At 53.3% G+C, this 52,218-nt stretch overlaps 3 protein-coding genes and 1 long non-coding RNA gene across 7 annotated transcripts; 3 read left to right on the top strand and 1 right to left on the bottom strand.

Moving 5' to 3' along the window:
• Positions 1-12,457: 12,457 nt before the first annotated feature.
• On the top strand, positions 12,458-15,950 carry SLAMF9 (SLAM family member 9). Its single transcript, XM_061401941.1, is given in 5 exon segments — positions 12,458-12,879; positions 13,582-13,610; positions 13,612-13,921; positions 14,914-15,189; positions 15,574-15,950. Coding segments are annotated over 5 exon segments (873 nt in total). The 5' UTR covers positions 12,458-12,827; the 3' UTR covers positions 15,780-15,950.
• Positions 15,951-22,392: 6,442 nt separating this feature from the next.
• On the top strand, positions 22,393-41,886 carry IGSF9 (immunoglobulin superfamily member 9). 2 transcript variants are annotated; one of them, XM_061401966.1, is made up of 21 exons: positions 22,393-22,476; positions 24,333-24,582; positions 24,824-25,012; positions 30,958-31,110; positions 31,826-31,980; positions 32,195-32,312; positions 33,727-33,868; positions 34,016-34,161; positions 34,253-34,395; positions 36,305-36,445; positions 36,917-37,033; positions 37,228-37,378; positions 37,575-37,698; positions 37,949-38,124; positions 38,545-38,795; positions 39,010-39,094; positions 39,191-39,367; positions 39,580-39,622; positions 39,934-40,794; positions 41,089-41,216; positions 41,429-41,886. In XM_061401966.1, exons 2-21 carry the CDS (start codon positions 24,525-24,527, stop codon positions 41,608-41,610), a joined length of 3,540 nt encoding a protein of 1,179 aa, XP_061257950.1. In that variant the 5' UTR covers positions 22,393-22,476; positions 24,333-24,524; the 3' UTR covers positions 41,611-41,886. The 2 variants fall into 2 exon arrangements, with proteins under 2 accessions (XP_061257950.1, XP_061257939.1); XM_061401955.1 differs by lacking the exon at positions 22,393-22,476 and adding an exon at positions 22,514-22,935.
• Positions 32,307-47,589, bottom strand: LOC133238689 (uncharacterized). The gene is made up of 3 exons (XR_009733595.1): positions 44,934-47,589; positions 33,195-39,683; positions 32,307-33,070 (listed from the first exon to the last, which is right to left on the bottom strand). It is a non-coding gene; the product is annotated as an uncharacterized LOC133238689 (long non-coding RNA).
• On the top strand, positions 43,330-51,206 carry TAGLN2 (transgelin 2). Of its 3 annotated transcripts, none has more exons than XM_061402040.1 (5): positions 43,330-43,432; positions 48,915-49,125; positions 49,540-49,714; positions 50,023-50,125; positions 50,418-51,206. In XM_061402040.1, the coding sequence occupies exons 2-5, from the start codon at positions 48,946-48,948 to the stop codon at positions 50,557-50,559; spliced, it is 600 nt and encodes a 199-aa protein (XP_061258024.1). In that variant the 5' UTR covers positions 43,330-43,432; positions 48,915-48,945; the 3' UTR covers positions 50,560-51,206. The 3 variants fall into 3 exon arrangements, with proteins under 3 accessions (XP_061258024.1, XP_061258032.1, XP_061258041.1); XM_061402048.1 differs by lacking the exon at positions 43,330-43,432 and adding an exon at positions 43,510-43,585; XM_061402057.1 differs by lacking the exon at positions 43,330-43,432 and adding an exon at positions 44,327-44,386.
• Positions 51,207-52,218: the final 1,012 nt, after the last annotated feature.

The raw sequence follows: 52,218 nt of genomic DNA on the forward strand, positions 1-52,218 counted from the left end.
GCATATGTGCTTATCTTAGTCTGCTCCATCTGGAGAAGATGGCACCTGTCTGAACCCACCTCCATCTCATCAGCATTCCCTTGCCTTCTCTGGCCTCAGAGGGCATTGTCTCTCCTCCCCTCACTCAGGGTAGAGCAGCAACCCTGGCTCCCTCTTCCAGCCCTGGGTACCACGAGGAGCATGACCATCCCTGGGAAGGGCTCAGGCTGTGGGCTCCAGTCCCTGCTGGAGACCCTCACCTTGATTTGTTCCTGTGGCATTATTGTCAGTCGGGGACTGTACTCAGGAGTCTGGTCATGTTTGGACCGATTCAATTTGATTGGTTGATTCATTCCTTCTTTCCTTGCTGGAAAAAATGAATTTAACACACTGTGTCATGAAGAATTAACTTTCCCAAAGAGATGTCTGGCCTTTGCTATTGGCTACTGGGAAACAATCTTTGGACCTTTAGAATATCAGGTCTGATAAGCATGTCTTTGTTTGCATGGGGACCTTGGCCACCAGACTGTCTAACAGTGTGATCTATGATGAGGGCTTTGGGCCATGCAGTATCATTTCTCTCTCCTAACTTTTGTAAGGACTAGAAACTAAAGGTCAGCCATGAGGGCTGTATGTCATCAAGACACCAGAAAAATGGCACCAAGGTTTGGGTGAGCTTCTCTGTGAGTAATGTCACATACTAATGCCAAGAGCATAACACTGTCCTAGGATTCCACAGGGAGAGGACATGTTTGGTACTTTTCCTGGGCCTCTGCATGTCCTTGCTAGGCTGATTTTAACCTATGAGTGGCACCCCACTCCAGTACTCTTGCCTGGCAAATCCCATGGATGGAGGAGCCTGGTAGGCTGCAGTCCATGGGGTCACGAAGAGTCAGACACGACTGAGCGACTTCACTTTCACTTTTCACTTTCATGCATTGGGGAAGGAAATGGCAACCCACTCCGGTGTCCTTGCCTGGAGAATCCCAGGGACGGGGGAACCTGGTGGGCTGCCATCTATGGGGTCACACAGAGTCGGACACGACTGAAGTGACTTAGCAGCAGCATAAAAGCTCTCAGTGTGTGAAACTGAGAGTGGTTTGGGGGAACCTCTGAAATTTGCAATTGGAGTGAGAAGGGAGGATGGTCTTGGTCTTGTGTTCTCTCTAACTGTATGCTTGACTAAACTCTAACACATGTTTTACAAAATGCATTCAACGTGGCAAGATGAGACATTAATCAATTAGGAGAATGAGATTAGAAGAAAGCAGGGTAGGAAGATAAGCTGGTGCCAGGAACAAAGACGGTATCCAAATTGCATGCTTTATATTCTATCCTGGCCATGAGAGGCCACCCAAGTGTCTCTCTACTCTCATAGCAGCAACTCCAAGTGGATAGTGAGGTCAGCTCTATGGTTACAAGACCATTCAGGGAAACGGCCCTGGGCCCTGCCATTCCCGACACTGGGAGACATTTTTCTCAAGATGACACCGTGTGCTAATAGTGAGCAGTGTCTTTAGCAACAGATAGCCCCGTATTCCAGGGCTTCCCCAGTGGCTCAGCAGTAAAGAATCTGCCTGCAGTGCAGACTTGGGTTTGATCCCTGGGTGGGGAAGATCCCCTGGAGAAGGAAAGGGCAATCTACTCCAGTATTCTTGGCCTGGGAAATCTCGTGGACAAAGGAGCCTGGATGGCTACAGTCCATAGGGTTGCAAAAGAGTCAGATACAACTGAGCAACTAATCAACAAGCCCCATTTGCCATAGCCCCATTGAATATTCCTACTTTATAACAAATGTCCACACAGGCTACTGGCCTGCAGTGGGTTCATATATAATGCGGCTTGGGGTTCAGTTTTCTGATCATCCCATTTAACTGGGGTTAGTAATTCTCAGTGGGGACAAAATCCCTTTAGCCCAACTTTGAGGACCTTTGTCAAAGCAAATCATGCCTATTTATAGGAGCATAAGGTATCCTTTTGTGTTTTCAAGGCTCCAAGTTGGGTGATAAACACTATTTTAAAGGATTTTGAGTAGCAGACACTTTTTTTAAAAAGGAAAGTCTTTCGTCCAATAGGTAAGTAAATAGGTGAAATTCCAACCATTCTGTTTGAACTGTGTTAGAAGTTCTGAGGGCTTCCCCGGTGGCTCAGATGGTAAAGAATCTGCCTGTACTGCAGGAGACTGGGATTCAATCCCTGAGTCAGGAAGACACCCTGAAGAAGGGAATGGCTATTCCACCTGCTCACTCTGTCCCATTTATTTGCCCGTCTGCCACCCCTGAGCAGAGGAACTCCACAGAACCCTCAGGGCTCCAAGGAGTGGCCTTGGGGTTTAAAGTGAGAGAGGCTCCATCCTCCAACTTCCACCAGAGCAGTGCACCTTTACCCGTTTCCTGTATTGGGTTTCTCGGAATATTTCCTCTGAGGAAGGGGTTGTGTGGATATTTCTAAAGTTCACAAACCACTGTTCTAAAGGAAGGGCTGGATTGCATAGCTGTTAGGGAACACCTCATCAGATGAGCTTTAGAAAAGCAAAGAGTTAGGGGCAGTACTCCTTGTCACTGCACTGGGAGCCACCAGTCTGGCTATCCCAGTGTCGGAACCATCAGTCCAGGACAATTCTCCTCTCCACTGCTTCTTCCCCCACCCGCAGAGCAGCTGCTAGCAGTGCCTACTCCTCATTCTCTAGTTCCCTTTCTCTGTCACTATTTCCTCTTCTCGCGCATTGAGGGGATCCCCGAGGCCTTCCCCAACTCCTTAGCCATTTCCACAGGTTGGGAGAAAATGTCTCCATTCTTGGTGTTCCGTCACCAGGCTGTTCTCCCCTCAGAGGAAGGAAAGCTCTCAGATCACAGAGATCCTGTGGCGCAATCCCGTGGCTGAAATTCAAGCCACCTTCACTGCTGTGAGGTCAAGACTTCAGACAGCCCCTCTCTCCCCTGGGAAGAAAGATTGAACCCTGACAGGGGATTTGACTGTGGGGTGTCAAGAAACAGTTATAAGAGAGAAACTCTTTGAGGGAATTTGATAGGGAAACGGAGGTTTTCCTGTTGAAAGTATTTTCTATCTGATAAAGGAAGACCTGCAGCCTTCATCAAGAAAAACATCTTGGCTTTCCTGGTGTTCTAGTGGTTAAGAATCTGCCTGTCAATGCAGGGGACACGGGTTTGATCCCAGGTCAGGGAAGATTCCACATGCCAATGGGCAACGAAGCCTATGTGCCACAACTACAGAAGCTCAAGTGCCCGAGAGCCCGTGCTGTGCAACAAGAGGAGCCACCACAGTGAGCAGCCCTTGCACTCCCGCTCGCCACAATGAGAGAAAGCCCGAGCCACAGCAGAGAAAGACCCTGCACAGCCAAAAATAAATAAATAAAAATGTAAAAAGAAAAAGTATCTAATGTGTATGTGGTGGGAGGTGGTGTTGGTAGCCACGGAAAAGGAGAAAACGAGACTGCTTTCTGAGTTTCAAAAGTGTTGTCACTAAGTCACTGCTTAGTGGATCAGAGATGAGATGTGCAAATCCAAAGAAACAAATGATCAAATGAAAGTATTTACCTTCTTAGAAAAATGAGATGCATTTTTCTAAGAAAAATGTGGTATGGAGGACTCTCCTTGTGACTCACTGCAAGGAGAGTCACGAAAGTAAGCCCTGACAGGACCACCTGAGTTTTGCTTAGAAAATGTCAGCTGGACAGCAGTGGAGGAGGAGCTCACTACAGAAATGGATGCAACAGGCTGTCACCAAACATTTTATTTTTAGGTTTTAAAAAAACTTTTTATTTTGAGGTATCCTTTTAGACTTACAGATTTACAGAGTGCTTGTATAGCCTTCATCCAGCTTCCCCTAACTAACCTTAGTCCTTCACGTGAGTGATGGACATTTGTCACCAAATTCTTGCATCATGGTTCATCTCCTATATTCTTTTCTTTTTGCTGTGTTCTTTAAAAAAAAAAATCAATTGATTAATTAATTTGGCTGTTCTGGATCTTAGATGTGGCACACAGGATCTTTCATTGTGGCATATGAGATCTAGTTCCCTGACTCAAGGATCAAACCTGGGCCCCCTGCATTAGGAGCAGGGGGTCTTAACCACTGGACCACCAGGGACCACCATCTCTTGTCTTCTAACACCTTGCTCCCCGGGGCTGCCTCCTGCTCACAGCTCCTCAGACTGACCTTGTACAGGGAAGAAATGTCAGGGCAGTGCAACTGAAACTGATCTATTTGATCAGAACCCCTTCAATGACATATATTTCTTGCCTTCCCCCACCCCTGGGGGCTCTTTCTGTGTTGCTTCGTCCTGTTTTGCTTTCCCTTGCAGTACTTTATCCCTTGACGTTGTTGTGTATTCGTGTGCTGTGCACTGCCTATCTCCCTGCAGCCCACCCGGAACTGGGATGTGAACTCCATGTTTCCTGCTCACTGCTGTGGTGCACATATAGTGCCTGGTACTTTGTTGGAAATTCCTAAATATTTGTAGGATGAGTGGCTGATTTTATATATCAGTTGATGACTGTCCTGATAAGATGAGGCAGCCTCCCAGATTCTGATCATCCCTGGCACATCGATGAACTGGCGGTCTGCAGAGCCGGCCCCTGATCAGTGCTGAATTTGCTGAGAAGAGTATCACTCATTCTGTGCAGAGCTGCCTGGGCATCCAGCTGGCATCGCTCAGGGCATCCCCCTCTGTTCCCCTCGGGGTCTCTTTGAGCGCCTCCAGTCTCAAATACAAGTTAACAACAACAAATGAATACAAATACAAATTAATAATGACACCAGCAATACTAACATTCACTGAGGGTTTTCTGTGTTGGGACATCACAGACAGAGTTCTGTTACATCCAAAATTAGTTTCATCAGGTAAAGTCCTGCCCCCAAGGCTCTAGGAGACCTGAGTTTCAGCCTCAATCATGTGGCCTTGCAGAAGTTCCTCCACCACTCATTCTGTTTGTTTTTTAAATAAGAGGTTGGACAAGATTAGTAGATTGTGAACTTTTTTCTTTCCTGTTTTCAAGCAAGTTCTGCATCAGCACGCCCACATGTCAGGGACTAAATGTAGGTGGACGTCTTGGGTTGAAGCTCTGGCCTGGGCCTGCTTTCCTTTTCAGTCCTGGACACAGGGCTTCCCAATTCCCAGGGAGACTTCCGGGAGGACAGGTCCCAAGCCCCCAGAGTTGTCTCATGTTCTAGGCAGCCCAGCCCCAGAGAGCAGCATTTCATGGCTCTACTCAGGGGGAAAGAAACCTTTTGTAATTGGAGACAAAGGCAGCTCTGGCTGGGGAACTTCCTCTCTGTTTCAGTGAAACAGAAGAGCAGGCAGCGTGGGGCATTCTCAGACTGTAGCACACAGCGGAATCCCCTGAGGACCTGAAAGGGCAGGTGGGTTTGCAGCCATCACTCCCTCCCGACCCCACCCTGAGTCCCTGGATCTGGAGTGGGGGCCCGAGGCATCCACATTGTAAACAGCCCTCTGCATGATTCTGCTGCAGAAGATGCAAAACCTACACGTTGAGAATGATAAGCATGAGGGGAAGCAGAACATATGGCAGGGAGTCGATTTTAAGAAAGGCAGACGCATGGTGCTGAAAAGGCAAGTTGAGGGAAGGGTGTGTGTACATAGGAACCACTCAGGGATTTGGAGTTCAAGGGACTCAGCCCAGCATGCTGCGTCTCTCTGTACATGATGCGCAGGAAGGGGTATGGAAAACACCAAGCTGGGCTGAACCTGCCGGCAGCAATGCCCTCTGTGTCCTCAGACCAGGGGCTGATTTACGCTGCTGGGGAAAAGTCTATTCACGTGTCTTATGCTAGAAACTTCCTCTGTAGTATTCTCTTCAATAGACACAGACCCTGGCCCAGTACGAAGAGGCTGCAGTTCTTCACAATTCCCAAGTCCACCTTCTCAACACTTAACCTTTAGTCATAACTGCAACGCACATTCTTTGAGCTCTTGCTGTGTGCCCATCTGTGCTAAGGGCTTTCCAGGCATCATCTCACCTCATTTTCACAACTGCCCCACAAAGAGATGTTGTGTGGATCCCATTCTGCAGATGAAGTTTTCAGCACAAGCAGCTTGGTTCCAGATGTGTTCTCATTTCGCCCTGCCCACCCCACTACCTTCCCCTAGAACTTCAGGGACACGTGGTGACCAGAAAAGCCAAGGGTGGCCTTGAGCTCTTAAAGGTTAGCTATTTGACTATGATTCTTTTTTTAAAGTTTTGCTCCTGTTTTAGAGTAATCACATAATTTACCCTACAAACCAGGATACTTTCTAAGAGTGAAAAGGGACACGATTAATAATTAGCCCAGGACAGCAGACTTAAACTCGGGCTGTCCCAAGAAGCCTGGACACAGAGTCACAGCATCTGTTTCAAACTTTGTCCTGCCCTTGACACAGACACTTCAGCCTTCAGTTTCAGCAGAGAACTTAGCCTCTGTCAACCAGGAACTGGTGCTGGTCAAGGGCATTTACCTCTGCGGAGACTGACCCTTATGCTGCTACAGCTGCTGAACTTCGACACTCCCCGAAGGGAGTTCACAGTGGGGAACGAGGCACTCTGTGCTCCAGGGAAACTGGTGGACCAGGCCTTTAGACAGATGTTTTCAGGAACTGATTTCATGCATCTCCTTATAGGTAGGAAAGCACTAAATCCCTTCATGATGACATCAGCTCCTCGTGACTAGCAGAAAACCTTTTGTAAAATGAGTGCTTGATTGCACTGAACTCCCCCTTCACCAAAATCCTGTATATTGACCTTCCCCCAATACCTCTTTGGAGGGTTTCTCAGAGCAATCTGAGGTGCTGTTTCCCGGGCTACAGCCCTCATGGGTGCGTGCTAAGTTGCTTCAGTTGTGCGACTCTTTTCAACCCTATGGACTGTAAACTGCCAGGCTCCTCTGTCCATGGGATTCTCCAGGCAAGAATACTGGGTTGCTGTGCCCTCCTCCAGGGGATCTCTCTGACCCAGGGATTGAACCTGCTTCTCATGTCTCCTGCATTGGCAGGCAGGCTCTTTACGACTGGTGCCACCTGGGAAGCCCTCAGCACTCATTTTGCCCCAAGTAAAACTTAACTCTCAACTTTCACGTGATGCATCTTTTTTAGTTGACACCTTCACTTTACAGAGAAAATTGAAACTGCCAGACAGGACTCCCCTTCACTCCTTGCCACAGACAAATCTGCCTGCGTCTCTGATCATCTTTTCTTGTGTAAAGAAGGACCATTTTGCAGTCTAAGGCTGGTTCTTTTTTCTGGGTCCTGAATCCCAGTTCCCTGGGATTCTGATATTCTGATATTCTGGGGACGATGGGGGCAGCCTAGCTCCACTGACCATCTCCTTTCTTTTCTGCAGCTCCACTCCCCACTTTCTTCTCTTCTCAGCATTTAAATATGTTCATATCTCCCCCATTAAAAAAAAAAAAAAGTCAATAGCATAAACACCAAGGTCCTACTGTACAGCACAGGAAACACTCAATATCCTTGGTGAACCATAATGGAAAAGAATATGAAAAAGAATGCATGTATAGGTATAACTGAATCACTTTGCTGTACAGCAGAAAATAACACAACACTGCAAGTCAACGACAGCAATAAAGTTTCCCTCTACCCCCTTTTCTCTTCACCTCTAGCCTTTATTTCTCCTGCCTGTCAAAGTAAGCTTTTTGAGAGAGTATGATTTCCAAGCTCTTGAGCAGGTCTCTGAAGCTCTAAGGTGAGCTGTCTCCAGGGTGCCTCCGGAGCCCCCTCTCTGCTCTTCGCCACCTCCTCCTTGGCCCCACCTGGTCAGGACGCTCAGTGTACTCTGCTCTCTCCCACCCCAGGGATCCTGCCCAGGCTGGTCCCTCACAAGGGACACGCCTTTCTCCTCTGCGTCACAATGGCTCCTCTGGCTGCCCTTCAACAATTTTCGGACTGTTGTAGTTCTCTCCAGCCACCTTCAATTGAATAATCACTCTTTTAACCCTGACATTTAAAACCATCACTGACTCAATGGACGTGAGTCTGAGCAAACTCTGGGAGACAGTGAAGGACAGGGAAGCCTGGAGTGCTGCAGTTCATGGGGTCGCAAAGAGTCAGACATGACTTAGTGACTGTACAGCAACAACAACAAATTTTAAAAGGTAAATATTGTATCAAGCATACAGGCAGCTCCCTTGATGGAATGGAAGACACATGTAGGTCTCAATGTGCTTTGCTGTGAGAGGAAATTTACCCATACAGCTAATTACCCACACAGCCATTACCCACACAGCTAATGGCTCTGCTGTGTGGGTCCTAGTCTTTCCAGATCTGATGAGAAGCTAAGACAAAGCCTGACCAAAGGTTTGACCCTTTATTATCTCCCCATCCTTTCATCAGAGCAGGACCAGCTTTTCACCAGCCCATGGTTTCCCAAGGCTGTTACATCAAGAGAATTGGAATGGGAGGCTTATATCTCATTAACTTATTTCCTCTAAAGACCCAGGCAGAGGAGACAGTGGATCTAAGTTTGAATGGCTCAACTACTTTATCATATATAATAGTACAACAACCTAGGTTCAACCAAAACGGGACCTTTGGCAAGAACTTGGGTGGAGGTAGTCTTTCTGGGAGACCATCCAGGAAGCCAATATGAAAGAATGAGGAGCATGAGATGGAGAAGGGAGAAAAGCCCATAAAAGTTGTGTTTGTGGTTGGTTATTGCTGTGGGCTGAAAAACCCTGAAGAACAAGCCTCAGGATTATCCCTGGGCAGGGAATAAAGAAAGGGCAGGGAGGAAGGGCAGGGAGGCTGGGGCATTTATCCGTCAACTCAGTGTTCCACTGACTCCAGGGGTTACCTCTGGGGTCTGTGCACTCCCCTGCACTTCTTGGCTGCATTGCACCTCGGCTGATGCAATTCCACTGCTGCAGAGAAAACCCTGAAACAGAAAAGCAAAGGTACAAACTTCAGGGTGGAGGTCACAGTCCTGGAACTGTCCACCGCTGTGCTGCAGAAATCAGCTGGGTCAAAGACTGCGGTAAGGGGATCCTCTGTGTTAGCTGGAACTCTCCCTGCCGTGGTTCACTGAGGTGTCCCTGGGACAGGAATGGAGAGATGAAAGGCAACATGGGGGACCTCCCTCTGTGAAATTTACAACCAGAATGAAGGAGAACCTGAGTCATCACTCTCGGAATCTCCCTCATCTATGGAGAGAGGGAGCTCAGAAAGAGGTTTCCTTTTTTTCTATTTTATTATTATTATTGGCTGCACCACATGGCTGGTGGGATCTTAGATCCCCAACCAGGGATGGAACCTCTGCCCTCTGCATTGGAAGTGCAGAGTCCTAATTACTGGACTGCCGGGGAGTGCCAGAAAGAGATTTCTTTAGAAAGAACTTTTCATTGTCATTCCCCGTCTCATGGGCTTCTCAGCAGTAAAGAATCCACCTGCCAGTTTAGGAGCTGCAGGAGACACGGGTTTGATCCCTGGGTGGGAAATATTCTCTGGTGGAGGAAATGGCAACTCACTCCAGTGTTCTTGCTGGGATAATCCCATGGACAGAGGAACCTGGTGGCTTACTGTCCATGGGTTGCAAAGAATCAGACACAACTGAGTGGCTGAGCACACACACATCCCACCTTATCCCCCAAAGGATAAACGATGTTATGTCTGACCAGCAGCCAAAGGAGGGGTCTTCAGGGAAAGGACACTGTGAGCTTTGACATGCTTGCCTGCAGGTGAGAGTCCAAGGGGACCGGAGTGTCAATCAGGCTTTGGAGAATTAAAACCAACTGTGGAGTAAGATGGGACTCCCATGAGGCAGCCAGGAAGGTGGTGCTATGCTATAGATCTCAGAATCTGTCAAAGCTAGGAATGTTTTGGTGGGCAACTGAGGACCACCCGTGAGACACAGCCTGCTGCTTGGTTGGCCTGAGTGCCATACAATAGGGACAGTTGAAGGGGCGACGGGTGGAGATGAGATGTACAACCAGATGTCCAGGGGCTGAGGAAAGACTTTCAAAGGATGACTCAGAATAGAGACGCATCCTTCCTGGGTCAAGAATAGAGAGAAGGAACCAGCAGAAACGTGTAAAAACCCACAAAACTGATCCTCAATGGAGTCCTTCTTAACCATCTGCCAGACTCACAGAGCGCAAAGACACTCAGCTGGGTGAGAACGATTCCACCCTCTCCCCTCCCTGCCCACCCTCCTGGAGATGGGGAACATGAATTGGGGTGGGGGCAAGTTGAAGAAAGCAGAGGGAGAGTGAAGCTGAGCAGAGAGCAGGGCTTCTCCCACTCTCCTGTGTAAGCTTTTAGCCTGAAACAGACATAAGCCAGGGCAAGGCGAGACTGCTCAATTCTGTGTAAGTTTAGAATTTTGTATATTACATGGGAAAGAAGTTCTCATTTCTGAACTGAGAGCAGAAAACCAAAGCCGAGGTTCTCATCTGTCACAGGGGAAGATCACCCCACTAAGTAAGATTGAAGAGGCAGTGAGAGATGGAAATGGAGCCGCATTTGGGTCGCAATCCATGAGCCAGAATGAAAAATCAGACTTCCGGGGCACTGAAAATCATACTTGGAGAAGGGCTTTCTCCACACTGAACTTGGAGGGCTTAGTGAGGGTGGGTTGGGGGCGGGAGGAAGTGATGGAAATTATTTCTCTCTGCTCAATAAGTATAATGTACCATTTATGGAGACAGGTGTTTAATCAATCTGCCCATAGTCACCTTTTGTCTGATCAGCATATTCACTGCAGTGGCCCTGAAGGTGCCCCTGAATCTCTTTTGAAGACAGAACTCGTCTTCAGCTTCAAGGGGTGCAGTCAGCTGGCAGCCGCCAGCTGCAGCACGTGCAGGACCCACGAGAGACCCATGCACTTCCTGGGCAGCCCCAGCCAATGGCCGTGCATGGTGAGAATGTGGGAGCTCCACGCCAGGGCTCGCTGCTGAGTTAGTGAGACTGTCTGCTCAGCATCACGGTCCCAGGCTCTCCTTGCTCATTTCTGCTCCCTTCCACTTTTATCTTTTATGTTCCCCTCACCCTCCCTCGCCCACACAGATTAAACCTCTTTTACTCCTAACTCCATCATCTGCTTCTCAGAGAACCTAACCTATGCTCATCTTTTCAACTGAATTTTTTTCTTCTTTGCTTTAATACTATTTTTATTTTTTTATTTTATTTTTTCCCCTTTTTATTTATTTATTTATTATTATTATTATTTTTTACTTTACAATATTGTATTGGTTTTGCCATACATCAACATGCATCTGCCACGGGTGTACACGTGTTCCCCATCCTGAACCCCCCTCCCCCCTCCCTCCCCATACCATCCCTCTGGGTCATCCCAGTGCACCAGCCCCAAGCTTCCTGTATCCTGCATCGAACCTATTTTTAAGTGAGATTATGTTAAAAAAGTTTTCATACTCAGACTGAGACCTGATCTACATTTTCAAAAAACCCCAACCCCCAAGATTTGATAATTATATAAATTGAACTTTAAGAACTGTCTACTTCATTCTTGTCTTCCCTTAGCATATCTTACTCATCCTTGAGGTCTTAGCTTAAATATCATTTCTCCTAGAAAGCTTTTCCCCAACCCTCCTGACTTCAGCTTTGGTAAATCCCTCTGTCACAGGTCCCCCCAGTTTCCCTTTGGTAAGACTCATCAAACTTGCGGTTACTTGGCTGTGGTCAGTTGTTGGCCTCTGCTATCCATAAAGCCATGATCTAAAATTCTTGGTCACAGCTAATCACCCAGCACTTAGGACAGTGCCTGGGCCAAGGAAGCTACTCAATAAATACCTAACTGAGTGTCAAATCTGATCATCTAAAGTATGGGATATTGGCACATATCTGCCTCTAATTGTGCCCTTCATCTTAAGGGCATCACTCTTGCTCCTGATTACAGCAAGACTCATAGAATTGAGTACTAGAAGAAACTTAAAGATTATCCCATCTGAGCACCCATGGATGCCAGACATGCTGTAGAATATTCAACAATCCAAGATTGTCCAATCTTAGTTTGAATACGAAGGACAGAAAGTACTTTCAAAGGCTACCCATTGTGTCCTGGACAGCTCTGATTGTCAGATTTCCTAGAGCTTAGTTCATTTCATATTCTCACAGAATGATTTAATATTTTTTGATAATATTGACAACATAGATAGGCTTTCTGGTCTAAACTGAGTGTTAGTCACTCAGTCGTGTTTGACCCTTTGCAACCCCATGGAACTTGGGGTTGGGGGAAGAAGTCAAAATTTCTCTTCCTATGAATAGTCTCTCAAATGGGAACCTAGCTAATTTGAAATAGAAAAACTTCCTTCATTCATACATGCCAAAAATATCAGTTGGGTGCTAAATGTGTCTAGCATGGGAACCAGCATCAGTAGGACATAGAGAGATGTCCCAAAATATGGAGTCTGCCTGGGGAGATAAAGATGTTTATAAGATCAAATGATCACAGCAACATAGGAACTGCCAAGGGAGATCTGAGGCAGAGTATCCTGAGAGCCAAATTACAGGGTGGATAGAAAGTGTTTGAAGAGCTTGGGGGAGGTGGTAGTCTGGGAAGCCTGGGAATACAGGGGGCAGGCATCTAGGAAGGGTTCATTTAGGAAGTGAGATTTCAGTTGAGTACTATGGACAGGAAACATGAGGCAGTGGGTAAACCACCTTGCCAATCAGGCTGGAGAGATGTCTTCCCAAGATGGACAGGGAGGGGCTTGGTGAGATGGGGAAGTTAGAGGACAGCTAGCTGGGGGAACCACTTCCCTCTCCCCAGGACTGTGAGTCTGCCTCCAGCAGCATCTTGTCAGCTTGTCTTCCTTAGAGCCTCCAGGACTGACCAGGTCACACTCCCAGGACACAGGCTACTGGCATGGGAGCACTTCTGTGGCTGCTCCTCCTCGTGCTGTCCCAGGAAGGTGAGACAGACTGCCAGCTTCAGAACAGGAGTATCTCATTTCCTCTCTGTGCTCCTGTTCTGCTGGGCCTTGGGCTAGCAAGTCGCTGCCTTTGGGACTGAGTCCTTCAGCTCCTCTGGAGTACAGAGGACTAGGGTGTGACTTTAGTGCAGTAAAAAGAGATAAGGATACCTGTGGATACAGAAGGGGAGCAACCCCAAGGACAGCAAATGGAGAAGAGAGAACTTGGAGGGTGAGGTACAGATGGAAACCAAACCCTGGTAGGTGCTCGAGTCAGGTGCAGCGAAGAGCTAGAGCCAAAAGAGGCAGTTGGAGGATGAGATTGATTGTGAGTCACAGAAACTACTCAACTGAGACTGAGACCATGCCCCACCGCCAGTCTCAGCAGCCCAGAGACACCACTTGCGTTGTTTCCATCTTTCTGAAGTTTTATTTATTTATTTACTTACTTGGCTGTATGGGGTCTTAGTTGCAGCACATGGGATCTTCATTGCGAGTCATGCAGATCTTTTGTCGAGGTGCACGAATTATCTCTCGTTGTGGCGTATGGGCTCCGTAGTTGTGGTGCTCAGGCTTAGTTATTCCCCAGCATGTGGGATCTCAGTTCCCTGACCAGGGATTGAACCTGCATCCCCCGCATTGCAAGGCAGATCCTTAAGCGCTGGACCACCAAGGAGGTCCTAATCTTTTCTTTCTTTATCTGCAGCTGAAGGGTACTCTGGAGATGGTGTGGATCCTGAGGAAGTGGTTGGGATCCTTCACGAGTCCATCAGCCTGCCCCTGGAAATGCCATTTGATGAGGAGGTTGAGAACATCATCTGGTCCTCCCACAAAAGGCTTGCCACTGTGGTGCCAGAGAAAGAGGGACATCCGGCTACCATCATGGTGACTGACCCTCGCTATGACGGCCGAGTAAGCTTCCTGGAGCCCACCTACTCCCTCCACATCCAAAATCTGAGCTGGGAGGACTCAGGATCTTACCAAGCTCAAGTCAACCTGAGAACGTCCCAGGTGTCCACCATGCAGCAGTACAATCTGCGCGTCTATCGTGAGTTTATTGGGAACCATAGCGCTGCCTTTTCTGACTCTCCTGAGATTCCTACACAAAGGCCCAAGGGTCTTAGGACTCGGGGTTTCGGCTTGAGGGCCTGGGACTGGAAAGCATTCTGTCTCCAGTGTGTCTGACCTCACCTGCAGGTAAAGTGACCTGGAGTAGCAAGGGCCTGGGCTGTGAGCAGTGTCTGTGGATTGTTGTGAAAGGAGTCAGGGGCTTTCCCTACAGACCTCTTAGGAAGCCTTTCTGTTCCTACGAGATTTTGCGTCCTGGGCATGAATGCCACCTCCATATATATATGTATTTTTTTTTATTGGCTGTATTGGGTCTTCATGGCGGTGAGCAGGAGCTTCTCCTGTTGCCGAACAGGGGCTCTAAAACACGGGCTCAGGAGCTGTGGTGCCCTGGCTTAGTTGCCACGTGTCATGTGGGATCTTACTTCCCCAATCAGGGATCAAACTCAAGTCCCCGGCACTGGAAGGTGGATTCTTAACCACTGGACCACCAGGGAAGTCCTGCCACCTCCATTCCTAAGCCTTTTATCCTCGTCTTTGATTTGAGGGCTACTAATCAGGGTCTCCTGTCTACCTGAACCCAAATTTCCTCTTAATGCTTGTGACATTGACTGATATTCTACCTTGAATCGTGCATACACTAATTAAATTATAAGTGCCCTCAGGAGGGTGATAATATTTTCTAGGATCAAAGAGGCAGGAGAGTTTGAAGGAAAGTGGGGTGCAAAGGTAAGAGAGAGAAGGCAAGGCGTAAAGCAGAGGTAGAAGATGCCAACAGCAGCTCCGTCATCTTGGCAGCTGCCCTGGGAACCACAGGTTGGATGGTGGCTGGGTGCTGTTAGTTTGGCTCCTTCCTCGTTTAGGTGAAGCAGGTCTCAGTGGGCAGCATCAGTACCCCAGTGTCGAAGAATTTAGGAAAACAGAGCCAGTCCCTGATTACTTAGAGGGCCTTTGTGTTTCTCCTTCATCTAGAACGCCTGTCACAGCCTCACATGACAGTGAAGTTTGAGATCCCTGGGGAAGAAGGTGCCTGTAATATATCCCTGATATGCTCTGTAGAGAATGCGGGCCTGGACGTGACCTACACCTGGATATCCTGGGAAGATGGCGCTGACACAGCCCATGAAGGCGCCATCCTCAGAGCATTCTGGAGGCCTGGGGACAAGGCTGTCTCTTACACCTGCAGGGCCAGCAACCCTGTCAGCAACATCACTTCCCGTCCCATCCAAGCTGGGTCCTTCTGTGCAGGTACCAGGGTCCCAGAGACAGTCCCCGAGTCACTGCAGGGTCTCAGGGTGACCACACCCTTCTCCTCAGGAGAGAACGTGGAGTCTAGAACCTAACCCCTCCCGTACAGACTTGACCCCTGGATTGGGGAGGGGCTTCCCTTTTCCTTGTGCTCACAGCTTGGAAGCTGGGAAGGTCCCTTCTAGTCCCTTCTAGGTTGAGATTACTCCCCAGATCACAACCTCCGAGATTCTGTGAAAAGAATATACATCCCTGAGATACTTGCCAAGGAATCAGCTGACAGTGAACCTGAGACCTCCTCGGTGGAATTTGGGGTGGGTGTCTTCCCCTAAATCCAGACCTTCCCTCTGGTAAGCCCCTCTCTCCTTGCCTTCTCTGCCCCAGATCCTGGCTACCCTTTGGAGAAGGCCTCCACTTCCTTCTGTCTTCTGGCCAAGGGACTGCTCATCCTCTTGCTTTTTGGAACTCTGGCCGTGGGCTTCTGGTTCATCCGAGTCCAGACAAGAGGCAAAGTGCTGAGAATGAAGAAACTCAAGAGAGACAGAATGAGACTGAGAAGGAAGGGGCGGCCTGGCCCCAGCCTGAGCTGATGGCCCCTGGGGGCCCCTGTCCTGAGCATTGCTTCTTCTCAGCCCCAGCGGAAACTTCCTCCTCCCCAGGCTCATCTATTCCCAGGGGATCAAAGGGCGGGCATCTCAAGGGCCATGCTCCCAGAGGGAAGATTGTCTGGCAATAAAGTCAAACCGGGTGACTCCACTCTGGAGGAGCTGTGTAGTCTTTCACTGGGTAACTCTGGCAAAACCTGCTTTCTTGCCTTTCCTTCCCTTCTAGGTGACCCCCTCCATGCCACCTGCTTTCCACAACTGCCTTTGGAGAAGAAAGTGAGTCTAAAAGACCTCCTCACAATGCGGTGTTGGTACGTTATTATTCACGCCTAACCCATTCCCCACCAACACACATAACATTTACACTTCAATAAGAAGAGTGAGAGATTCCTTTTAATCTAAATGAAGCTGTGACTCCTGAATGGGAAATTTCAGGCACCAAGAACTCTGCATGAATGTGGTATTATTCCTATTATTCCTACCAATTCTTCTGCTTTCATACCCTCCTTACACCCTGGCCAATGAGTTCACTAAGCGACTCACCCACCCGATGTTAATCTACCGACTGTCCTGCACAGGGAGCTATGAAGCACCCCAGTGCAATCCTACTCTGGGTCTCAGTTGAGCCTGGTGACCTTTCCATCATCTCCCTGATGCCAGTTGCTCTGGGCCTCTGGTGCCTGCCCCATAGAGATGGCAACTCAGTTGGATTAATAGCGTAGGTCTGGATACTTCCCTGGTGATCCAGTGGCTAAGACTCCATGTTCCCAGTGCAGGCACCCAGGTTGGATCCCTGGTCAGGGAACTTAGATCCCATGTGCTGCAACTAAGAGTTTGCAAGCTGCAACTAGAGAGGTGGCATCCTTCAATGAAGATCAAAGATCTCGTGTGCGGCAGCTAAGACCTGGTGCAACCAAATAATTCAATAAAGTAAAAATAAATATTTCTAAAAAACAGCAGAGGTTGAGACTCTTGACCCCTGTTTGTATTTGGGATTAGAGTCCTGTCTATCCCTTACCCATAGATTTCCATGTCTCACACCTTCTCTCTGGACTGTTGTCCTGGGCTGCTGCCCCCTACACATATATTACCCTCCCCTCCTCCTGTTCTCCTGGCAAAGACCTTTAATTTTATGTTCTTGCTCTTTCCCAAGCCCAGTGATCAATATGAATTCCTCACCCTCTGCTTAAGTCTTGGTCATCCTCCCCAAATCAGATCTTGTGAATGCTACTTAATGTAGCTGCCGTGGCAGGGTGCAGAGTTGGGGGTGAAATGCGGACGGGACTGAAAGCCACTCATGCCACAGGACGTGCTGAGGGAGTGAGTGACCTGGAGGAGGGTGGTGTGGGATACTGTAGTGTCACAGTCTTCGTAGACCGGGACCTGGGGACTGGAGTCAACGAGAAGAAGGATGCAGGATCCCAAGTCTTGAGTGAAACAAGGGTCCTTTATTTGCAGAAATGCATGCTTATATATCTTCAGTAAAATGATTACTCAGCCATTAAAAAGAATGAAATTCCACCAATTGCAAAAAATGAATAGTCCTAAAAGGTCACTGAAGAGTCACTGAAGGGAGTCACTGAAGGGGATCCAAGCAGGTGCTCTTTCCCATGATCTCAGTCCTGAGAACTGCATGCAGCTCTGCTCGTTCCCGTTTCCCAGGAACTGATAAGGAATAGAGAGTCCTTGAGAAACGGCACACAAAGGAAGAAAACAACATATTGGATCCCTTAAAGTTGAGCGTCCCCTGACACTGTATGGAGAGCCCTGGGTGGGATCCCAGGAGATCTGGGCTGTGCTCTGCCACTGGCCTCTGGCTTGGGACACGTGGTCCAGCAGATGTCCACAGAGGCGCCGTCCCTTTCGACTAGAAACACGCCCTTTGAAGACAGCAGGCACAGGTACAGCTGACTGGTGCTCCAAGGCTAAGGGAACGCCTTGGCTCCGACAGGGGCGGGATGGGCTGGTAACCCCAGCGAATTTTAGAGGAGGGACTGAGGGGTAAAGACAGGGCTGTGTGGCAGAAGCCACGCCAGACACCTCTCTGCATTTCTCTTTCCCCTCTCAGTGAGGAGAAGGATACTGACCTCCAAAGTGTGTCCCAAGAAAAAGAACACTGAGACTGTGGAGGGGCAGATGGACTCACGTGGGACTGTAGGGACCAAGGATGTCTTTGGGGAAACAAGACACAGGGGACTTCCCTGGTGGTTTGATGGCTAAGGCTCCATGCTCCCAAGGCAGGGGGCCTGGACTCCATCCCTGGTCGGGGAAGTAGATCCTACATGCCTCAACAGTGCACATGGACCAGGCACTGGGACGCCCCAAGAGGAAGCCTCCAGCAAGGGGCATGGAGGAAACCAAGAGCCAGGGCTTCCAGGGACGGAAGGAAGCAGAGCCAGGAGGCAAGCGGGGGCTTCCTGTCTCGATTATTGGGTGGGAGATGGAGCCCTGTAGGGCTTGGGGAGGAGGTGGTGAGGTTGGGAAAAGAAAAAGAAAAAAGGGAAGTTTAGTTTCTAAGTCCACTCCCCAAAGAGTTCCTAAGACTAGCAAAGGATCCACTCTATTCCCTGAGGGTCTGACTCATTGTCCCGCTGGAAGGCAGTCCCTGGCCCGAGGCTGGTTCTCTGTGCCTCGCTTTGGGCTGAGTAGTTCCACCTCCAAAAAGGCATGAAGATCTAGGACCAAACCTGCAGCTCCCAACTCCTCTAATTTCTTTAAAGCTTTCTGGAAACTGAGTGGAAAAGGCCACTGGCCATCTTGCATACATGGGGGCAGGTCTTTTCTTGTGAATTTCAGAGTCTGGCACAGGAGATCAATAAGGGAAGGAATGGTCTCTGTACAGTCAGCTGATGGCCCTCCCTAAAATACAAGGGAGCACCTCTCACACCCAGTCTGAACGGAGAAAGGCTGAGGTCCCCAACCAGCCCAGAGCACCTGGATGTGGAACATTCAGACTTTGAAGAAGGTGGAATACAAGCTCAGAAAGACTCGGGCCTCTTCCTCTACAGAAAACCGGGATAATAATCAGCTGGTAACACTTTGCTTTTTGCAAAGTTTGCTCTGTTGAATGGAGAAGGCAATGGCACCCCACTCCAGTACTCTTGCCTGGAAAATCCCATGGACGAAAGAGCCTGGTAGGCTGCAGTCCATGGGGTCGCACAGAGTCGGACACAACTGAGCGACTTCACTTTCACTTTTCACTTTCATGCATTGGAGAAGGAAATGGCAACCCACTCCAGTGTTCTTGCCTGGAGAATCCCAGGGACGCGGGAGCCTGATGGGCTGCCGTCTATGGGGTCGCACAGAGTCGGACACGACTGATGCGACTTAGCAGCAGCAGCAGCAGCTCTGTTGAAACAGGTGAAAAGCAAACTGAGGGGAGGAGGATAACACTTAAGCGCCGAAGTGTCAGGCACTGGGCTTGCACTGGAGAGGCGGAAAAGATACTCTCTGCCCTTGGAACTCTTTGTGGGGTGTGTTAGATGTAATTACAGTGAGGTGTGACAAGGGCTTCGGGTGAAGGTGAGGATGTGGTGAGAGTTCAGTGATGATGTCCTGGAGGGAAGAGGTAACAGAACTTTGACCTGTGACTACCAGTGAGTTCCCAGGGAAGGGAGAAAAAGGACTTTGTAGCCAGACAGAAAATAAGAAGAAAGCCATTGATAAGTGAACAAGCACCATGAATTCAAGGGACTATGAGGCCATGCGCTGCGCCCTGTGATGAATGGGTAGTCTGGAGAGGCAGGCAGGTCTTCTCTGATAGGCTAAGGGCTGAGGTGGGGGTGGCGGGGATTTAAGGATGAAACAAGACCAGCTCTACACCCTCATGGAGCTTTGGTCTCACTGGCTTAGAAAACAGGCATGCCAACAGCCACGAAACAATCAATGATGAATGGTAGCTCTTTTCTGATCGGGTGACAGGACCAGTGCTCGTAGCAATCAGCAAAGTCTCTGGAATTGACAACATTGTCTAGTCTTCCTGTCAACAAATTGAAAATATGTGGGCTGGTTTAAGCTTTGGCAGGATGATGCTAGGTAGAATCCTAGCAGATTGAACAAATTTTTCCAGAAAATAATATTTATGGATAGGATTTTTTTTTTTTTTTTTTTTTACCAATTTTCACTTCCAGCATGGTGAGGGAGCAAGTTAGGGTCAGGTTCCTTTTCTTACCAGAAAGCTGACAAGATGCACCTGAATCAGAGCAAAATGATGATAATAATAAAATACAAAATTAGCATCTCCCCCCCTCAAAAGAGAAAAGACTGTATCTTAAACTTAAAAAAATTGAAAACCATTTCAAATCCCAATTTTACAAAAAGTTATTTTAATGTCCAAACGAAATTAACTTATCCTCAAGAAAATACTGGAGACAGTGGAATTGAAACCTTTGAACCAGAGATGGAGCCCATTCACACACAGGGGAAGGAGATCTTTTGTATTGGTTGGTGAGGGCCCAAGATATAACAACCGTCACACTCTTCCGCCACCTTCCCCAGGCATTCTGCTTGGCCTTGCTTTCCTCTTGTGTTCACTAACACATTTTCATTGGAGTCTTAGCACTGTTAGGTCAGTTTGTCACATTGTAACATTTGAAGGGCCACTTTGAGAGACTTTGCTGGAGGGATAGTGAGAGACATCGTTCCATTGCTCTTGCCTGCTCCCCTCCTTCACTCCCTTCCCACACTTTCATCTCAGGTGGTGAAAAACACCCAGATCTTTACACCTTTAGAACTTTCCAGCAGTCAAGTCCCTGAAGATGGAATGAATTACTACAAGGGGTGGTAAGCTTCTTGGCCCAGAATTTAGTCAGAAAGGGCTGGATGACCACCCGGAAGGGAGGATGTGGACGGGATACTGGTGTGAGCTGTGGTCAGACCCATCCTGTTGGGTCTTCTGGGTGCCAAGGGTATGACTGGGAATCAAATGCCTGGTGAGTGGCAGGAGTTCAGACTGGGGTGAGATTAGCATGCTGCTTTTAGGGAAGGCTTCCAGGGGAGCACCAGGACAGGTTTTTTTTGTTGTTTAGTTGCTCAGTCCTGTCCGACTCTTTGCAACCCCATGGACTGCAGCACACCAGGCTTCCCTGTCCTTCACCATCTCCCAGAGATTGCTCAAACTCATGTCCATTGAGACAGTGACTCCATCCAACCATCTCATCCTCTGTTACCCCCTTCTCCTCTTGCCTTCAATTTTTCCCAGCATCAGGGTCTTTTCCAGTGAATCAGCTCTTTATACCAGGTGGCCAAAAGACTGGAGCTTCAGCTTCAGCATCAGTCCTTCCAGTGAATATTCAGGACTGATTTCCTTTACGATTGACAGGTTTGATCTCTTTGCAGTCCAAGGGACTCTCAAGAGTCTTCTCCAATACAGCAGTTAGAAAGCATCAATTCTTTGGCACTCAATCTTCTTTATGGTCCAACTCTCACATCCATAGATGACTACTGGAAAAACCATAACTTTGACTATCCATACCTTTGTCGGCAAAGTGATGTCCCAGCTTTTACGCTATCTAGGTTGGTCATAGCTTTTCTTCCAAGGAGCAAGCATCTTCAAATTTCAGATTTCTGGTAGGGAAGGAGTCATGACCCTGCATCCCTAAGAGAGCACCAAGTTGAGGAAGCAGAGAAGGCTGCAGGGCTGACATGCAAGATGTGTTTCTGCCTGAGTCTGAAGTCCCCAAGGTAGGTGGGTTTGATGGAGTCTAGGCTGGGTTTCACTCCAGCTCTGCCCTGTGCTCTTGGGCAGGTTACTTCACCCTGTAGAACCTCAGTTTTCTTATTTGTCATACGGAGCTTTACCTACTTCACAGAGTTTCCGTACAGGTCACATAGGAGTCCTGAAGCAGGTAGTCCAGGATCTGGCTCCCTGCAGGGGCTCAATAAGTGATCATTCCTTTCATTCCTCCTCTCCCAATCTCCCGTGCCAGGATGTCTCTCTCTAGTTCCTTCCCTCTGGACTCGTTTCTTTGGGTGGTTGGTGCTGGGAGCTGACTTGGCAACCTCAGGCTGGGAGCGCTGCCTTCCCCTCCGCACACAGTGGGAGGCGCCTGGGCAAGATTTGGGAGCTCGCCAGTGCAGACAGGTATTTCCAGTCCGGCCAGAGAAGAATATGTGGAGGTGGAGGTGGCGATGGGGATGGGGGAGGAGATCAGAGGGGCGGGGTGGATCCCCTGGGAGGAGGGCGGGGAGTCCTGCTCCCTGCCTGGTGCTTCTGCCCTCCAGGCTCGGGTTTCAACCCTAGCTGCCGCATCTGCGGTTAAGCCCGTTAGGCGAAGGGAGGACGTCTAAGGTGGCTTACCCAGGAAGGAGGGAGTGCAAGGAACCAGCTACGGGTCAGCTCCTGCGACCCCGGGAGCCCGGGCCTTGACCCGCTTAGCCTCGCAAGCTTGCAGCGGGAAGCGGCCGACCGATCCGTCTTTCCACGCTTCGTTGTATCGAGCTCCACCAGGGGGCGACCCGGGCCCACGTGCCACGGAGCCCTGCTTTCCCGAAACTACAACTCCCAGGCCGCTCGGGGGTCGCGCCCGCCTCGCCTCGCCTTCTGCTAGCTCCAATTGGCCGCCGCGGGAGGGGGATTGGCGGTCTCCAGGGCGACGGGAGGCGCTCGGGGCATCCGAGGCGGGGAGGCGGGTCCGCCCCCTATTGTGTAGCTGGAAGAGTGAGGCCGAGCGGTGCGGAGCAGGTGAGGGCGGGGGTGTTCTGGGGGCAATGGAATGGGGTGCCAGCGAGGGGATGAACAGTGCGGGAGTTATGGGGGACAGGAGAAAGCGGGGGAATTGTGGAATTCTTTGGGGGAGCAGAACTAGGGGAGTTCTGGGGAGTGAAGTAGAATTCTTGGTGGGTGGATGGGGACTCCGGAGAACTGGGGGAGTTCGGAAGTAGTGTGTGTGAGTGTGTGTGTGTGTGTAGGTGGGGTGGGGGTGGGGGTTCGTTCTTGGTGGGTTCCAGACACAAGGAGGAGTTCCAGGGGTCCGGAGACGGCAAGGGAGAAGAGAATTGAGGGCGGGGTATCAGAAGTGTATTGTGGGCTGAGGCAGGAGCATTCCAGGGAGGAGAGGATGGGAGAAGTGAGTGGGTGGCGATTCTGGGGGAGCCCGGGAGTTCCTTGAAGCACCGAGGATCTGGTGCAATTGGAGATCAGGTGCGAAGAATGGGAATTGTGGGGGGTGGGGAAGGTTGTGAGAAGTGGGGATAACTGGGATGGGAGAATGAGAGAGCGCTGGGTGGGGAGATCAGGTGAAGACATAGTGGCGGCAGAAGAGTTGGAAAGCTCTTAGGAAAAACAGAGGAATTCTGGGCAAACCTGGGTTTACTAGGGTTTTCAGAACAATGAGCCAGGAGGGAACTGGGAGTTCTTATGCATTTAGAAAAAGATATGTCTGTGACATATGGGAGAACTGGGGGCAGTGGAAAGCCAGGGGGGTGCTTGCTGGTGAGTTATCCGGAGTAAGATGTGCAGGGCCACTCAGTGGAGGCAGGGATCAGGCTGGGGGACATGGGGAGGTTTTATAGCCGGTCTTGACCTGTGAGGCCAGGCACGGGGTGGAGGCCCATAGAGCAGAGTCCACTTGGGTCTGCCAGGTCCAAGGCAGCACCACCCCACTGTGACTTCCCTAGATGCTTAGGCCCTGGGGCTATCAGGACCTCCTCCCCTCCAGGTCCCAGGGCTCACTTTGTACACCCTAGGGACTCTTGGGCTTTTTAAGCTTCATATGGGCCATGCCTCTGGGGCTGGGGAAGCGGTGGCAAACCTTGGGCCCTGAGGATGCTGGAGGGAGAGAAAAATGGGAGGAACTTGGATCATGGTGTCTGGCAAGACAGAGGGCTGTCTTGGCAGCATCAGGAAGAGAAAGTGGCACCAGCTGCCAGCCCACAAACCCCGGGACCTGCCCAGACCTGGAGAATGCTGCCTGGGCCCCTCCATACCAGCAGATGGAAAGGGAGCTCCTCTCCCAAGTGTCTGACGCATTCATGGCTAAAGCAGTATTGGGAGGTTGGGTGGAGAAAGGGGTTCACAGAGGCTGCAGAAATGAGGCAAGGATCTGTGTGGGCACTTTCTGGGGGTTTTCATCCCAACTTTGCCTTTGACTGACTGTGTACACCTGAGCAAGTTTCTCTGAGATCCTCACTGTCCTTGTATGTCACTGAGGGGTGGAGGTGATAATACTGGTTCTACCTTGCTCTCTGCTACCTTGTTATTAGCATCAGGACTAAGGACAGGACAGAGAGCAGGCTGGACCATGGGGGCTCTGTATCTCCCATACTTAACTGACTAGTCCTTTTCCAAGTATAGAGGAACCCCAGTTCCTTCGTGGTGCAAATTTATAAGAGCTTGAGTAAAGAGGATATCCCCAGAATTCCTCAGCTTTTCCTAAGATCTTTCCAGCCCTCTGCTTCCCACATGTCCTTACCTGTCTGGTCTCCCCACCCCAGCACTCCCTCACCCTTCCGCCACTCATCTGCGCTCCTCTTCCCTTTCTCTACCTTTGCTCACCAACATTGGCCCACTTTGCATGTTGCCTTGCATTTTGCATCTAGATCTGGTGGTGCTCCAGAGAACGGCTTTCTCAGGTGTGACGTGAGCCAAGCCCTAACTGTCCAGAAGAGTGAGCGCTGATCCCTGTGACCTGATCAGAAGGATTGAGGGGCTTGCTGGGCTCTGCACGTCCCCGGACCCCTCCATCTGGGCCCCTGTGGAGAGGAGGGGCCGGGCAAGCAGGCAGCTGGGCTATGGTTTGGTGCCTCAGTCTGGCCATCCTCAGCCTGATCATCAGCCAGGGGGCTGACGGTGAGCTGGACTCCCTGGGCTCCAGAACTCCCTGTTGGCTTTGGGGTAGGGGTGGACCCCTGGGGTTCTCTGTGAGTAGGTCCGAGGACGGGAGGAGCAGCTCTGGTTCTGCCAACATCAAAGATTCCTTCAACCCCATCACCAAGGCCTGGGGAACCCACCGAGATAGGGTATCTCCCCTCCCAGTCCTGGCTCTGGGTCCCTGCTGGGTCCTCATGCCACCGGCCTGCCCGCCCTGCAGGTCGAGGGAAGCCTGAGGTGGTGTCGGTGGTGGGCCGGGCCGGGGAGAGTGCGGTGCTGGGCTGCGACCTGCTGCCCCCGGCTGGCCGGCCCCCTCTGCATGTCATCGAGTGGCTGCGCTTTGGATTCCTGCTTCCCATCTTCATCCAGTTTGGCCTCTACTCTCCCCGCATCGACCCTGATTACGTGGGTAAGACTTGTCCTCAGCTGAGAGGTTGGGAGATGTCTCCAACAAAGGTGGGCTGGGTAGAGTGGGAACAAGGCCTCTTCTTAACAGCTCTGTCCCTGCCCCAGCCTCATCTCCAGCTCCACTGCCTGAACTCTGCATAACAAGCATGGCTCTGCTCCCAAGCAGTGTTCATTCACTGAAGGATTCATTCATTTACACACACACACACACACACACACACACACACATGCACGGTCTGTTTGGAACTCCACTTGGCCTGTTCCAAAGGAGATCCTGCAGCCCTGTTCCAAGTGTCCATCCTTATTCCCTAATCCCTCTTTCTAGAGCTCATCACGAACCTCCCAGACTCCTCCTGATCCTCCCTGGTCTCCCCCTACTTGGCCCTCTCCTGTCCCCTGGCTCTGCTATCTTCTCACTCCCTTGCCCTCCTCCCCTCCTATTTTCTTAAATGCTGATTTGGGGGGTTCTAGGCTTCTAGGGAGTAGACTGATGGGGCAGCAGGGTTGGGGGGTTTCTGATTTATCTGATTCTGAGTACAGCAGAGCTCATGCACGGCAGGGCTGGAGGGAACCAGGCTCCCCGAAAGATCAGCAAACAGATGGGGCTGGGCTGGGTTCCTGCTTCAGCTAGCTCCAACATGGACTTAAAATAGTGTATAGGCCTCCCTGGGGGCCTTTTCCTGTGCCCCAGCTGCTCCCTGAAAAGGCTCAGCTTCCTCCTAATCTCTGGGGAGCCTTAATCTGAGTGGTTTAGTGCAGGTCTCTGAGGGCAGAGGGTGGGAGAACCCAGGGCTGGGGCTGGGGTGGCTGTTGAGAGTCTGGCTGCCTCCTCATAGGGGAAGCCCAGGAAAGGCCACCTGGGAGGCTGTCGATGGGGGCAGGGGGACCCCCTCCCTTTTCCCTCTTTAGTTTGAATCCTGGGAGAAGCCACAGGATTGGCTGATCTGTCACTGCGGGGCAGGCTGAGCAGAGAGAGGGGAGGAGGCTCAGGCAGGTGGTGCAGAGGGAAGGGTTTATTTTCAAACTGGGGGCAGTTGTTGGCAAACAGCCTAGTGGGATTGTATGTGTCTGCACAAGCCTGGGGAGAACCGCTTGGGAGAACTGATGAAAGCGGGGGCCCCACTTAGGACAAATGGAGAGACAATGGCGGGGCCCAGCCCCCGCTCCCGGCCTCTGCCCGCCGGCTGGGGAGCAGCTGGGCTGAGGCTCGTGGATGTAGAACGTTGCCCCACTGAGGGCAGGGTAGAGGGAGGCTTTTCCTGGGCTGCCTCTGGGCGGGGGTGGGAGTCGGGGAGTTGGGGCTGGTGATGTGCAACTCTCCTTCCTGCCCTCCCTCCACCCCCTTGTCTGGAAGGTAGCAACTTTGCTACCTGTGGGTTTTCTTTTTGTCTCTGTGGTGTTCCTTTGAGCTGCACGGGCTGTGAGCAGTAACCTCGGGGGCTTTCTTCCTACCCCTGCCCTTCATGCCCACCCCTCCCCTGGGTCTGAAGCTTCTGGTCAGGCAGAGCTAGTTTGGGGAGTTAGGGCCCTGGGGAGAGGACCCTGTACCCATTAACCCTTTTACTGCCTCCCAGTGTGGAATGGGCCTCTCAGCCTTTGTGCAGGGGACTCTGAACTGCGGTTGCTAGGCAACGGGAGGTGGAGGTTGCTAAGGACAATGCTGTCCTGTCATAAACCCTCTGGGCAAACGAAGGGGAGATGGCCTGGGACTGTGTGTGAGGCCCATGGCCTAGAATGTGGGAGGAACCACGAGAGAGACTGTTTGGAGCCTTCAGGGATTACACAGGGAGGGAAGGCTACCTATCTTTGATGACTTTAGAATCCATCTAGCAGAGGAGACTGGATTTGTGGACTAGTGCAAAAGTAGTAAAAGCAGTGTAAAACAAACCAGGACTAAATCCTAGAATGAAAGCAGCTGCTGTGTGTAAAGAACCCCGAACAGCGCCTGCATGGTGTGAAATCCTAGGTGTGAAGAGAAAAGAGAGTCCACTTGCTCTATACCAGCTTCCCTGGGGTGGATCTTAGATTAGCTCTTCCAATTCATGGGACCAGCTTTTGGTCTTTGACTTTCATGCTATATTTCTTGAGAGTTTCAAGATACCCCCTGTGGCAGAAGGGACATGAGTTTTCTCTCTGTCCTGAGTTGTCTGATAAAAATCAGTTATCTCAAGGACTTCCCTAGTGGCCCAGTGGTTGAGACTCCATGCTTCCAATGCAGGGAGCACAGGTTAGATCTCTGGTCAGGGAACTAAGATCTCACATGATGAGCAGCCAAAAAAGAAATCAGTTTTCTCGTCCTCCATTTAGAAGAGCCCCGCTTCCTTGAGTCATCTCCCCTCACCACCTTTTATTCTTGCATCCCCTGGGCTTCCCTGGTGGCTCAGACGGTAAAGAATCCGCCTGCAATGCAGGAGACTTGGGTTTGATCCCCGGGTCCGGAAGATCCCCTGGAGAAGGGCATGGCTACCCATTCCAGTATTCTGACCTGGAGAATCCCATGGACAGAGGAGCCTGGCGGGCTGCAGTCCATAGGGTCGCGAAGAGTCGGACAGGACTGAATGATTAACACTAACTCTCACTCTCTGCAGCGTCACCTCTTGCTGGAAACCTCCTGTAGGCCTCTCGCTTCTTAGTTTCTTGGAGTATCTGGGCACAGTTAGGCCTATTTCTTGGACTTCTGTGTGTACATGAACTTGCACTTGTACATGAGTGTGGTTTCCCTGCTTTTGGAGAGCTTTGCAAGAGTGGGGACTGTGTCTCTTCCTTCCTCTACACACCCCTGCATGTCAAGAGGTCTGAAGACACTCGCTTTGGCTCTGTACGTAGAGAGTGGGCCTCCAGAAGGGGGACCCAGGACTCGGGAGGGCACAGGAAGTTCCTGGCCAACTTCCTGTTCTTCTGTAACACTTCCAGGCTAGCCATCCATACCTCACAGAGAAGTTAGGACATACGGTGTGCTTTATTGGATATTCTGATCAACAGACATTTGGAGCTGTTACCCCCTGGCTACCAACACACCCCGAGTGAGAATATACTGGCTAAACTCAGGGATGAGTGCCCTGAGCATCACTGGGTCCTCACACCAGTCAGTGGACAGTGAACTGCATCATGAGAAAGCAGGCCTGCCTGTATTGCTGAATAGACACGTGATTTTGGAAAGAAGCTTAACATCAGTTCCTTTAATGGAATTCTTGAGAGGATTAAGTATGGTGACATTGCCTGATATTACGTGGCCCATATCCCAAACTCGATTTCCCTTCCGTCTTCTTCCTTCTTTGTAGCACTTGAAGATCACTGTAACGAAAAGTTACCATCACATGGGACTTAGAAGAGGGCGCATTGGGGTCTGTGGGGTTCCATGGCCTGGCAGTTTAGGGTTACCGAGGAATCCCACTGGTGGGAGAAAGGGTGGGGTCATGTTCAATGTTTACCTGAGAGATCCAGGCTTATCTAGGTGGGGATTTAAGCCCCCAGCCCTTTAAGCAGCTCCACCCTTTCTGGAAAATCCCCACCCCCCGCACCTTGTTCTTAGAAGAAAAAGGATCCTTGCCTAAGATCCCAGAGCCAGCCTTAGCCTGATACTTCACTTGTTCCCTGGTGGCATCAGGGCCCCCACAGGTTGACTCTATTTTAGAAAGATGACCCTAGAGGTAGACAGGAAGCAGACTGGCGGGGGTGAGTGCGCCAACGGCTTCAGATTGTCTGGTACTAGGAAGGGCTAAGTAAAGGCATAGTCTGGTTTCATCTGTTTTGCATAACCCAGAATATTTAGAAAATGTCATTTGTCCCTATCAAAAGTCAAGGTGGGGTGGGCAGCTGATGAGCATGGAGGCAGTGGGACCTCTTTGTGGGTTGTTGGCATAACCCAGGTGAGAGATGCAATCAGTTCAGTTCAGTTCATTCGCTCAGTCATGTCCGACTCTTTGTGACCCCATGAACTGCAGCACGCCAGGTCTCCCTGTCCATCACCAACTCCCGGAGTTTACCCAAACTCATGTCCATTGAGTCGGTGATGCCATCCAACCATCTCATTCTCTGCGTCCCATTCTCCTCCTGCCTTCAGTCTTTCCAACATCAGGGTCTTTTCAAATGAGTCAGCTTTTGGCATCAGGTGGCCAAAATATTGGAGTTTCAGCTTCAGCATCAGTCCCTCCAATGAACACCCAGGACTGATCTCCTTTAGGATGGACTGGTTGGATCTCCTTGCAGTCCAAGGGACTCTCAAGAGTCTTCTCCAACATCACAGTTCAAAAGCATCAATTCTTCTGTGCTCAGCTTTCTTTATAGTCCAACTCTCACATCCATACATGACTACTGGAAAAATCATAGCTTTGACTAGACGGATCTTTGTTGGCAAAGTGATGTCTCTGCTTTTTAATATGCTGTCTAGGTTGGTCGTAACTTTCCTTCCAAGGAGTAAGTGTCTTAATTTCATGGCTGCAATCACCATCTGCAGTGATTTTGGAGCCCCCCAAAATAAAGTCAGCCACTGTTTCCACTGTTTTCCCATCTATTTGCCATGAAGTGATGGGATTGGATGCCATGATCTTAGTTTTCTGAATGTTGAGCTTTAAGCCAACTTTTTCACTCTCCTCTTTCACTTTCATCAGGAGGCTCTTTAGTTCCTCTTCACTTTCCGCCATAAGGGTGGTGTCATCTGCATATCTGAGGTTATTGATATTTCTCCCGGCAATCTTGATTCCAGCTTGTGCTTCATCCAGCCCAGCGTTTCTCATGATGTACTCTGCATATGCGACTAAACTAAAGTGAAGGTGATAGAGAGGGAAACAGGATTTAGAATCTGAAAGGTTTACTGAACAAACTAATGTGAGAGTAAAAGAGAGATCACCAAAGGTTTACTGAACAGCTGATGTGAGAGTAAAGGAGATGACACCAGGTTTCTGGATACGTGTGATGGCGCTATTGACTGACACAGGGGAGAAGGGGTAGACGGCGTGTCATCAGGTGAAGGATGGAGCCGAGGTTGAGTGCAGTCTGCCTATTTCAAATCTTAAGCTCATTCATTTGTTCAACCATTTTTTTTAAGCCTTGTGTTGCCTGCCTTCCATCTACCCCACTTGGATTTTTTTTCTCTCTCTCATTTTATAGATGAAGAAGCAGATGTTGAGAGAGAGGTTTAAGTGGTGTAGCCAAGAGGGTATATAGCAGAGCTGGACACTAGGTCTCTCTGGCTGCAGTGTGTGCCTTGCTCAGTGGGTCGCACAGCCAGGGACCCATGAAGCTGTCTGTGGTGCAGGATTCTGCCAGGAGAGGATGCTGAGGGTGGGAGGTGCTGTCTACTTGCCCCGGGGGTGGGTGCATTGTGGAGCTCTGTGAAGTCTGTCAGCCACAGCCTGGATGCCCTGGAGCGTGAGGGGATGGGGTGAGGAGGCTGCTGACCTTGCTGCCTGGCTGGGCTGGACTCTGGCCACCCTAAGGCGCTTAGGCCACTGATAATAACCCTGGCGGATTAGGGGCTTTGGTAGGCGAGGTCTGGATCCCTGCTCGGGCCCCAAACACTGCTGTGGTTTCTGGGGACAGAGTCCTCTGGCAGGAGTACTCCCCAAAACTCCCTTACAAAAAGAGTTCAAGGATGGGTAGGTTCTGTACGAATCCAGAGGAGCTGGTTCTCTAAGCCCCTTTCCCTACAGTCCTGGAAGCTGGCTGTCATTCAGCGCCGTGCCTAGTCCTCCTGCTGCCACTCTGGTTTCTCTTTGTCTAAGCTGGGTCCCAGCTGCTGAAAGGCAGGAATGACCCGAGGGGCTGAAGGGAGAGATCTGCCCTCAGTGACCCCAACCCCATCTGTGCCTCTCTGGACCCCACTCTAGCAGGGTGACTGGGAAACACTGAGCCTGTTCTTCACGTCTGAGAATGACCAGTGTGATCAGGGGCTTGGGGCTCCCATGCAGTCCCTTCAGCACCCTTGATCCAGGGCTGTTTCCCCAGGGCGTGTCCGGCTTCAGAAGGGGGCATCTCTGCAGATCGAAGGGCTCCGGGTTGAAGACCAGGGCTGGTACGAGTGCCGTGTGCTCTTCCTAGACCAGCACATCCCTGAGGAAGACTCTGCTAACGGCTCCTGGGTGCATCTCACCGTCAACTGTAGGAAGCTGGGGGCCGTGGTGAAGAAGGGGGGCGTGTGGAAGTGGGGAGGGCGGAAGGACAGTCCCGAAGCCCCACTCTGCTGACGCCCCTTGTTTACATCTCACCCCGCCCACCTCCACTCCTGTCCTTTCCATTCTTCACACCTAAAACCAATCAGCCTTCTTGGCTCTGTGTTGGGAACTTCCTCTCTCTTCCCTGCTCCTGCTTCCCTGACCAGGATAGCATAATGGATAGCGGATAAGGGGTTATTGAACCCTGAGTGAAACATTGCTCACATATATACAATACTTTGTTTTTATCAAAACCCCTTTTAACAGTACTTCATGAATTCTATCTCAACCCTAAGAAGGAAGGAGGTCACAAGTATTCCCATGTCATAGATGAGGAAACTGGGTTGTGCCACTGATTAGTGGCAAAGCCTAGAACCCAAGCCTCCTGACTCTAGAGGGCACCTAGGTCTCTTCCCAGCTCTGAACGCCCATCCTGTGCTCCGCTCCCTTGCCAGCTCTGCAGGCTGATGCGGGGATGGGCCGGTGCATCGTCACTGGGCCCTGGGTGCCGCAGACAGGGTGGCCCAGGGCTGGGGATTCCCTTGAAGGTGGTCAGGCTGATGAGCTGAGGGCTGCAGCCCTGATCTGCCTCTCTGGTCCTGGGATGCAACTCTTTGGGCTGGTGGCCCCTCTGGCACCCCCTGATGCCTCTCTCCTCACAGCGCCCCCCCAGTTCCTGGAGACGCCTCCCCAAGTGCTCGAAGTGTGGGAACAGGAGCCGGTCACCCTGCGGTGTGTGGCCCAAGGCAACCCCCAACCTTGGGTGACTTGGAAGCTCCGAGGACAGGACCTCGGCCAGGGCCAGAGTCAAGTGCAGGTGAGTCCTGCGGCTCGACAGTGTGGGAACAGGCTGCAGGACAGAGAGGGTGAGGCCAGGCTGGGAGACCCGCCAGAGCAGGGGCTTGGCCCCGGCTTCTCCGAGCCTGGCCTGCTGCCTCCCTCTGCTGGCTGGCCTCGGAAGTGCAGGGGGGTCTGAGGCCCGCTGTGGGCGAGGAGATGCCTGGGTCCCCGCTTGCTGACTCCTACTGTAGGTGCTGAACGGAACGCTGCGGATCCGGAGGGTGGAGCGAAGCAGCGCCGGGGTCTACACCTGCCAAGCCTCCAGCACTGAGGGCAGTGCCACCCACGCCACCCAGCTGCTGGTGCTAGGTGCTGTCTCGGGGGAGGGCCGGGAAGCTGGACATAACGCATGAGAGGACTGATCTGTGGCTGGGGGTGCACACAGCTTGGGGGCCAGACTTGGGCCTGAGGCAGGGGCCCCTGGAGAGGGAGGGAGCTCCCAATGCCTCTAAAACCAGCATCTTGCCTGTAAAAGGATCAGTGAATGGAGATATTTAGTGCCTAGCAGTGTGGTACAGTGGGAAGGGCATGGGGTGGTGGTGTCAGACTATGAGCCATGGAACCCCCTTGACCCCTAGCTTCCTCATCTATACAAAGAAGTTCCTGTCTGCCTCTCATGATTGTTAAAAGACTTAGGTTCAGCCGAGCACAGTAATTTGTGGTCAAGCCCTTCCCTTCAGAAGGAAAGCTGAAAAGTAGACTCTGCCTTCATAGAGCCCCCTGTTGACCTGCAGAATAAGATGCAGAGGTGAAGCCCTGCTCTCCTGGGTGCTGTAGGGGAGGCAGCGCTGAGCAGTGGTGCAGGGTGAAGTCTGTCGTCGGGAAGCCTTGATGTGAATTTGCCTTCCCACTGATCTGGGGCAAGTCGCCTTGCAATCTGTCTGCCTCTGAGCCTTCATGTCTTCATCTATGAAGTGGAGACAATAATTTCTAGTACAAAAGGCTCTCTTAAGAGGATTAAGTGAGACGGTGCAGGTCAGGTCAGTCACACCTGGTGCGCCTGGAGGTGTTCCGCACTCCAGCTTGTATCGCCACCTCTTATTACTGACCACTCATGCAGCTGGAGCCTGGAGAAGGGAGACAGCACTGGGGTTAAGAGATGGTTTGGCAGGGTCTCTGCGGCCTAGTCAGGCTCTTGGGGAAGAGCATTCAAGGCTGCCTGGCAAGGGCCCAGTGAGCTCTCATACTGACCTGAAAGAGTATGGAAGGCTTGATGTATGAAAAGATGGTTGGCCAGGTGGGGTCACAAGAAGTTTGGGTCAAGAAGTTTGAGCTTAATGTGCTGGGAGCCAGGAGCTGCTGTGGATTCTTGAGCAGAAGTGTTCTGTGGCCAAAGTGGATGGGTGGAGACATTTTTGCATGAATGGAGTCAGGGATTGTTGCAGCCTTCTGGGTTAAGGTATTGGTACCTGGATTAGGAGAGGAGACACAGAGGTGATACAGATGGTGTAGATAGATGAGGGATAGAAAAGGTGATGGTGTAGGGTGAGCAGAGGATTAAACTGGGTGAATGTGGCTGTCCCTGGTAGGAAAGCGAGCTAGCTGGAGCAGAGGAGGAACTTGTGTTCAATAAAAGGGTTAGGGCCTGTTTCCATTCCTGAGGCCCTGTAGCAACCAGCCCTGTATTCTAGAGGGCAGACTGGGGAGAAAGGCAGCAGTGACCTCAGAGTTCCTGGGAAACTGGGCTGAGGCCCCGCCTTCCCCTGTGCTTCCCCCTTCCCAGGACCCCCAGTCATCGTTGTGCCCCCCAAGAACAGCACAGTCAATGCCTCCCAGGATGTTTCTCTGGCCTGCCGGGCTGAGGCATATCCTGCTAACCTCACCTACAGCTGGTTCCAGGACAGCACCAATGTCTTCCACATTAGGTGGGGCTCCGGGTGCGGTTAGGTGGGGTGCGGTGAGGTGGGGTGTGGTGAGGTGGCGTGGGGTGGGGGTGGGGAACTGGTAGGCAATCTGAGGAGCCCCTTGGCTGAGCAAGGCCTGGACCCCTCTGCCCTGGTGCCGTACTGCAGCCGCCTGCAGCCCCGAGTGCGGATCCTGGTGGACGGCAGCTTGCGGCTGCAGGCCGCCCAGCCTGATGATGCCGGCCGCTACACCTGTGTGCCCAGCAACGGCCTCCCGCGCCCGCCCTCGGCCTCTGCCTACCTCACTGTGCTCTGTAAGCCCCACCCCAGCTCCCTCGACAGACGGCTTCACTTCCTTGGGCCAGGCTCAGCTCCTCCCCTACAACTTGCCACTGCTTCCCCCAGACCCAGCGCAGGTGACTGCCATGCCTCCTGAGACGCCCTTGCCTGTGGGCATGCGGGGGGTGATCCGATGCCCTGTTCGTGCCAACCCCCCACTGCTCTTTGTCAGCTGGACCAAGGACGGGCAGGCCCTGCAGCTGGACAAGGTACAGCCCTGGGGCAGGGGAGAGAGTGCTTAGCTTGGTGTTATTCTAGTCAGGATGGCTGGGGTGGACTTTGATCAATTCAGTGACTGGAGAACATACACCTTTTTTTAAAATTGGAGTATAATCACATTGTAATGTGTTAGTTTCTGCCGTACAACAAATTGAATCAGCTCTATGTATACATATATCCCCTCACAGTGGAGCTTCCCTTGCACCCCATTCTCCCCCCACCATCCTACCCTTCTAGGTCATTATAGAGCAGCGAGCTGAGTTCCCCGTGCTTTATCGCAGGTTCCTTCTAGCCATCTGTTTGAGAGAAAAACGAATATTGTATATTCATACATATATATGGAATCTAGAGAAATGGGACAGATGAACCTGTTTGCAGGGCAAGAATAGAGATGTAGTCATGGACTTGAGACATAGGGGAAGAAGGGGAGGGTGGGACAAATGGGAAGGCAGTAATGACATCAGTTGTATCGGGTGCTGTGCAGGGTGTCTGGTAGGGAACAGGAGCAAAGAGACATCTGTGCCTCGAGGGGGTAGCACAGCCTCAGACACTCTGCTGGAAGGCTAGCGAGGCAGGAGACAGCGAGCACCTTCCTCTTAGGGCTGGTTGAGGACAGATCAGCAATGACTTCTGGGATACTAATGACGGCCTTGAAGGGCAGAGAGACATTCCATGCAGAAACCAGGGCCCAAAGGCAGGAAACAGTATCGTGCGTTTATGGCATAATGAGTCATCCAGCTGGGTGGGAGCTACAATTCCTGTGGGGACATGACTGATGCAGAGAATCTGGGAAGACAGGTTGGGGCCAAAGGGAAGAATACGGATGCCCAGTTAATATCACCTCATTCCAAGGTGATTGAGATTTTTTTGTTTGTCTGCAAAGACAATAAATTCCTTGTGGGTTACTATTGCATCTTTTAATCCTAGTCACCTCAGGGCTTCTGCAACTGTAGTAGTACTCAATACATTTTTTCAAAGGTTAAAAAAAAAGTCAAAAGGCATTTGGAACCAGTGAAATTGCGTGAGCAATGGTGTGATAGCATCAGTGTGTCCATGTGAGCGTGCTCAGTTGCTTCAATCATGTCCAACTCTATAGACTGAAGCCCGCCAGGCTCCTCTGTCCATGGAATTCTCCAGGCAAGAATTCTGGAGTGGGTTGCCATGCTCTCCTCCAGGGGATCTTCCCCACCCAGGGATCAAACCCGCATCTCCTGCACTGAGGCAGATTTTTTACCGCTGAGCCACCAGGGAAGCTTATATGATAGCGTCAGGGCTGTGAGCAGTTGAGTTTGTCAGAGAAATGAAGGGGAAGAGAGTGGACATTTGTGGTGCAGAGGCTGCTGAAATGAGAGTGTGGGTGAGAGGTTACGAGGCCTGAGTTAGAGAGGAAGACGTGAAGATGGATGGAACAAAAGGCCTTCCCAGGAGGACAGATGTGGGGTGTGAGACAAGAGTAAGGAGTCAGATGTTAGCCTTTAGTTAGTACAGAACTAGGGAAGCCAGGAAGAAGAGCTGATGTGGGGTGTAAGATAGGGAATGTAATCGTGGAGGGCTAGGAAGACAGCAGGCAGAGAACCTCACACGGCTCAACCCCACGTGGTGCCAGTCACCAGACTCCCTGGGAGTGGCTCCCCTGGAGTTTGTCAGACGCCATTCCTCTGACAAACTCCACTGATCACAGCCCCAGTGCTATCACATAGGCTGCCTTCACACTCACTGGTAGTGGCCCCTCTGTAGGAAAGAGAGTGGAAGGGCGGAATTCAGAGAGAGGCCAGGCTAGGGGTAGGTTTTGGCAGCCTCTGTGTAGACGTGGGTCTCTCCCGTGCACTGCTTCTCTCCATCTCTGGTCTGGCCTCTGCTGAGTGTCTCTTTCTGGCTGTCACCTCCTCTTGCTTCCAGTTCCCCGGCTGGTCCCAGGGCCCAGAAGGCTCCCTGATCATTGCCCTGGGGAACGAGGATGCGCTGGGAGAATACTCCTGCACCCCCTACAACAGTCTGGGCACTGCAGGGCCCTCCCCAGTCACCCGTGTTCTGCTCAAGGTGCGGCTTGGGGTGGGGTTTGGGGGCAGGGGTAGTGGCAGCAGGTCAGGGGGCTGAAGATGCAAGGCTGGTACTAACACCAGGCTGGCGGAGGCGGGTGGGACAGACACATGGGGAACGGGGCTTCCACGTCTGTTTGCCATAGTGGCAGCAGCCATCAGATGCCACAGCGGAGGAAGGTCCCCTGCCCGCCCCATCCCTTTAACAGGCTGCCTCCCTCTCTGGAGTGAAGAGAGTAGGAAGCAAAGGGGAGGGTGAAGGGTATTCTCTAGAGGTTTGTACATCTTCAGAGAGGCCTCTGCCCATCAGCCCTGGTCTCTCCCACAATGTCCCTCCAGCCCCCTGGCTGGGGACAGATGAGCTAGAGAGACCCTGAGAGATGGAGACAGACGGGGGCCCCAGAGAAGGGGAGGAATGGCCCTTAGACGGCAGTGTGAGAGAGCCCCACCCAATGCCAGATCTGGGTTGCAGGCTCCCCCAGCTTTTCTAGAACGTCCCAAAGAAGAATATTTCCAAGAAGTAGGGCGAGAACTCCTTATCCCCTGCTCTGCCCGGGGAGACCCTTCACCTACTATCTCTTGGGCCAAGGTAAGGCTCCTGCCCCCACTCCACCTGCATTCACACCTGTTTTCACACTCGCCGCACCCCTGCCTCTCTGTGCCCCTGGATGTTTGGGGGGAGAGGGGAGACGGGGAGGAAACTGGAGCTGCCCCGAGAGCTGAGTGGCGCCCTTGGTGAGGGGTGGCTGCGTGTGTCCTCAGGGCTGACCAGTGGTTCTGTAGGTGGGCCGGGGGCCGCAGGGCCAGGCCCAGGTGGACAGCAACAGTAGCCTCATCCTGCGACCATTGACCAAGGAGGCCCATGGACGCTGGGAGTGCACGGCCAGCAATGCTGTGGCCCGAGTGGCCGCCTCCACGAATGTCTACGTGCTGGGTTAGTGGCTGCAGAGCAGGCTTGAGGCAGCCATGTGGGGAGGACACAGGGGAAAGAATTGTTTGGGGGGCCCCAGATGGGGATCTTAGGTGGGAAGCCCCTGGGATGATGGGTGGTGAGCGGAAGGCTTGGATCCCCTGAACTCTTCGCCCTCCCTCAGGACCCTGACCATCATCCCTCCATTGCCCCCACCCAGGCACCAGCCCCCACGTTGTCACCAATGTGTCCGTGGTACCTTTGCCCAAGGGTGCCAATGTCTCCTGGGAGCCGGGCTTTGATGGTGGCTATCTGCAGAGATTCAGTGTCTGGTATACCCCCTTGTGAGTGACCTGCCCCTGCCATCCCTCTTCCCCCTCTCCCTGAGTCCCTCTGGCTCTCTGCCCTCTCTCCTACCTCTCTGCCAGCCCTGCCCTGACTCTGCTGTCCGATTTTCAGAGAATCTCAGGGGTTCAAGGCCCAAGTCCGGAGACCTGGGGTGGTTGAGGGGACAGGAGAGGTGAGCTCTCTGGACTTCAATGTTCCTCCTCTTCCTAGTTCATGAAATGCCCCCCATTTCCTGCTGTCCTCCAGGGCAAAGCGTCCTGATCGAGCCCACCATGACTGGGTGTCCCTGGCAGTGCCCGTGGGCACTGCTTTCCTCCTAGTGCCAGGCCTGCAGCCCCACACCCAGTACCAGTTCAGTGTCCTCGCTCAGAACAAGCTGGGGAGCGGGCCCTTCAGCGAGATTGTCTTGTCTGCCCCTGAAGGTGAGCGATCTCTTACCCAGAGCAGCAGACAAGGATGGGGAAGGGCTGCAGGGAAAGTCCAGATATGGGCGGTCTGGATGGGAGTGGCCAGAAGGGTTTGTGGAAGATGATCGAGGCTTGACTTTAGGGGCTCTGGGAGAATAGTTGGGCCCCAGGGCTTGTGGAAGGACTTCCCTGGTGGCTCAGATGGTCAAGAATCCGCCTGCAGTGTGAAAGACTGGGGTTCGATCCCTGGGTTGGGAGGATACCCTGGAGAAGGCAATGGCAACCCACTCCAGTATTCTTGCCTAGAGAATTCCATGGACAGAGGAGCCTGGTGAGCGGCAGTCCATGGGGAACACTTCCATTTCCAGGGGATGTGGAGGAGCAGGCGAGGGGCACTGGGAATGCAATCTTTACATGCCTCTGTGTCCCCTTCAGGGCTTCCTACCACACCAGCTGCCCCCAGTCCTCCCCCGACAGAGATGTCGCCTCCCCTGTCCCCTCCACGAGGTCTGGTGGCAGTGAGGACGCCCCGGGGGGTACTCCTGCACTGGGATCCCCCGGAACTGGTCCCTAAGAGGCTGGATGGCTACATCCTGGAGGGCCGGCAGGGCTCCCAGGGCTGGGAGGTGTTGGATCGGGCCGTGGCAGGCACAGAAATGCAGCTGTTGGTGCCAGGACTTATCAAGGTAGGTGTGGTGGGTGGGCACGGAGGGGGCGGGTCCTGCCAATGGCCCCCCAGCCCCCTGCTGCACTCCCCAAACCTGGGCTCACCCTGATTTGACCATCCTTACCTCCTCTTGGCTTTCTACTTCACCCGTACCTTCCAACTGCAAAGTCTTTCCTTTGGCTTGGGGTGGGCAGTGCTGAGCTTTGACCCCCTTCTTGGACCCCCATCCCCAGGACGTTCTCTACGAATTCCGCCTCGTGGCCTTCTCTGGTAGCTATGTCAGTGATCCCAGCAACACAGCCAACGTCTCCACTTCTGGTAAGAACCCGGCAGGAGGGCAGAGCCCTGGGGATTGGGGGGCTCGGAGCCGCCTGTGTGATAGACACCGACCCTCCCTCGTGTCCCGTTGCCCAGGCCTGGAGGTTTACCCCTCGCGCACACAGCTGCCAGGCCTCCTGCCCCAGCCAGTGCTGGCCGGCGTGGTGGGCGGGGTCTGCTTCCTGGGCGTGGCTGTGCTCGTGAGCATCTTGGCCGCCTGCCTCATGAACCGGCGCCGAGCTGCCCGTCGCCGCCGCAAACGCCTCCGTCAAGGTAGGTCACTTGGGGCCCCGCCCTCTCTAAGCACCTCCTACTTGGAGAAACTCCAACCCCCTGCAAGGGCCAGGTGTGTTCCCCCTGCTTCCACTTGTTCCACTTTCCCCAGGCAGATGGGGCTGGCGTCTGGCGCGGAGTGAGGTCTGCGCCCTGGGCCCTGGTGGGGCTTGGTTTTTCCTATGGCACCTCTTGTCCTCTTACCCTTACAGATCCACCTCTTATCTTCTCTCCCGCCGGAAAGTCGGCTCCCCAGTAAGTGCCCCCGCTTCCTTGGCTTCCTTCTGCAGTCTGTGAGCACCTTCCTTTTCTGCACCTTGGGGAGGGTTAGGAGGGGTGGAACAGAAGTGAGAGGGAGGTGAGGATGGAAGTGCAGAGGCCCAAGCCTGGGGGCCGGCCCCGTGTCGCCTGTGCCTTCCCTCCACCCCTCCACCATGTGGGTCCTTCTCTCCCTTGCTCTCCCTAGCTCTGCTCTGTTCTGCATCAAACCTCTCAAGGCCTGACGCTGGCTCCTGGGAGGGGGACTGGCCCCCTACCACAGACCCTGATCTCCTGTCCTTCCCCAGCTCTGCTCCGGGCTCGGGCAGTCCTGACAGCGTGGCGAAGCTGAAGCTCCAGGGTTCCCCAGTCCCCAGCCTGCGCCAGAGTCTGCTCTGGGGGGACCCCGCTGGACCCCCCAGCCCCCCTCCGGATCCTCCACCTAGCCGGGGGCCCTTACCCCTGGAGCCCATTTGCCGGGGACCAGATGGGCGCTTTGTGATGGGACCCCAGGTGGGGACCTCCCGAGAAAAGTCAGGCCCTGAGCAGTCCGAGCCTCGGACCCCAGCTCGGCGTCAGGCCAGGTCCTATGATTGCAGCAGCAGCAGCCCCAGTGGGATGCCCCAGCCCCTCTGCATTGCAGACATCAGCCCTGTGGGGCCCCCTCGACCGGCCCCACCCAGTCCTCTGCCAGGTCCAGGACCCCTGCTCCAGTACCTGAGCCTGCCCTTCTTCAGGGAGATGAATGTAGATGGGGACTGGCTCCCTGTGGAGGAACCCGGGCCTGCTCCACCCCCAGATTACATGGATACCCGGCCCTGCCCCACCTCATCTAACCTCCAGCCCCTGGACTGCAGCTCTGAGTCCCCCAGGGCAGCACTTCCTGGGGTCATGGTCGGGGTTGGGGCCGCACCAGAGCCCCCGTACACAGCACTGGTTGACTGGACAATGAGGGAACGGCTGCTGCCAAGCCTTCTCCCTGCTGCCCCTCGGGGCAGCCTCACAAGCCAGAGCAGTGGGCGGGGCAGCGCCTCCTTCCTCAGGCCCCCCTCCACAGCCCCCTCTGCAGGAGGCAGCTACCTCAGCCCTGCTCCAGGAGACACCAGCAGCTGGGCCAGTGGCCCTGAGAGGTGGCCCCGGAGGGAGCATGTGGTGACAGTCAGCAAGAGGTGAGGGCAGTCCCTGCCCAGCCCTGCCCTGCCCTGACCTGCCCAGCCCAGCCCAGCCCAGCCCTGCCCTGCTTTGTACAGATTCTCCCCACCCCTCTCCTGTATCCTCTGCCTTCCCTGCTCCATCCCCACCTTGGGACCAGGAGAGCTTGTCTCCTTTTGGAAGCTTTTGCTGAGGTCCAGGGATCTTCAGAGGAAAGCCATGGCCCACCCTCAGCTTGGGGTCACCAGTTCAGGCTTTTCTGGCTACCCTCTATTCCTCCACCCACACCACACATCTGTCTCATTTCACAGGAGGAACACATCTGTGGATGAGAACTATGAGTGGGACTCAGAATTCCCAGGGGACATGGAGTTGCTGGAGACTCTGCACTTGGGCTTGGCTGGCCCTCGATCCCGACTTGAAGCTGAGCCAGAGCTAGGTGTGAGAGCCTTCCAGAAAGCCAGGCACCCCTGGCCTCACTGTCCTACACCCCCAGCCTTAGGACTCAGCCTGTTGCCAGCCAGGCCCGCTCCTCTGACTGCCTTGGCTCCTCTGCACTGGCAGGCCCTAGAGAGCTTCGTGGTACTGCTGAATCCCAAGAGTTCACCCAGGGGACCTTAAGACATCTTCCTTTTGTCTTTCCTTTTGCAGGTGTGAAGACTCCAGAGGAGGGCTGCCTCCTGAGTGCTGCCCATGCTCCTGGCCCTGAGGCCCGCTGCGCTGCCCTTCGGGAGGAATTCCTGGCCTTCCGCCGGCGCCGAGATGCCGCTAGGTCCCGGCTACCAGCCTATCGACAGCCCGTCTTCCACCCTGAGCAGGCCACTCTGCTGTGAATGCCCTAACGTGAGACAGGGTGAAGGCGCACAGACCATGCAGGGGAAGCCCCCAGCAAGATCTTTCTCCAGCCGGGGATGCTGCCCCTGCCCCTTTGGTGCTCAGTCAGAGACCCTGACAGTTGGCTTGCTGAGGGGTGTACGGACTGAGGCCCTCGAGTCTGAGGACTACAACGGTGATCTTAGGTCTGCCTGTGTGTGTGTGTGTGTGTGTGTGTGTGGTGTTTGTGGTGTGGATGAGGCTTTTTTTTACAGGTAAATAAAGTGAAAAATCTTTCTGTGTGTCATCTGCTTTGAATCTGAGAGGGAAGTAGGAAAAAAATCCCTAAACCCTAAACAGTGAGGGGACTCTGTGAAAGAATGGAGATACATTCAAGATCCATTCCAAAAGCATTTATTAAGTGCCTACTGAGGTCAGCTGCTGAAGACCAGCCATTGAGCTAGGTGCTGAAAAAGTACAAAGTTCACAAGACATCTTTGCTCTTGGGGGAATTCTTTCTAGTCAGTGAAGCAGGAAAGTAAAGAAATAGTTACAGTGTGCTGTGATAAGTTCTGTGATAAAGCTGTCTGTTGGTTATTACGGTAGCATGAAGGAAGGAGTCTGCAAACAGTGAATGCTTACAGCTTGTGCTGGGACAGGCATGTCACAGGAAGTGAGAACAATAGCCAGGCACTGCTCTAAATTTTGTACATGTACCGTTGAATTCTCTACCACTCTGCGGTAGGTAGTACTATTAGCTCTATTTTATAGACTAGGTGACTGAGGTGTTCAGTGCGTTAGTAATCTGCCCCAAAGCCACCAAGTTGGTGATGGGTAGGGCAGTGAGAAGTCAGTCATGGGAGGGAGAGCATCCCAGGCGGGGGAACAGCCTGTGTGAAGGTAGGGAGGAGTAAAAACACTTGGCATCCCAGGGAATCACTGGAATATAGAGGTAGGGAGGGCCGGGCAAGAGAGAATGGAAACGTGAGAAGGCACAGGTTGTTGATGTGCTTGAAAACAAGTTTCACTGGGGGCTTCTGTCATATATGAAGAACTCCACTGATGGGTATAAGCAGTGACTCCACCCCAGAGGGACTGCTCAACTGAAGTCTGAAAACAGGTGGGGGCATTCTTTTAATCCCCAATGGATGCTCTCCTCCATCCTCAGAGACAGAAGAACTGCTAGTCTCCTCCACTGAAGGTTCTTCTGATCCCTCCAGGATAAAGCAGAGGTGCCAGGTCATAGGGGAGGGAATGAAGGAGAAAGAAGTCAAGTCTGAACCCTGGGTCCCAAAGCTGATCACGCCCCTTGGGCCCTGGGCGAGGAATGACCTCACTGTTAGTTTCTGCCCGGGCTTGAAGAAGGTGGGGAGCAAGACCACATGCGGGAGCTGTCCTGGCCTGCTAGTTCCAGTCTTGCCACACCCTAGTCACTTGTGTCTAGGGGAATGTTTTCTTGTGCCTCCGTTTACCTAACCACCCTATTTGAGCCAAAAGCATTCTTTCCACATAAAAACCCCCAGAGTCTTGCGCTAACCTAGGCAGATAGTTTCCCACTGGGGCACATGTTTAAGGGCTCTGGGGTAGAGGTGGAGGTTCTCAAGGGTTGAGGCCATTGCCTCCATGTCTTTTAACTCAGAGTCTGGTCACCGCCCCCCTCTTTCTTAAGCACTGCCCTCCGCAGCTGCACTGCGGCGCCTTTAAACCCTCTCGGCCCTTGCCCCGCCCCTGGTCCGCCCCGTCCGAGGCGGGAGCAGGCTGAAAACCCCCGGCCCCGCCCGGGCGATCCACTCGCGCTGCGGCCCCCGCCTCGAGTGCGCAACTCTCCGACCCACGTGAACCGTAAGCTGGAGGGAAGGGTCCTTGAGGGCGTGGGATGTGCGCGGTCTCTAGAAAGCAAGAATCCCGAGCCTGCGGCTCGCTCCAGTAGGCTTGCGGATCGAGGGCTGGCAGGCAAGGGTCCGTTGACTGCCCTGCCCCGCCCTGGGCTGTCAGGTTTGTCCCCAGGCTCTGACCCCCGCATTGTTGAGCGATGAGGTCAGGCGGTGTTGCTAGTGCATAGACGGGGCGTTCGTCGGGATCGGAGACTCTGGGACTGCGCTCCGCCCGCCGGCTCCAGTCCCGGGTCTCGCTGGGGCGAGAAAAGGAGGGGGTCACGGATTATACGGCTGGCCCAGAGTGATGCAGGGTACAGGGTTCCGGCGCCCACCCTTGGCCAGCTCCGCGCCGCCGGGTCTTCCCAGGCGACCCTTCACTTCCTGGTTCCAGGAGCACGTGTGGGTGCTGCCTGCCCTCTTCGTTTCTGAAGCTCGTTTTTCTGAGGACTGGCTGTCGCGAGTTGGGGCGAGGGGCCGCCGTGCTCGGGTCCTGCAGTGGCCTCGCCTTCTCGGGTTTGGGCGGGGACTTGAAGTTCCAGTCCTCTCCAGGAGGGTCCCTCGACCTCAAGCATCTGGGAGGTTGCAGCCCAGACAGCGCCTCGGGGTGCCCTGCCTGTAGGAGGCGGTATTGGGGGAGGATGGCTGCTTTCCAGGCTTCCAGCCTCTACGGGAGCCGACGCCCCCACCCCTTGCCCCCTGCTGCTGGGAAAGTCGGTGGTGGCCGCGGGCGGGCAGGCGGGCTGCCCAGACCGCTGCGTCACCCCAGCGGCGGGCGGGCGGGGGGTGATTCATCCCAGTAACGGCCTAGGGCGTGGCGACTGGGGGCGACTGTTGGGGGGCGGACCAGCAGGACCGGAAATCGACTGCCGCAGACCTCCCCCACCCCTCTGCCCCGCGCGCTCTGCTGGAGCCCCTTCAGGTGATGTTCTGGGGAAGCTTGGTATCCGCGAGCAGAAAGAAGCAGGGTAGAGGTGAAATGGGGTAGAGGACTAGTATGGGGATCCGGGGTAGGAGGAGACCCGTGGTTCTCCTAGTTTTCTGACTCCAGAGCACCAGAGGGACAGCTCCGGGTCTGTAACCCCACTTCCAATTTCTCCTTCCTAGTCCACAGGGAAGACTTCAAACTTCAGAGGAGGCCAAGGTAGGGTGAGGCCAGTGGGCCCCTACCCTTCCAGAATCAACAAATAAGTCTGTCCAAGTGCAATTCTTCCCCCACGCCCCACCCCAGCCCCTCTGGGGATTGGCCTCTAATCCTCCCCCCTCCACCCTACCCTATCCCTTCTCCCCCCAGGATTTTCAGCTATGGGGCTCTCTAGCTCCGAATGGACCTTCTGTTGCCAGGATATTTCTTCTGAACTATTTCCTTGAATCTACATGTCTACCCCAACACTTGTAACTTCCTTCTCCACATGCTTCTATTCCCTCCACAGCTGCTTCCTTGAGGAATCTCTTGCACCTGTCTGTACCTGTGAAGCGACCCCTTTCCAAGGATCCCACTTCTGCTCCCCCTGCCGTGCCTCTGATCCCGCTTGGCGTCTCCTGACCACTTCTGCACAGAGTGGCTGTTTCTGCCTGGTGCCCCCACCCTGCCCCATTCCTGTGTTTGGTACACAGAAGCCATGGCAACGGCCCCCCCCATACCCCTCCTCCCATGCAAGCTTTGTGGCTTCCTGTTTGTGCAGCTTCAGCTTTCTCTGCTGCTCCCTGACTCGATAGCAAGGGGGCTGCCCCACGGTGGCCCCTCAGTCGTAGGTCTCCCACCGCCCCTGCTCCCTGTGGCACTTCACTTTGGAGGCAAGGGTTCCCACTTCGCTTTTTCAGGATAGTCTAAATGGCACCTCTGGGTTGGGAAGTTCCCCTGTGTCCTCTCTGCACAATGAATGGAGAGTCCCTTTGTCTTCACAATTCAACACCCCTGCCCGGAGCCCTGGAATCCTCCCACCCCACCCCCATGTCCGCCTTTTCTTTGGCATCAGCTCCTCGGCTCGGTGGGGTGAGGTAAGCGTCCCTGGTCCAGCCAGGGTCTGGGTGCGGCTGAGGGCTGGAGTGCCTTTTGCAGCCCTCCCCTCTCCCAGCTGTTGTAACCTCGTGGGTGGGGGTGAGGGCTGTTCCCACTGCTGTCTGGAGTACCTCTGGAGTTCACCTTACTCACTGCCAGCCCATCCCCAAGCTGTGCAGCTGTCTTCCATTTGGACCCCCAGCTCTGAGCATTTCCCACACAGCTTCTCCCCACTCCAGTAGGCAAGTGGCTACCTTCCCTCCTTTAGGGGCGAGCCCCGGGTTCGCCACTGCAGCCCCAGCAGCCACGGCTTCACAGAGGTTGTCTGCTCGTGGGGGTGGGGAGAACAGCTGTGGGCAGGCTGCCTCATGGCTCTCCCTCCTGCCAGAGCTCTGCCTCATGGCTCTGGCACCACAGGGTCTAGGGCAGTGGCCCCGAGTGGAGCTGAGACATTGCAGCTGGAGCCTGTGACCTTGCCAGCTGTGTCCAGGCTCCAGAGTTTAGGAGGGCTCTCAACATCCATCCCAGAGGTGGGCCTGGGGGGCCCTCCATAGGCAACACTGGAGGGGTCAGGCTTCGGCCCTGCTCTCCCTTCGTAACCCTGGTGTCCGGGTTAATCATTCTCCTGTCCTTTTCTGGCTGTAGTGATCCCTGGGCCTCAGGCCAGTTGGCTCCATGGAGACACAGCCCTGAGGCCCAGGTGACTGCAGTGAAGCTGCTCCCAGAAGTGAGGTCTAGACAAGGGGCTGGGACAAGGTGACTTCTTGGTGGCAGCAGCCTCTGGCCCCCTCTCCTTCCTCCCAAGCCTCCCAAGCCTATGCGGCAGGGTCACAGGCTCACAGAGACTGAGTGGTGGCTGAGCCGTTGGGGCTGGGCTGGGGGCAGGGAATCTTGTCTGCTCTCTCCGCAGACCTCAGCCGCTCAACTGGCCTGCCCAACCGGCCTGCCCGCCCCCGGCTAAGTTTGTGTGGGGCTGGTGTGTGGGTCAAGGTCCAGACTGACATTTGTCTGGCCCGGCTTTCAGGCTGGGTGAAGTGGGGGTGGGTTGCTCTTAATGAGGTTTAAAAATAGCTGATTTATGGGGAGGATCTCTGCAGGAAATGTGCAGCCCCATAAGCTGGAGTCAGAAAGAGCAGCCCTTTTGGAGTGTGGGGAGGGGCTGCCTGAACCCAGCGCCGGCAGGGACTGAGGTATGAGGGGGGTTGAGGCAGCTGCTGTCCCTGTGACCTGCCCCGAGGGTCAGGGAGGAGGCGGTAGGAAGACTCATCCTGCTGTGTGCCTGACGTCGTCCCTCAAGCCTGACCTGGCCTGGGGCCAGATTGGGGAGGGGGAGTGTCTCCCTTCCCTCCCCTCCAACTTAGGTGCCTGGTCTGGGGCATCCTCTTTTATGTGCAATCAGGCCGCTCTATTTCAGAGCAGAAAGAAGAGCCCATGGGGAGGAGACGGAGGCAGGAAATGGAGTCCCATCCCATCTCTGGTCCTGGCTCCCCCTTGATGTGTGGCGTTCCAGGACAGGGCTCTGAGTGTGGGGACTTAGGCAGCGAGATGGCGGGTGGGGACAGACTGCCCACTGCGAGGTGTGGTCCTGTCAACTCAGGCCAGCGGTCAGGAAGCCACCCCCCTCCCCGTTCTTCCTGACTGAGGTCCTCAAACTAATATCACCCAAGGCTCCTGAATTAGGCCTTATTCCTGCTATAACAAATTATCACAAATTTTGTGACTTAAAGCAACATACATTTAATATCTTGCGGTGCTAGGTCTCTCTGGCTAAAATCAAGGTGTCGGCAGGGCTGCATTCTTTCTGGGGGTGCCTAGGGGAGATTCCACGCCTTGCATTTCCTAGCTTCTTGCTACTGCTGCTGCTAAGTTGCTTCAGTTGTGTCCGACTCTGTGGGACCCTGTGGACTGCAGCCTACCATGCTCCTCTGCCCATGGGATTTTCCAGGCAAGAGTACTGGAGTGGGTTGCCATTGCCTTCTCCATCCTAGCTTCTTGAGGCCACTTGCATTGCTTGGTCCACGGCCCTGTGAAACTCAATCATTGACTTCCCTCTCATTCTCCCACTTTGACTCAACTGCCTTCCTCTTTCACTTATAATGACCCTTGTTGTGAGTACATTGGGCCCCGCTGGATGACCCAGGGTACTTTCCCTATCTCAAGATCCTTAATTCAGTCACACACGCAAAATCCCTTATGCAATATAAGGTAACATTTGCAGGTTCTGGGAAGTAGGACATAGGCACCTTTGCAGGAGCCATTCTGCCTCCCACTCCTTTTAGAAAGGAAAGTAGAATTAAGTAATACGTGATTTCTCATGGAAAGTCCCATTGCCTAGTGAAATCTGTTAAGGGCCTACCTAGACCTACCTCTCCAGGAAGCCCTCCAGGCGGCTTCTGTGCATATTCCTCCCTTAATTCCTTCAGCAAATGGGCTTCCCTGCTGGCTCAGCAGTAAAGAATCCGCCCGCAAGGCAGGAGGTGTGGGTTCGATCCTTAGGTCGGGAAGATCCGCTGGAGGAGGACATGGCAACTCACTCTGATATTCTTCCCTGGGGAATCCCATGGACAGAGGAACCTGGCGGGCTACAGTCCATGTTGTTTGAAAAGAGTTGAGTTGGCTTAGCAACTAAATAACAACAACATGATCTGTGTAGTTTAATATTCATCCTGTACAACTCTTGTACTTTCGCATGTGCTGTCTTTGTCTCTCTGATGGCATTATGTGCAACTTTAGAATCAAGGATTTCTGTCTCTTCTGCAAGCCCCAGCGCAAATAGTGGGTGCTCAGTGAAAGTGTTAGTTGCTCAGTCGTGTCTGACTTTTTGCGACCCCCTGGGCTGTAGCCTGCCAGGCTCCTCTGTCCATGGGATTTTCCAGGCAAGAATACTGGAGTGGGTTGCCATTTCCTACTCCAGGGGATCTTCCCAACGCAGAGATCAAACCCACATCTCTTGCATCTCCTGCATTGGCAGGTGTATTCTATACCATTAGTGCCACCTGGGAAGCTCAATAAAAACCCAGTGGCTACCTGGCATGGGTTCCCAAGCCACTGCATATTCTTTCTAAATCATTCTCCTTCCCAGACTGGAAAAGGCACAGCTGGGGTTAGGATGACCAGTTTGCCTTTGCTAAAGCTGACCACCCCTAATCAGGAGCTGAACCGCCAATCCTGACCTCATTTACCCTATGTTCTATTCCAGTGGGTTTTATACTTCATTATAGGAGTGGAACCATTCAAATGAAATCTAATGGGAAGCCTCAATATAGTAGACAGGCTCCTGTCATAAGGGTGGGAGAACCCGCAGGGGCCAAGGGGAGATGCTCTCATTTGGCAGCTGTTCTCCCCTCTGGGGCCCACCCGAGGGATTCGGTGTGTGTCCCCGTGGGCAGTGCCCCACTCCACAGGCTGTAGAGTGCTGACCGCGGGCCTGGCTGTGTCCTCTCCCCAGTCCCCTACAGCCACTGCCGCCAGCCTCCGGAATGGCCAACAGGGGGCCTGCCTACGGCCTGAGCCGGGAGGTACAGCAGAAGATTGAGAAACAGTACGATGCGGACCTGGAGCAAATCCTGATCCAGTGGATCACCACCCAGTGCCGCAAGGATGTGGGCCGGCCCCAGCCTGGGCGCGAGAACTTCCAGAACTGGCTCAAGGATGGCACGGTGAGCGCAGGGCGCCTCCGACCAGAGGTACCGGGGAAGCGAGCATGGTCTCAGCCCAAGAGAGGAGTGCAACCCTGTCCCTAGCTTTCCTGAGCCCAGGGATCTCCATCGAGCAGAGGCCCTCCTGTTTTTCCTCCCTCCCACCAAGGGAAGTGGAAGCCTTAGGTAACAGGAAGGAGGAGGAGCGCCAGGGGAAGAGCTGGGGGAGGTGTGCTCTAGTCAGTGATCCTTGAATAGCATGGCTCACTTTCTGGGCTCGGAGGCAGGGGCTGGGCAAGAAGGAGCCCGAGGCTTTCTCCAGGTGGAGTCAGAACTGTCCTCAGGTAGGAGAGGTACCTGTGTCGTTCTCTGGAGCTGAGGGTGGTGCCCTGTGATCTGTGTGGGCATGGCCTCACCTCTGCTGTCCTCCCCCAGGTGCTGTGTGAGCTCATTAATGGGCTGTACCCCGAGGGGCAGGCCCCGGTGAAGAAGATCCAGGCCTCCACCATGGCCTTCAAGCAGATGGAGCAGATCTCCCAGTTCCTGCAAGCAGCTGAGCGCTATGGCATCAACACCACTGACATCTTCCAGACTGTGGACCTCTGGGAAGGTGGGCCAAGGCCAGGGTCAGGGCACTGTTGTCCAGAAGACCAGAGGTTGGACTGAGCCATCTCCTCCAGGGAGAAGGGGCAGGTTTCTGGCAGCCTGAGGACAGAGTGGAGTGTGTATGTGTGTGCGTGCTCATTTGTTTGTGTTTTGGTAGAGCAGTTGACCATGTTGGAGGTTGGAATGGAGAACAGGGAGATCAAGAGTAAAGGAATTTGGGGACTGGGCCTGCTGACTTAGTGATAGAGGTGGAAGCCTGGCATTCAGGACCCTAGCCCCGCGGAGGCTACTACAACCCCTCCTTCTTCCCAGGAAAGAACATGGCCTGTGTGCAGCGGACACTGATGAATCTGGGCGGGCTGGCGGTAGCCCGGGATGATGGGCTCTTCTCTGGGGATCCTAACTGGTTTCCCAAGTGAGTATGTTGGGCAGCCCAGGCTCTGGGCCAGCGTGGTGATCGTGCTTACTCCTGTCCCTGGGAAACGCCTTCTACAAAGCACTTCCGCATCCCTTATCTCTATCCTCACGCCTTTCCTGGGATGGCAAGGGACAGTCCCTTTTGCGAGATGAGGGGTGGTGAGCTCAGTGCTCTCTGGGGCAGAGCCGGCACCAGCACTTAGGCCAGAGAAGCCTGTACTCTGCCCTGGGAGGACATTTACCGGGGCAGCCTCCACCCTCCTCCTAACCAGCATTCACTTTCCACCCAGGAAATCCAAGGAGAACCCTCGGTACTTCTCGGACAACCAACTGCAGGAGGGCAAGAATGTGATTGGCTTACAGATGGGGACCAACCGCGGGGCTTCTCAGGCAGGCATGACCGGCTACGGGATGCCGCGCCAGATCCTCTGATCTGCTGTGCAGCCCTGCCCCTGCCCTCCGTGAATGGTTAATATATATGTTTTTTTTTTTTTTTTTTAGCATTGACATTCCCTGAGAGCCCCTGGGAGCTCTCGCACTCCCTTCTGCCAGGGTTGGGGCCTGGCCTGTCTCTTCCGGGGGTGCCCGACGGTGGCCTCCCCCTTGTGCTTACTAATACATTCCCTTCTCCAAACCCACAAAACTGGACCAACTGGCCTCTTTTCCCCTGGGACCAAGACTGGGGGGGACCTTACCCCCTCTCCGCACCATACCTCTTCTTTTTCCTCTGGCCTCTTCCCTCTGAGCCCTGTGCCCTAATCCATTCCTTAGCTGGGCATCAAGGATGCTGCCTGACGGCCTTCTCCCCCCACAAATATGCCTTGCCCACAGCTGTGGCTGCAGGGACTTAATTTATAGGGAGGGGCCTGTGGCCGCTGCCACCCCAGCCCCAGCTGGACTGCACTCACCACACTTCGGAGGCAGCCTGCCCTGGCAGAGGCCCCCAGGCTTCTCATTTTCCATCCTTTCTGTGGCTAAGGGGTGGGGGTGAGGAGGCCTGGGAGGGTAGGCTGCTCACCATGGGCTGGGGCTTGAAGAATCTGAGTTTGCTGATTTAAATAAAGAATCTCTGTCTTTTTTTTTTTTTTGGATGGATTCTGGCTGTGTCTGGGGGAAACCCACTGTGGGGAAGGGAGGGATGTGGGGGAAGTATGGGCACTGGCTCCAGGGAAGAGGGTTTTGAGATGGAAGGTCACAAGTGTCCCCCCATCTTTGACTTCCTTCCCATTCTTTTTCTCACTTGTTTAGGTGAGGGGTTGAGAAGGGACAGGCCTTCCCTGCTGCCTTCAGGTTAAGAGTCATGATGACAGGATATGTGGGTAGCGTCCAGAAGAAGGGGGGCCCTCACCTAGCTGGGCCCTTCCCACAACCAGAACGGCTGTCAGTCACTGCAGGAAGGTGGGGCTGGCTGTCCCCTGAGTCCTGAGTCCTGACAAGTGTCTGGGTTGGAGGCGTCTCCCACAGGCTTGATGCCAGGTGGCTTCTGTTGGAGCTGGCCAGACCAGCTTGGGGGGTGGGGTTGCAGTGGTGGGGGTCTGGTGAACAGGGGCATGAGTGAGCTGGAAGGAGTTGGTGATGACTGGAGGGAGGAAGCCTTGTTGATCAGACACTTGGGAGCTGTATGTTCTCGAGAGCTTAGCAGCATCTTCTGGATGGGGTGGCCTTGGACCACAATTGTCAAATTTTGGGGTTGGGTTGTCCTGACTCCTACCCCTGACCTGGGCAAGAATGTTCCACCTGTAGTTTCCAACCCCACGGCCTTCCCATCAGATCTGGCATCTCCCCCGAGGCCCTGGGCCGGCCCTCCCCACTTCAGCTCCCACCCCCACCAGCCAGCCTGGCCTCCATTGTCCCTCTCCCCACTTTTACTACCATTTATCTTTGTTTCCTGAGGCGGGAGAAAGCCGCAGCATTGTGCCTGGGGGTGACAGAATGTGCAGTGGGTAGATAACCAGAGACCTTCCATTCTCCTTCCTCCCACCCCACTGCGGCTCCCTCTGCCAAGAAGCACCTACTGTGTGCCAGGCCCCAGGCCACTGCTGTGCATTAGCCATTAGCTCAGGGACTCTCTGCCTTATCCAAGCCCCAGCC

Source organism: Bos javanicus, chromosome 3 (assembly GCF_032452875.1).
Source record: "Bos javanicus breed banteng chromosome 3, ARS-OSU_banteng_1.0, whole genome shotgun sequence".
Taxonomy (NCBI): domain Eukaryota; kingdom Metazoa; phylum Chordata; class Mammalia; order Artiodactyla; family Bovidae; genus Bos; species Bos javanicus.

Bases quoted from the DNA above. Each gene is read 5' to 3' on its own strand.
- TAGLN2 (XM_061402040.1), top strand. From the start codon at position 48,946: ATGGCCAACAGGGGGCCTGCCTACGGCCTGAGCCGGGAGGTACAGCAG. The intron at 49,715-50,022 runs GTGGGCCAAGGC...CCTTCTTCCCAG, and splicing joins GACTGTGGACCTCTGGGAAG to GAAAGAACATGGCCTGTGTG. The intron at 50,126-50,417 runs GTGAGTATGTTG...CTTTCCACCCAG, and splicing joins GATCCTAACTGGTTTCCCAA to GAAATCCAAGGAGAACCCTC.
- IGSF9 (XM_061401966.1), top strand. From the start codon at position 24,525: ATGGTTTGGTGCCTCAGTCTGGCCATCCTCAGCCTGATCATCAGCCAG. The intron at 31,111-31,825 runs GTAGGAAGCTGG...CTCTCCTCACAG, and splicing joins GGTGCATCTCACCGTCAACT to CGCCCCCCCAGTTCCTGGAG. The intron at 37,034-37,227 runs GTAAGGCTCCTG...GTGGTTCTGTAG, and splicing joins CTACTATCTCTTGGGCCAAG to GTGGGCCGGGGGCCGCAGGG.